This window comes from Phacochoerus africanus, chromosome 15 (assembly GCF_016906955.1).
Source record: "Phacochoerus africanus isolate WHEZ1 chromosome 15, ROS_Pafr_v1, whole genome shotgun sequence".
NCBI classification, from domain to species: domain Eukaryota; kingdom Metazoa; phylum Chordata; class Mammalia; order Artiodactyla; family Suidae; genus Phacochoerus; species Phacochoerus africanus.
The window spans coordinates 48723-120262 of NC_062558.1; the positions used below are offsets into that span (position 1 = coordinate 48723).

General features: G+C 47.6%; 2 protein-coding genes and 1 long non-coding RNA gene across 4 annotated transcripts; 1 reads left to right on the forward strand and 2 right to left on the reverse strand.

Moving 5' to 3' along the window:
* Positions 1–22146: 22146 nt before the first annotated feature.
* Positions 22147–25178, reverse strand: LOC125115794 (uncharacterized). 2 transcript variants are annotated; one of them, XR_007132175.1, is made up of 3 exons: positions 25138–25178; positions 24244–24376; positions 22147–22768 (listed from the first exon to the last, which is right to left on the reverse strand). It is a non-coding gene; the product is annotated as an uncharacterized LOC125115794 (long non-coding RNA). The 2 variants fall into 2 exon arrangements; XR_007132174.1 differs by lacking the exon at positions 25138–25178 and having other exon boundaries at positions 24244–24449.
* A 15805-nt stretch (positions 25179–40983) lies between these two features.
* On the reverse strand, positions 40984–49772 carry CDK20 (cyclin dependent kinase 20). The gene is made up of 8 exons (XM_047761131.1): positions 49386–49772; positions 48918–49031; positions 45545–45733; positions 45203–45324; positions 44944–45006; positions 44114–44237; positions 43584–43739; positions 40984–42220 (listed from the first exon to the last, which is right to left on the reverse strand). Exons 1-8 carry the CDS (start codon positions 49458–49460, stop codon positions 42023–42025), a joined length of 1041 nt encoding a protein of 346 aa, XP_047617087.1. The 5' UTR covers positions 49461–49772; the 3' UTR covers positions 40984–42022.
* A 14065-nt stretch (positions 49773–63837) lies between these two features.
* On the forward strand, positions 63838–70870 carry LOC125116204 (homeobox protein Mix.2-like). Its single transcript, XM_047761214.1, has 4 exons — positions 63838–64010; positions 64091–64137; positions 65638–65882; positions 69752–70870. The coding sequence occupies exons 1-4, from the start codon at positions 63838–63840 to the stop codon at positions 70868–70870; spliced, it is 1584 nt and encodes a 527-aa protein (XP_047617170.1).
* The last annotated feature ends 670 nt before the right edge of the window (positions 70871–71540 follow it).

Genomic DNA, 71540 nt, shown 5'->3' on the forward strand with positions numbered 1-71540 from the left:
GATTTGAAGGAGAAATCAAAAGCTTTACACACAAACAACAGTTAAGAGCCTTCAGCACCACTAACCCAGATTTACAACAAACACTGAAAGAACTTCCTGAGGCAAAGAAAAGGCCACAACTAGAAACCAAAACACTACAAGTGACAAGGATCACCAGTAAAGGCATATACCCAGTAAAGGCATAGACACAGCAAATGTAGGAAATCATCCACGCTTCAATATGCTACCAAAACCAGAAATTGGGAGAAGAGGACGGTACAAATGCAGGACACTGGAGATGCACTTCCAATTAAGAGACCAACAACTTAAAACAATCATAGAGAGAGAGAGACGCCTATCTCAAAACTTCAGGGTAACTACAGGCCAAAAACCTACAATAGATACACACACAAATAAGAGCAATCAACTCAAATACAATGCTAAAGGTAGTCACCAATCCACAAAAGGACAGAACAAGAGAAGAAGGGAAGAAAAAAGAGCAACAGCAACAAATCCAAAACAGTTAATGAAATGGCAATAAGAACATACAAATCAGTAAATAGCTTACATGTAAACGGACTAAATGCCCCAACCAAAAGATCTAGACTGGCTGAATGGATACAAAAACAACACCCATACATATGCTGTCTTCAAGAGACCCACTCCACTTTCTAGGGACACATACAAATTGAAAATGAGAGGATGGAAGGAAATATCCCATACAAATGGCAATCAAAAACGCTGGAGTAATGATACTCATATCAGACAAAATAGGCCTGAAAATAAAGAATATTATAAGAGACAAAGATGGGCATTACATAATGATCAAAGGACCAATCCAGGAAGAAGATATAACAATTGTGCATGCATGTGCACCCAACCAGGATCACTTCAATATATAAGGCAACTGCTAACAACCTTAAAAGGAGAAATTAACAACAACACCATGGAGCAGGGGACTTTAACACCCCACTTACTGCAATGGACAGATCATCCGGACAGAAAATCAACAAGAAAACTCAGGCCCTAAATGAAGCATTAGACCAGATGGATTTAATACAGAGTTATAGGACATTCCATCCAAAAGCAGCAGAATACACTTCTTCTCAAGTGCACACGGAATTTGCTCCAGGAATGATCACATTCTGGGCCACAAGTCAAGCCTTGGTAACTTTAAGAAAATGGAAATCATATCAAGCATCTTTTTGCAAACACAACGCTATTCGACTTGAAATCAACAAGAAAAAAATTGCCAAAAACCACACACACACACACACAAAGACATGGAGGCTAAACAACATGCTACCAAACAACCAATGGATCATCGAAGAAATCAAAGAGGAAATTCAAAAATACCTAGAAGGAAATGACAATGAAAATAAAACACTCCAAAAACCATGGGCTATAGCAAAAGCAGTTCTAAGAGGGAAGTTTATAGCAATACAAGCATACCTCAGGGAACAAGAGAAAGCTCACATAAACAACCTAACTTCACATCTAAAGCAGCCTGAGAGAGTATAACAGACAAGGCCTAAAGATATAAGAAGGAAAGAAATAATAAAGATCAGAGCAGAAATGAATGAAATAGAAATGGAGAAAAACATAGAAAAGAGCAATAAAAATAAAAACTGGTTCTTTGAAAAGATCAACAAAATTGAAAAACCCTTAGTCAGACTTATCAAAAAAAAAAAAAAGAGGACTCAAATCCATAAAATTAGAGATGAAAAAGGAGAAGTTACAAAGGACATCACAGAAATACAGAGGATCCTAAGAGACTACTACATACCAATAAATCTATACCAATAAAAGGGAAATCCTAGAAGAAATGGACAAATTCTTAGAAAACTACAATCTTCTAAGACTAAACCAAGATGAAGTAGAAAAGATGAATGGACCAATCACAAGCACAGAAATTGAAACTGTGATTTTAAAAGTTCCAAAAAATAAAAGTCTAGGACCAGATGGCTTCACAGGGAATTCGATCAAACATTGAGAGAAGAGATAACACCTATTCCTCTGAAACTATTCCAAAAACTTTCAAACTCATTCTAGAAGTCCACCATCACCCTGATCTCAAAACCAGACAAAGATGCCACAAAAAAAGAAAACTACTGGCCAGTATCGCCAATGAATCTAGATGCAAAAATCCTCACCAAAATACTAGCAAGCCAAATCCAACAGTACATTGAAAGGTTTGTACATTATGATCAAGTGGGATCTGTCCCAGCAATGCAAGGATTCTTCAATATCCACAAATCAAACAGTATGATACACCACATTAGCAAACTGAAGAATAAAAACCATATCATCCTCTCCATAGGTGCAGAGAATGACTTTCACAAAATGCAACACCCATAAAATCCCTTCAGACATGGGTGCAGAAGGAACCTACCTCAACAGTCTAAAGGGCATATATGACAAACACACAGCTAACATCATTGTGCATGGTAAAAAGCTGAAAGAATTCCCTCTGTGGTGAAGGATGTCTGCTCTCGCCACTAATATTCGACATAGTCTTGGAAGTCTTGGGCATGGCAATCAGAGAAGAAAATGAAATAAAAGGAATCCAAATTGGAAAGGAAGAGGTACAACTCTATTTGCGGAGGACATGATACTATACCTAGAAAATCCTAAAGATGCTACCTGAAAACTGTTCGCATTCATTGATGAACTTGGAAAAGTCACAGAATACAAAATTAATACACAGAAATTCATGGCATTTCTATATACTAAGAATGAACGATCAGAAAGAGAAATTCAGGAAACAATCCCATCTACCATCACATCAATGAGAATGAAATTCATAGGGATAAACCTACCTAAAGAGACAAGAGACCTGTACTCTGAAGCCTATAAGACACTGATGAAAGACATCAAGGGTCACACAAACAGATGGAAATACCATCTTTTTGGATTGGAAGAATCAATATTATCAAAATTACTGTACTACCCAAGGCAATCTGCAGATTCAATGCAATCCCTACCAAACTACCAAGGACAGTTTTGGCAGAACTAGAAGAAAATATCTAAAAGTTTGTTGGAAAGCATGAAAGACTCAGAATAGCCAGACATCCTGAGAAGGCAAAACAGAGCTGGAAGAATCAAGTTCCCTGACTTCAGATGATTCTACTAAGCATCAAAACCATATGGTACTGGCACAAAGACGGAAATGTAGATCAGTGGAACAGGATAGAAAGCCCAGAATTAAACCCACACACCTACAGTCAACTAATCTATGGCAACAGAAGCGAGAACATACAATAGAGAAAAGACTGTACCTTCAATAAATGATGCCATGAAACCTGGACAGCCACATGGAAAAGAATGAAATCAGAATACTTCCTAACACCACACACAAAAATAAATGCAAAATGGATGAAAGACCTAAACATAAGACCAGATAACATAAAACTCTTGAAGGAAAACATAGGCCAAACACTCTCTGATATAAACCAAAGCAATATCTATCTTCTCAGATCCACCTCCTAGAGTAATAACAATATGAACAAAAAAATCAATGGGACTTAATTAAATTTAAAACATTCTGCACAGCAAAGGAAACCCTAAACAGAACAAAAAGACAACCCAAAGAATGGGAGAACATATTTGCAAATGAAGAGACTGACAAGGGGTTCATCTCCCAAATTTATCGCTACCCCTGCAGCTCAATTACAAACAAGAAAATAACCGCATCAAAAAATGGGCAGAAGACCTAAACCGACAATTCTCCAAAGAAGACATAACAGATGGCCAAAAAACACAGGAAAAGATGTTCAACAGCACTAATAATTAGAGAAATGCAAATCAAAACTACTAGGAGGAACTACCTTACACCACCCAGAATGGCCATCATTAAAAAGTTTACAAACTGGAAATGCTGAAGAGGGGTGGAGAAAATGGAACCCTTATCATACTTTTGGTGGGAATGCAAATTGGTGCAATACTATGGAAAAGAGTGTGGAGATTCCTCAGAAAACTAAAAGTAGAATTACCCTTGATCCAGCAATCCTACTCCTGGCCATCTCTCCAGAGAAAACATGACTTGAAAAGATACCTGTACTCCAATGTTCATTGCAGTACTAGGTACAATACCCAAGCCATGCAAACAACCTAAATGTCCGTCGGCAGTGGAGGAGATAAAGAAGATGTGGTCCATATACACAATGGAATATTACTCAATCATAAAAATGAATGATGGGAGTTCCCACAGTGGCCCAGTGGTCATGAATCTGGCTGGTATCCATGTGGATGCAGGTTTGAACCCAAGCCTTCTTCCATGAGTCGGGGAGCTGGCATTGCTGTCAAGTGTGGTGTAGGTCATCGATGTGGCTGATGCCATGTTGCTTGGACTGTGGTGTAGACCAGCAGCTGCAGCTGTGATTCAATCCCTCAATGGAAACTTCCATATGCCCTAGGTTTGGCCCTAAAATGCAAAAAAATAAAATAAAATAAATCATAAAGAATGAAATAATGCCATTTACGGCAGCATGGATGGACCTAGAAATTATTGTCCTAAGTGAAGTTAGTCAGACAGTGAAAGACAAACATCATATGATATCACTTATAGGTGGAATCTAAAAAAGGGATACAATGAACATCTTTGCAGAGCAGAAATAGACTAACAGACTTTGGAAAACTAATGGTTTCCAAAGGAGACAAGTTGGGGAGTAGGTGGGGTGGGCTGGGTGTTTGGGATGGAAATGCTGTAAAATCCGGTGGTTATGTTTGCTGAACAACTATAAATGCAATAAAATTCAATATAGCCCTGGGAACTCTGTCTAGACACTTATGATGGAGAATAATGTGAGAAAAAAGATATATGTGTAGGTGAGACTGGGCCACCTTGCCATATAGTAAAAAATTGACAGAATCCTGAGAAACAGCTATAATGGAAAAAAAAAAACATTATAATCTAAAATCAATGAATTAAAAATAATAAACAAACAAATGAATACATACATACATACATACATAAACTTAGAAGGTCTTGCACAGGAAAGGAGACCCTAAACAACAAAAAAAAGACAACCCATGGAATGGGAGAAAACATTTGCAAATGAAGCAACTGACAAGGGATTCATCTCCAAAATTTATAATCACCTCCAAAAAAGTGGGCAGAAGACTTAGACAATTCTCCAAAGGAGACAGACAGATGGTCACAAAGCACAAGAAAAGATGTTTAACATCACTACCTATTAAAAAGATGCAAATCAAGATACAATGAGGTACTACCTCATACCCACCAGGATGGCCATCATCAATAAATAAGCGCTGTAGAGGATGTGGCGAAATGGGAACCCTCTTAACAGTGTTGGTGGGAATGAAAATTGATACAGCCACTGTGGAAAACACTATGATCATGTCTCAAAAAAACTAAAAACAGAATTATCATATGATCCAGAAATCCCACTCCTGGGCATCTATCCAGAGAAATCCATGACTTGAAAAGACCTAGGCACCCAAATGTCCACTGAAGCACTTTACAATAGCCAAGATCTGGAAGCAACCTAAATGTCCATCAACAGAAGAATGGATAAAGAAGAGGTGGTACATAAACACCATGGGATGTTAGCCATTAAAACGAAAGAAATAATGGCACTTGCAGCAACATGGACGGATATAGACAGTATCATGCTAAGTGAGGTTAGTAAGACAGTGAGACACCAATATCATACGCTATCACTTATATGTGGGATCTAAAAAAATATGGATACAACTTCTGTGTAGAACAGAAAATGACTCATAGACTTTGAAAAACTTTCCGTTACCAGGTGGGATTCACCCCAGGTTCACAAGGATGGTTCAACACACTCAAATCAAACAATGCCATGCACCACATTAACAAAAAAGTCAGAAACCACATGATCATCTCAAAAGATGCAGAAAAAGCATTTGACAAAGTCCAACATATAGTCATGATCAAAACTCTTAATAAAGTGGGTCTAAGAGGGAACAATCCTTAACATAAATAAAGCCATTTATGACAAACCCGCAGACAATATACTACTCAATGGAGAAAAGCTGAAAGCCTTCCCATGAAAATATGGAGCAAGACATGGATGCCCACTCTCAGCACCAATGTTATTCAACATATTACTAGAAGTTCTATCCACAGCAAACACACAAACAAAAGAAATAAAAGCCATCCGAATAGGAAGAGTCAGTGGCTAAAACATGTCAGTGTAAAATGATCACAGTAAACCTAGTTAATACCCATTACCACCAATAGCTACACATTTTCCTTCTGTGATAAGAACTTTTTTTTTTCCTTTTGGCTGTGCCTGTGACATGCAGAAGTTTCTGAGCCAGGGATTGAACCTGCGCCACAGCAGTGACCTGAGCCACAGCAATGATACCACTGGATCCTTAACCCACTCTCCACTAGGGCATCCAAGGACTCTTAAGATCCATTCTCTCAGCTACTCTCCAACACACGACGCGGTGTTAACTGCAGTCACCATGCTGTACATTACCGTCCATGATTTATTTTATTGTATTGTATTTTATTTTACTATTATTATTTATTACTCATCTGTAATTGAATAATGACCATAAGAATCCAATTTCACAGGATTTCCATCCACAGCCCAAGCACATCCCCCCACCCGCCAAACTGTCTCCTCTGGAGACCATTATTTTCTGTCTTTTATTTGTCAATCTGCTAAAAGGGAAGCTGAAGCAGGCTGAGTGACCTTTTAAATGTATGGAACCCCAAATGCTATAAAATGAGATTCCACAGGCTCCAAAGGCGGCCACAGATTCACCCTTCTTTGTGACTACGATGGAATAGTCCACCTATCAGTGTGAGCAGGGAAGATGTTAGGAATGGCCTATGAAAAGTTACTATTTTGCAAGCCCCTTCAGGTGGAGGCTCTTGAATATCATCCTAGAGGTCACTAACAGTTCACTGTATGGAATCCAGGGGCTGAGTCAAAATAGAGGGGTCTATTTGGGGAAGGGAAGCAGGAGGCTGTAGGGTCAGCTGGTGGACATGGTGAGCATATGGCTCCCTGTTGGGTTGCTGGCTGGATGTGGAATAAAGAAAAATAGGGTCAGGTCATCTGAGAACCAAGGACCTGAGATGAACTCCCCATTGTTGGAAGCATCCTGAACCTTCAGAAGAGAACAGGGACCATGTCTAAAGGTTTGGGAATATCAGAGCCATATCTCCTCAGAGAAGGACTCCCCAGGCTCTCCAGGCCTCACTCCCCAAGCCTCCCTTAGAGACAAGGCCTCCCCACCTTTGTCCTTGTCAGCTCACTGGCCCTAGAGGTCCTGCCTATCCCTGAGGACTTAGGTTTCCACAGAGATATGGTGGTGGAGAATTGCTCATACAGCTTACCAGCCTGACCAACAGTAGTTCCCACCACACTTGGGCAACTGGGCACAGGGACACATGGCTCTAGAGACTTGAACCATCTGGACCCCATGTGCACGGTGTCCTTGCATACCAGCTGTGCCACAGAAGAGCCAGGAATACCTGTGCTTGCCCAACTGATTCTCAGGGGGTTTTCCTGGGAGAACACTTGCCCACCTTACCTCTCATCCATGAATCCCCACGACTTCCTGACTGCTGCTTGTCGGCCAACCACACACCTGAGAAGGCTCTGTGCTAGAGAGTGATCTGCAATCAGCCTCACCCTTCTAGGGCCCCAGATTCTAGGACCATACAAATGCGGAAGGTGTGTCCACCTGCCTAAGGTACAGATACCCTAAATCCATCCACATGATTTCCACTGGAATTCACCAGCATTTGGAGGGAGGAATTCTTGACCCTAAAGATTGAATCAACCTGAGAGGAGCAATGCTCTGATTCAGAATGAAGGGCCAAGGCACACAGAAAATGGCACATCACCCAGGATGCCCCACTCACCATTCAAATATAATGTGATATACACACATACCAATGATGCCTGAATATTCTGGCTTGCCACATAATTAAGTCATAACACACAGATGAGTGATATGCTCTAAATGCATTTTTGAAGCTCTTGAAGAAACTCAGGTGACATTTCAGATGTGATATCTGCATGGTATGAATATTCCAAACATGAGCAAACTCAAATTACAAAGCTGAGGTAACCAAACACAGAGCCGATTATCCCAAGCTAGTCTGAACCAGTTCCAGTGCCCTTTCATATATGCATGTGCACACAATCCACTTACACTCTGAGGAGGACCCTCAACACCCACCACGGGTATGTAAGCAAAGGACATCACACATACGTATGTGTGTGTGTGTGTGTGTGTATCTTCTGAGCGCACATGTACCTTTTAATCCTCAGTGTGAATCACCATACAAACTGACCGCCTAAGTGTACTATCTCAATAGACACAAATTCTAAAGTTTTACAGACAAATTCCTACTCACCTGGAATTTTCCACTGCCTCTCCTACTGAGACAGGTTGGGACCTGGCACCCTTGGCTGCAGTGGCTGCAGTGGCTGCAGGGAAGGCACCTGGACAAACATCTCCTGGGGAACAAAATACAGCAAAAGTATAAACAATGAGAAAGAACTCTGCTTGCACATTGCGGACAAATCATGAGAAAAATACAACTGCCACTTCTGAAGAACAGAGAGCAAAAGCAGAGGACTATGCATGCCCCCTACATGCACCACACTAAAGGGGTGGGGTGGGCAAGCCACCTCAGCCACCCCCCGGCCCAATCCCTGGACATGCCCCTATCCTCACCCCATAGAAGGAACTAGCTCACCGCTACTCAGTGAGAAGGTGAACGAGGGAACCTGGTGATTGCTTCAGTGCCTCTATGCTGAAGCAGGTGTCCTGAATAAAGCCTTCACTGAGTTTCTCCTCCAGCATCTTATCAACTGCTCTTGATTAAGGAAGGCCAAGAACTCCAGCTGGTAACACTCCAACTCTATACACATCCAAAACATGGGCCTGAATAAAACAGGTGCAACCTACCTACCAACCAGTTGTCCATGTTGAATACCTACACGTACAGGCTCACGAAAACCAGCAAGTCCTCAGTTGTCTCATGCATAGCCCGTACGCCATGCCATAGCCCTAAAACACAGCTAATCCAGGACTCCTGAACACACACACAGCCTACACCGTTTCTGGGTTTCCAAACACACAGACAGACTTCTCACACCTCTCAGAATACATACCACATAAGCTCCAGGAACTCAAATACACACACAGCCACAATTAGCCTACACTGACTAAGATACACATACACATGTCAAACACCTATGGACACACACATACAGATATTCCCAACCCTTGGACATACAGATGCCCCAAACACTAGGCATGATGCCACCTCTTCAAAATACAACCACCCTCCTCCTCCCCCAACGTAGAAACCAAAGGGCACTCTAAGTGTATGTGTGTCAAATGTATGTATGTTTTTACCCTCCCCTGGATAGACACAGACAGACCATCTCTTAGTACCTATTAACAAACACATTAGCAACAAACACATAACACCTTAGCATTCTCCAAAGGAACATACTTTGCGCACTCCTAACAACTCCAAGCCATGCGAACAAGACTTGGGCAGTCCTGCACCTGGGGATAGACATGCAAACATGGATATGCAAGTAAGACCCATGGACATATCTCCAGAAAACCACATATGAAGTGACTTCCATCTATCAAATGGTAAGAGGAGCCAGCTCACACACCTGCATCTACTAACACATAACCATAGCCCATATTTCTCCTACACATCAATGCAAGTCTCCAACTCCCCTGAATAAACACAGAACCTCATCTCTCCATTAGAAACACACATACGAACTCCTGGAAGAGCACATAGGCAAAGCATCCTCTGACATCAACCTCATGAATATGTTCACAGGTCCTTCTCCCAAGGCAACATAAAGAAGAGCAAAAATAAACCAATGGGACCTAGTCAAACTCACAAGCTTTTGCACAGCAAAGGAAACCAGCAAGAAAACACAAAGACAACTTTCACAATGGGAGACAATAGTTTCAAACAATGCCATGGACAAGGGCTTCATCTCTAGGGTATGCAAGCAACAGATGCAACTCAACAGCAGAAAAGCCAACCACCCAATGGAAAAATGGGCAAAAGACCTGAAGAGACATTTCTCCAAGGAAGATACACAGATGGCCAACAAGCACCTGAAGCAATGCTCAACATCCCTGATTATTAGAGAAGTGCAAACCAAAACGACCATGAGATACCACCTCACACCAGTCACAATGGCCATCATTCATCAGTCCACAAATCACAAGTGCTGGAGGGGGTGTGGAGAAAAGGGAACCCTCCTGCCCTGTTGGTGGGAATGTAAGCTGGTACAGCCACTATGGAGAACCATATGGAGGTACCTTAGACATCTATACCTAGAACTACCCTATGACCCCGCAATCCCACTCTTGGGCATACATCCGGACAAAACGTTCCTTGAAAAACACACATGCACCTGCATGGTCATTACAGCTCTATTCACAATAGCCAAGACATGGGAACCAACCCAAATGTCCATCAACAGATGACTGGATTGGGAAGATGTGGTATACATACACAATGGAATCCTACTCAACCATAAAAAACGACATGAGGCCATTTGTGTCACCATGAATGGAACTAGAGACTCTCATCCTCGGGGAAATAAGTCAGGGAGAGAAAAACAAAGACCATAGGACATCACTTATAACTAGAATCTAACATACAGCACAAATGAACATTTCCACAGAAGAGAAAATAATAGACTTGGAGAATGGACTTGTGGCTGCCCGGGGAGAGAGGGAGGGAGTCGGAGGGATTGGGAGCTTGGGGTTAACAGGTGCAAACTATTGATCTTGGAATGGATGTACAATGAGATCCTGCTGTGTGGCATTAAGAATTCTGTCTAGATACTTACATTGCCACACAACGATGCAATGAAAACCTGTGCGTACATGTACGTGTAACTTGGTCACCATGCTGTACAGCAGAAAAAAAAATAAATGAATAAATAAATAATAAATAACAAAGAAACACACATGTGCACTTCTCCAAATATTTAGGCCTAAAATGTCCCTACTGAAAAATACAAGTGCATAGCCCCAGCAAATATTCCACCAAATGACCGTGCCCCTTGAATACACACACAAACTCATACACACAACTCCTCTCCACAAGCCCCAAATATACCCACAATTACCCAGGACACTACAAATATGGCAACGTATAACCCCTATGCATTTGGTTCCAAATACACATATAATACATGCTCTGCATATACATAAAATCACACTCCCCCCCACCCAGCCTTCATGCAAATACAGAAGCACAGAAACACAGGACAGCCACCTATGGAATATTCACCAGTCTCATAAAAGTTTCAGACTTGCCCTAACCACATCAAAAGACACACACACAGCTCCTGAAAAACTGCTACACAGAAAAGCCAAGAAGCATACAACATGCTACAAATACACAAATAATCATCCTAAAGATAAGGATAGATTTGGATACTTAAAATACATGAAAAGCCCCACTGGGGGTGAAAGACAAGGTTTAACAGAGTTTGGGGAACTGGTGTAAGCTGAGGAGCACTCAAGGAATGTAACCCAGCTATGATCTACACTAACTTGAAGGAAGGCCAGGGGCCTGTATGTGTCAGACATGCTGAAGCCACAAACCCCCATACTTAAAACATAGGACAACAGATAGGAAGAGTAAATCCTGTTGCATGAAGTCATGGAGTTAGTAGTCCTTGAAAAGCAGCATTTTTTCACATACCCAAGACAGAAATCTAGATGACAGGGGGCAAAACTAGGTAAATGGGGACATGAGCTGGAAACCTGAGATGAACTGCCATATTGTACATGTTACCACACTCCTGGTAATACACACAGGACTTCAATAGCATTGTTGACGGACCTGGTTAAGCCATGTAGGGGCAAAGTGAGGGACAAAAGATGTAAGCCTTGCCATCTGCCCCCAAATGAGGAAGAAGGCAGACTTCTCCCTTCTCCTCTTTTCCTTGGATTATAGAAATGGAGCTCTCTTGGTTCTTGGGGCTGCTCTGCTCCCTTGCCAGCCTACTTCTCTCTCTCTCACAAGTGTCTTATGCTAAAAAACTCGCTCATTGCCTGCTGCTTTGTCTCAAGCTGAATTCATTCTGCAGTGAGTCAGAAAAGCCTGAGCTTCATGAGTCCTGACACTGGGAGAGAGGTTTTTCCTCAAAAGACAGTGGTTTTGAGGACTTTGAGTCATTCTTTTGTGGCACAGAAGGTTAAGGATCCAACTTTGTCACTGCAGCCATCCAGATCGCTGCTGTGGCATTCAATCCTGGGCCTGGGAACCTCCACATGTGGCAGATAAAACCAAAAAAAGAAAAAAAAATAGTCATTGTGTTCCAGTCCACTCCTAACCTGGGATCCTGGGTTCAAGTGCCAAGCTACCGTGCAGGTTGATTCAAGTCCCACCCTCAAGTTTGTGTTGGTTGAACTCCCAGCCACGGAGTTTCACTACATTCCCCACATATACAACATAAACGGATTCTACACCCAAACCAACGGTCCCCCGTAATGACCAAACATGGCCCTTATGCATAGGCAGATGATCCAAGTCCACCATTAGACACACAATCCCAAAACTCATGGGTGAAAACACCACGTGCCAAATATTCCCCTGAACACCAACTTACAAACACCTAAACACCAACTCCTTGAGTGTGCCTCTGTTACATCTCAAAACCCTTCAAATAGAACACTCACCCTTAAAAACGCTCACCAAAACACAGGCATGAACTCCCCTTATACACACATATCCATAGACCTAACCAACCCAGATATCTGACCACCCACCAGACTCCCAACAACCTATTAAATAGGTACGAACCCCATCTAGGCTTGTGCATCATTCATGATTTACATCAGACTACAAAGAGGTGGTGAGCACTACATTCAGGAAAGTTGTCCCCACCATGGACCCAAGCATGCCCTTTGAATATGAGCATTGACAGTAATTTTTATGTTCTGAAGGAGACACCAATGAAACTATGATCATGTACCTTGGCTCTTCACTGATTTTCCAGTGACCTGCGCTACTTCCTGCGAAGTGAATGAGGGTTTTCACATTGGAAATGTTTCTGTCTAGCTTTCCTACTCTTGAGAACTGCATGCTGGAATGGCACACATCTTAATGGCCCACAAACTTTATTCACCTGCCTCCGGAGGCCCTGCAATCACTCAAGTCTTCATGCAGCCCGACCCACAGTGCTGCCAATAAACTGTGGTGGAAACACTGCTCCAGACCTTCACTCCATGCTGGCATGAACCCACACAGAGGAGGGCCCAGATAGCCTACAGAGTGAAAAAGAGTGCCGAGGGCTCACACCCAACACGTGAAAAGTCCCCATATGCCTTACCAGGGCCTTCACAGAATTAAGCAGAAAGGCCGCCATGACTGGCCCCACCCCCAGGCGGGCCACCCGTTGGGAAACCACCCTCTGCCCTCATGCATGCACTACTGGCTTCCCAAGCAGACCCGCCTCAACAGATGCTAGGGGCGGTTGGTGGAGGGTAGTCCCTGCACCTGACAGCCCTAGCCACTAGTGGACGTGTGCATGCTTGCTGGCGTGGGATGTGTGAATACCTAGCCCAGGAATTCTTGCAAGAGAGGAATATAATGGAGAATTGGCAACCTCCAGGGAGTTTTTTGATATGTCTTCTCATTGCGATCTTTCTGGCCTTCTCCTCTTCAACCTGTCTCTTGTGAGCTGATCCCCCACATTCAAATTGCAAACTTGAAAACCGTCCATTTAGATATGGTCCCCATGAAAGAGTTTGGAGAGCTCCAGCCTAAGCACGGTATCCTCAATTTGGGCCAAGGGCATTCATGCCCTTTGGGCTGCAGTTCCTTCGTTTTGCTTACTGTTTTTTTCTAGAAATATTAGGTCCTTTTACCTAGCAAGCCTTAGGGTTCCATTAAAAAGAATTTCTAGCAATGAATTGTAGACATGGAAAACACTCTGAGAGAAATTTCTCCTGTTTCCATGCCTAGAGTTTTTCCAAATGCATTTGTTCTACTCGAATGTTTTGCTCTCCGTGTAGTTAGTTAATGCATGGAAGTTTTCCAATAAAGGTGGATTCAAAGGTGTTTCCTTTGTAAGGTTTTGGTTATCCTTGTGAAGTAAACTTGACAATCTTGGCCAATTACAGCACAGCAGGTACTTTGGGAACAATTGTACTCTCCCTCCCTACTTCTTTGACTACATCCCAGAATTTCCGTTGGCAATCAACCAACAAATAAATAGGAGCAGAGTCAACTTACTGACCTGACATGGTCATACTTTGCACAGAAATTTGAACCATCAGGACCATTCTCTGGTTAGCTGCAACGCTGGAGCATCTCTTCATCAACAGGATGCCTCTCATGACCCCTTACATCTAACAACACCAAGAGCTCCCAAGGGCACAGACTTGAAACGTCCACGAGACACAAGCCTGGAATCTCTCAGTGCCTTTAAATTCCCATCAGCAAGTGGGAGATCACCTGTCTCCTGATGCTTGTGATCCATTTCCAGAGATGCTTCTCCTCAGCTTCCAGGGCCTGCCCTGAAGCTCTCTGCAGGAACAATCAGATAAGGGTCCAAAAGACACTGAGACACCCACATCCATGACTGGTTTTCCCTAATTACATTTCAGCTAATTTGATTATCTCTGCCTCTAGGATGTAGGGTTTTGAGGTAGTAAACAAAAATTGATTGCAGAATTGGCAATGTCACTTTTCCACAATGTGATTTTCTATCAGGGTCCCTGAGAATCAGGTGCATTCAAATACTACATCAGAGCTATGAGTGAGCATCTTGTAAATAATCGGTCGAATGGCTGAACAAGGGGAGGAAATAACAGGGAGCCTGCCCTTCTTGAGAGCCTGTGTACCTGCTTGCCTCACCAATCCTCTCATATGAAGTTATTGGTTGAAAAGCACTTAAAATTTTCATTACAAGAGCTCAAATACAGAGAAATATTTCCAAGTTGTTTATTTTTTTCAATCCCCCATCAAGAGGTACTTGATAGAAAGCTCACCATTATTTTCCTTGAAATACTTTCGCCTCAGCTTCTCACCCTCTTCTGAGTCAATTTTTCTTTGCAAGGGGTAAGAAGCTTCTGAAGCATCCACCCAAGTCTTTTTCTCAATGTGGGACGCTCCTTATAAACCTCTCTTTCCTTCCCTGACACCCTACCATCAGTAGGAATTGTAGTGGTGCTACAGCGGAGAATGAATTTCACCTCCCAAGAGATTTGGTTGCAGGCCTATTAGGTTTCCACCCCTTATCTCCCTTGGCAAGTTTCCTAATTGTCCTCTCTTCTCACCACACAAAACATGAATACTCATTCATATCATTAGGGGAGTGATAAGGTGACATTAATTCCCAACATGAAAATAAGAGTCAGAGAACTGTTTCTCATTTGTGTCTCTGTTTTGTTTTCTAAGGGATGCAGATGGGACCATAGGTAATGATGAGCCTAGATTCTAAAGTGGAAGGCTGTGGGATGCAGACAGGAAATTCACAAGCTTATAAGCAGGGCTTGCAGGCCAGGTCTTAGATGGGATTGGCTTTGTCCAAAAGGAGAGTGGACACTGGTGGATAAAATACTGGCACTCTCCAAAGGTGCACATGCCTTTCATGGGTAGTTGATTTTTTAAATCCTAGAAATACAAGGAGTTTCCAATGTGGCTCAGCAGAAACGAACCTGGCAAGTATCCACGAGGATGTGGGTTTGATCCCTGGCCTCCATCAGTGAAACAAGAATCTGGTGTTGCCTTTAGCTATGCTGTAGGTCACAGACACAGCTTGCACCCCACATTGCTGTGGGTGTGCATAGGCCTGCAGCCGTAGGTCCGATTTGACTCCTACTCTGGAACTCACATATGTTGCAGGTCTGGCCCTAAAAAGGAAAATAAATAAAAGACCAAAAAGAAAAAAAAAAAAAACAACCCAGATCTCTGGGATATTTAGTACATTAACTTGTCTTCTTGTCCCTTATTTCTGTCCTTAACCCCACGAAACACAAACACTCAATACTATATCCTGCCTCTTCCATTGACATTTCATCCTGCAGATTTGGGGTCCCTTTGCCATTTTATTTTGGGTTGGGCCAAAATGCACATTTCAGTTTCTAGTCCAAGTTCTCATCCTCTCTAGAACTGCTCACTACTAAGCGCCTAATATGTTACCCTTTTTGGCTAGTGTTGCCAGATAAATGCTGATGCTGAGGGAAAGGTAAATTTCAGATAAATAGGGAAAGAACTTTCAGTAAAGATATGTCCAAAATGTTGCATAGGGCAGAGTTAAGGCTAAAGGCAGGCACTGTGTATAGGAAATGAAAAATTCAAATGGAGCTGCATATTTACTTTTGATATTGCCTGGCTTTGAACACTCTGTTCTTTCCGTTACCTTGAATTTCAAGAGAATGTAGAAACTCCCATAATAAAGGTTAGTCCAGTAACAGAGGAGCCACAACGGCAGTGTGAAGGCGACAAAAATAATATACTCAGATATACGGAGACAAGATTTAATTTTCTATTTTTCCTTTTTACTTTTTCTCAAGATGAACTCTTACCCTATAATTGCTAAGTTTTCCATTGCAGTTGATTTACAATGCTTTGTCTATTTCAACTGTACAGCAAAAGGACCCTGTCATACAGAAACACACACACACACACACAAACACACACATATTATACATATATAATCGCTTTCTCACATTGTCCTCCAACATTTTCCATCCCTGTGCACATTTTAATTTTCAGTAACAAAGAAATAATTTTTGAAAAGGCAAATGGATTGCATTCAATGCTCCTTGCCCAAAAGATCTCGGAAAAGATGGGAATGAAACAGGTATCTCTGATCCCTGGTGGGAACGAGGACTGAGGGGACAGGGGAAAGAGGGGGGAGGAGGACTCAGCACTCCATATGCTATTCGGCACACGTGGACTGGGATCCCTGAGAAGGGAGGATTTGTCGAAAAGGTTACATTCAGACATTTAAAAGGCAAAAGCTCCAATACTTACCAGCAATCTCATGATACGGGAAACACGTCAGACTGATCTCTGGTCTTGGACACGTGGGCTGTGCAGCGGCTTTTTGGATAGGCTGGGCCTTTCCAGCACAAAGGAACATGAGGAAGGTGGGTCCTGCTGGATGCTGGTTGGCACACAAGCACGGCTTCCCTAGGAAAGACGGACACACACCACTCACAAATGCTGGGTCTGCTGAGAGAAGCCAAACCACAAACATTGGGTTCCAGGTGGCCATGAAAACCCAAGTGGTTATCCGATGAGAAAAGGTGGATTTGGTTCCGAAAGTCTGGCCTCTGGGGAAGGAGGCCTAGAGCCAGGACGGAAGCAGAGGGGGTTGAAGGACAACAAACAAGTTGATGAGTAACAAAGGGAAAGGGAACATCAAGACAAACCTTGGTGCTGTGACTCTGAAAACCAACACATACATTGCCTGACGAGGCACTCGACAATTGCCTGGCCCCTGCATAAGGTGGAAGGAACGTCTGGGTCTTGCCTACCTGCAGAGGCCAGCATGGAATGGCACCCCACCCCCACCCAGGCTCACCTGCCCTCGGCCCCTCCCCCACTGCAGAATGACTGGAGGCCCGCATTCTACTGTTGAGATTCAAACTTGGGCTCCTTTACTCGCATCCTGAGCATCTGTTGGGGCAAGTCCCTCGCTGGGTCCTGCTCGGGACTGTCCACGTTGAGGCCACCAGCCCGTGGTGGTCCAGGCCCATGCCTGTGGGAATGGCTTCAGAAGGCGGTAAGCCTCTAGACAGGGGCTGTTTTCCAAGAGAAAGTGCCTCCCTCAAATCCCTGGGTTTCCGTTGGGACCCTTCACTGTGGACATGGAGTTGGACTGAAGGAGAGGAAGGCCAGAGCACTGCACCCCAGGGGCATCTCAGCTGGGGAGCCTAAGGTTGTATAGAAATCTGAGCCTGCCCTGGGGAGGACAGCTGCTTGGAGGTGGTTCAAGAGGCCTTGCTCTGGTTGGGGAGGCAGGATGGCAGCAGGCAGGTTGGCAGTTTCTAGAAGGGAGACAAGCCACTTGGAACGTGTGTGTAGCCAGTGTCCTCTTGCTGTTCCATTTTATAACAAAACTTACTAATTTCTACCAATAGAGGTGAGTCGTTTGAAACGGGGAAAGATTAAATTTTAGGAAATTTGAAAGAAATGACATCTTGTGGAGTTCCCACGGGGTTGCAGCAAGTTAAGGATGTGGCATTTCCACAGTTCCAGCTTAGGTGGGATTCAGTCCCTAGCCTGTTTCTCTATGCTGCAGGTACAGCCGAAAAAAAACCCAGAAAACCTGACATTTCATTGTACTCATGCCTACAGAATCTAGGCAGAGAGGCTGTTTTCACAACTAGACAATTAATTGTTATTCCTAAGCCATTCATTCCTTAACAGTTCTAATCTTTTATATGTATTAATCTCTCTTTAAGAAACATAAGAATCTTGCCAATAACTACGGTTTTATCAATGAACCCATTTTATCAACTGTCAGTGCCATGGCTATACATGTAAGAAATCTAAAATATATATGTGTGTGTTGCATATCCCGAGTTTGCTATTTTCCCGGCTTTTGCTTCTTAGGGCCGCACCTGCAGCATACGGGAGTTCCCAGGCTATGGGTCTAATCAGAGCTACAGCTGCTGATCACAGCCACAGCCACAGCCATGAGGTATCCAAGCCATGTCCATGACCTACACCAGAGCTCAAGGCAATGCCGGATCTCTGACCCATTTAGTGAGGCCAGGGATCAACCCTGCACCCTCGTGGATACCAGTCAGATTTGTTTCCACTGTGCCACAACAGGAACTCCTTGGGTTTGCTATTTTTCATATCACACTCTCCCTCCCTCAATCAACCCAATGGTGCTGTGGGGTGATCAGTCTTGACACAGACACCTTTCCTGGGTTCCCCTCACAGAGCCCTGTTCTGGACCCCATACCCACTTCAGCCACCCCTCTCTCCACACTCCTTTCTGCAGTGAGCTGCTCTAGGCCCCACCGGACAGCTGCTGACATACTCTACATGGATGAAACGTCGCAGTAGGTTATGTGACAGCAGGTTATCTGGTAGAGCTGCATGAACCAGAGGGACTCAACTCTTGGCCAAGCTCAGGCTGCACACACCCCAAACACTTTGCTTCCTGATAGCAGTGACTTTCAAACAAGATTCTTACTCAAGTCCCAGAGAATAATGCAGACATGGGTGCTAGCTGCATGTACATTTCATAAGAAAGGACTTATGATCTTAGAATAAATCTAATCACACATTATAAAATTCATCCACCAATAAATGAATCATCTGGGGGACATCTACAGTACAAGTACTTTCATCTCAGTCTTTCAGTGGTTTCTTAAAATAGTTTTGGAATTTATTTGACCAGGGGGAGGGGTTGGTCAGGGGATTTAGAAAGAGCCCATCACACATTCCCCATCGGACAACAAGGTCCTGGAAGGCAGCAACAATGGCTTCCTGCCACCAGCACAAGAGCAACAAGACTAGGGTCAACTCTGCACCCCCTGAAAACATGCCCAGTAACTGGTAGAGAGTATTTACGCTCCAAAAATATGAGACGTCCTCCCCCAGTACGAGGATACTCCAAGAAACACTCACAGAGGCCCATCCTCTCAGTTTACAATGAAGAAACAATGGCTGGAAGAAGTGGAGTCATTTGGCCAAGGTCACCCAGTAGCTTGGAGTCCAAGTAAATAACTTTATTTAGCAAACAAGGGTCTGGAAACCAGTGCAGTAAAGTCCTCATCATCAGAGTGATTTTATCATTCTTCAGCCAGCCAGCCATATATTGGTTCTATTAAACTTCCACCACACAGCCTTGGCTTTAATATTGTCACATGCACTCCTCTTCTCCCTTCAGAAGAGTGATGCTCTTCAGGGTAAACGCTTCCCACCAAATTCCATGTTAACTCTCCAGGAGAGCCTGGCTCTGCTGGGTGAGGAAGGACCACCACCTGACTGAGTGCTGCTGGAGGCAGCAAGCCAGCTGAGCGATGCCTCAGGTCCTGAGTGGACTCACTGGGAAGGCTGGTCTTGGCACTCACCAGGGGCTGTCGCAGCAGCTGCATGTCTGTCATATCCACATTAGGTGCCCAGGGCTGATTGAGGGGCCAGAGTGTAGGAGGAGGCTGAGTGTTGGCTGTACTCTTAAGACCTAGGAGAGGTACAGGACAACATCCACACCCTCACTTCAACCCTGGGAGAAAGCCTGAGACCAAAGTGAACCATGAAGGTCAAGGGTGGATGCTGCAGGAATAAGGGGATAAAGCTCTGTCTTCCTCATTGAGCACCCTTGCTGGGTAGATCTCTCCTCTGGGACTGTGACCCTCTCTCTGTAAACCAAACTGTCACCAGTCTGAGGTCTTATGTGAAGATGGATCTTCCACATATCAAATTAGGTTTTAGGCTTAACGAGAGTCCTCTTGGCACATACTTAGTGGGACGACATTAGTGATGGGGGCCAAAACCCTGCTGTAAGCCATGGTGCTCCATGGCCTGCAGGGTCCTTCGGTGGGGGAGAACTGTGGTCCAGGGACTGCAGGGGCCTACTTGCCATGGGCAGGGACCCAGGATGTCAGTCATCACATATGTGTTTCATCAGAGGGGTCACGTGCTTCATGGTAGGCGAACCAGGAAGGAGCATGTGCTAGGAGCTAGGATGCAAGGGCAAGGCTGTCTGAGAACCTCAGTTACTGACCGCAGCTGCATTTTCCACGGGCCACATGCTGTTGGAACTAGACTTTGGTGCAAGCAAGTTTAGAGGGGTTCTCCATGGTGGGAGCTGTGTTCTCTCCTCATGGCACTCTGCCCATGCCAGCCTTGTGGTGTGAAGACAGAATGAGAGTTGGGTGGGCTCAGTTTCTCAGCTGTGAAAGCCTGCATAAAAGGAGCTGAAACTCAGATGTGCAGGCTTATGGACTGTCAGTGAGACCATGCTCCTTGCCTCTGATCCTTTCCTTCTTCCTCATCCTATTTCTTCACCAGTGAGCCTGAAAAGTAGGCATGGATATAGGAATGGAGGATGCAGGCTCCAGCCCAGCAGCACAGTGGTGCTTACCAGTGAGGCATGGAAGTCCTCATGTGTTGCCGAGGCTCATCATCCAGCATAGATGCAGGCAAAGCCCAGTGAAGGTTTCAAAGTCAAGAGGATAGTGTACTCAGAAGGCTGTGCCTGGACATCTCTGACTCTAGAATGAAGCTTGCTCAGAGGCAGAGGGGAAACCAGTCAGTTGGTTAGAGAAAAGCCTTTAGCTCTGCCACTTAAACTAACAAACTTACAAATTACCTGACAGGCTTTGGGACAACACGAGGAAGCCTCAGAAGACTAGGGTCAACTTCCTAGCAAGTTTTGTTCTAACAAGAGGGGGAGGAAGCCCTGTATTTTAGCAAATAGCTGGGAGAGGACGAACGAGCCAAGTGAAAAGGCAGATGAGGCTGGCAGCCCTGGGCAATCTTCAAAAAATTACTGGGAGAAACCCAGGGGGAGAGAGGAAGCTGTTGATGGGAGGTTCTGTTCCTGGTGGGGGTGGGGGGTTGCTGTTCTGCTGCAGAACTTGGAAAGCTGAGTCAAGCCATGGTGCTTGATTTAGCTTGGCTTGGTCTTTCTCAGGTGGAGCATTTGACAGGCACCTGCAGAGCTCTCTCTGGACCCCAGAGAGCTCAGACTACAAATCGTCATTAGCAAAAGGTTCACAGCTTAGGTTAAGAAATGAGAAGGGACCAGGTCCATCTTCAGCAGATGAAGAAACCAGGAGGCACTCGTTTCTGCACAGAAGCCAAAGACAGCAGCCTTAAACTGTCTTGGGCCATTTTGAAGAATTATAGGGAAAAGAGCAATGGTTGTAAGGAAAGCAGGGCCCTTAATTTTGTTTGGAAGTTGCTTATTATAATTGCGGATTCCATCATCACCTGGGGTGTGGGAACCCTTGAGAATAGAAAAGGGGAATTCGGAAGTTTTAACGCAGAGCCTATACATGGTGAAGAGACAGGAAATGCCATGAAACCTGAAGGTGCCACCAATGCAAGTTACACACTTGGTAGCTGACAGTGGGGCTTTGGATGCCATTCTTCAGGGCAAAAGGCAGTCTGTCTAAAGGGTAGAAGGTGTCCCTAGAACATAGAAACTCTGTGTCACAACCCACTGACCGGAGACAGCTTTTAATTGACCATGGATTTTTGAGGCTAGAGTCTGGTGAAATTATGCACTTTCAATGGCAACTTGGAGCAGCTGAACCAGGACATGCGCTGCTCTTTTCTCTCTTTGATTCCTTGCCCATCGTCCTCCTCTACACACTGCAAGCCATCTGCCATAGTCTGTAACTGGTGACAACCGTGCAGATTTAAACTGCAGGAGAGGCATCAGGCTCTGCAAACTCCACATTTCCAAAATCGCTGTTTGGACTGTAAGCTGACCAAATAGACACATTTAGGATTTGGGCTCCTGTTTCCCAGCCAGAAATGCAGGCCTGGAAAAAGATGCATCTCTATGTTGACACAAAGCTTTGTCTTGACAATTCACTGGCACGTTGAGAAAATGGAACACGGACGTCTCAGAGTTGGTGCAGCCCAATTTGGAAGCACCGGGAGGCTCCACATCCATTCCGGGGAAAATGAATTATGCTGCAGGTTCCAAAGAAGATCCTGACATCATCAGGAGCCGCTCTCACTAGGGCCCTCTGGTCAGGACCAGCCAGAGGAAGAAAAAGGAGGAGAGAAGAGACGCTTTTCAGGTATCTTAGGTCTTGAGTTGATGATGGGAGGGAGCTGGGTGAGAAATTTTACAAAGTTATAACACATTTTTACGACCCCTCCCCTCGTCAGCTCCTGTCTGCTTGACAAGGACAATATCCCTTCAGGAAAATAAGAAATAAAATGGAAAGTGGCCTCAAGATGAAATTACCTGAAGCAATGGCCTGATATGTTACAGAGTGTTGGGAGCAACATTAAAAAGGCATTTGTAAGTGGCCACCTCCATGGCTCCAAGTGGAAGCTGATGCAGGCCTTCTCAGTCCCAGGGCTTTTGTGAGAGTTGGCCCCTCATGACCACTCTTGGCAAGCCAGGCCTGGGACCCTGGGGACCCCACCGGGGAAAAAGTCCTTTTAAAGAGTCACAGCCCCTCTAACATGGACATTCTAGCAAGAGTCACGTCTGGGCAGAGGGTCAGACGCATTCGCACCTGTGAGAGGAGGAAGGAGGAGCCCAGCACCAAAGGGGGCTGGAAGTTGGCGACTGTCACCACAATAACCTAATTATCACTCTGCTCCTGTCCCCTCCTGAATAACTTTTTTATTGAAGCAGAGTTGATTTCCAATGTTGTGTGTCAGGTGTGCAGAAAAGTGATTCCATTATACCCCTGCATGTGTACATCTAGTCTTTTCCAGATTCGTTTCCATTACGGGTTCGTAAAAGATGCTGATAGGTTGTCTATTTGATATTTAGGAGTGCTGATAACGTCCTCAATCTACCGTAACTGGGCCCATCTGAATGACACCCAACGCCCCTCCTTCCTGAAGGCTTTCCTCTCAAGCTGGATGCCTGTCAAGATTCCTGTGCGGTGTGACAGCCCTCTCACTGCTGGCCCTGCAGTCAGCCCCTTCTCCACTTCCTCCAGCTGTCCTCTCACCTCATCCCCATCCACCCCGCCTTACTCCCACCTCATTACCGACCTCCCACTTCGTCACAGCTGTCACCATCCCATCGCCACCCTCCTCCTTCACCCCCATCCTCCCACCTCACCGCAGATCTCCTAACCACCCTCTCAGCTCAACTCCACCATCCTCCCACCTCACCTCCGTACTCCCACCTCATCGCTGTCCTCCCCACTTCATCACTGGCATCCTCCCACCTCACCACCACCCTCCCATCTCATCACCAACCTCCCACCTCATCACCGCCATTCTCCCACTCATTGCTGTCCTCCCACCTCATCACCACCATCCTCCCACTTCATCACCATCCTCCCCACCTCCTCCCATCTCATCGCCATCCTCCCACCTCATCACCATCCTCCCCATCTCACCACCACCCTCTCATCTCATCTCCGTCTTCCCCACCGCCCCCTCACTCCCTCAGCACCACCACCTGCTCCCCACTGGCTCTTCTGACGCCCTGGACTCCTCTGCGCCCCCCCCCGCCCCCTCAGGCCTCCTTCTCGTCAGCAGTTCAACTGTCACCTACAAAGCCCATTAACAAGTCCCTGCTCATAAAAGTACAGTCTGGGAAATAAAGCAAAGTCTACCTTTTCTTTTCCTTTGTGCTTGGCCGGGTTTCAGTTGCTTGCAGGGCGCAGTGCAGAGACACCACGCCTGCACTGCAAGACCCCAGTTAGGGAAGCAGCTGCGCCAGCCGTTAAAAAACGGTTCCTGAGGAAACTAAGGGCAACACCGCGATTCGAGATGCCTGGGATTGGGTGGGAGCCGTGTGCCCCCGCCTCCCACGGCCTGCCGAGGCCCCGCCTCCACGCGCGCGGCCTGCCGAGGCCCCGCCCCCCGGGCACATTGCCAGCCGAGGCCCCACCTGCCCGCGCGCGTCGTGCAGAAGCCGCGCCCCCCAGTCACATAGCCTGCCAAGGCCAAGCCCCTGGCAGAGGGCCTGCCAAGGCCCCGCAAACCTGGCACATGGCCTGCCGAGGCCCCGCCCCCCGGGCACATTGCCAGCCGAGGCCCCGCCCCCCCGCCCTCGGCCTACAGAAGCCGCGCCAACCTGGCACACAGCCTGCCGAGGCCCCGCCCCCCCAGGAAACGGCCTGCCGAGGCCCCGCCTCCCTGGCACGCGGCCTGCCGATGCCCCCCTGTCCGCGTGCTGCCTGTCGAAGCACCGCCTCCCCCGCTCGGCCTGCGGAGGCCCCTCTCCCCAGGAAAGGCATGCCGAGGCCCCGCCCCCCGGCTCGGCCTGCAGAAGCCGCGCCCCCCAGTCATATAGCCTACCGAGGCCCCGCTCCCCCCGCGCGCGGCCTGTAGAAGCACCGCCTCCCCGCGCGCGGCCTGCCGAGGGCCCCCCCCCCCCCCCCCCAGCACAGGGCCTGCCGAGGCTTCTCCTCCCTGGCACGCGGCCTGCCAAGGCCCTGCCTCCCTGGCACATGGCTTGCCGAGGCCCCGCCACCCCGTGCGGGGCCTGCAGGAGCCGCACCCACCTGGCACTTGGCCTGCCGAGGCCCCGCCACCCCGCCGAGCGAGGTCTGCCGAGGCTTCTCCTCCATGGCACGCGGCCCTGCCAAGGCCCTGCCTCCCTGGCACGTGGCTTGCCGAGGCCCCGCCCCCCCCCGGGCACACGGCCCGCCGAGGACCCCGCCTCCCCGCGCGGCCCCCAGAAGCCGCGCCCCCCAGTCACACAGCCTGCCGAGGCCCCGCCCCCCCAGGACACGTCCTGCAGAGGCCCCGCCCCCCTGGCACCTGGACTGCCGAGGCCTGCCCTGTCAGCACGCGGCTTGCCGAAGCCCCGCCTCCCCGCGCGCTGCCTGCCGAGGCCCCGCCCCACCAGGTCACGGCCTGCGAAGGCCCTGCCCCCCCGCAAGGCCTACTGACGGGGGTTCCCCCCCCCCACCGTACAGGGCCTGCTAAGGCCCCGTCTTCCTGCGTGCGGCCTGCGGAGGCTGACCCCCCCCACCCCCCGCCGAGCCCCAGCGCCCCTGCCTTGGCACCTCGCCCCCCCCCCATGAACTGAGGAGACACTGTGAAGCTCCCAGGCCCGCCTGACTACAGAGTGCGTGCTTGGAGCTCACAGCCCCCTGTCTTCGGATGGTGGAGAATGCTTTCCTTTCCTTCGCTGGGCGGGAGCCACGTGGGCAGGTGGACCCTTGATGCGGCCCAACTGGAAAGTGTCCGGAACACAACCTCCACCTGGTCTCTGTGCCTACTGCTGGAAGCCACTGTGTCCAGCTCCCTTGGCCCATCCCCAGCTCTACCCACAGTGGTTACCCTCTGCTCCCCGCTGCTGGCCGGGTCCCACCTAGGCCACCATCCCGGGGCCTCTGGCCGCTCACAGTCCCTCCACGTACCTGCCACCTGCAGTCCCTCCCTGCACCTGCCGCCTCCAGGCCTCTTCCACCTTGTCCTCTGTCCCCCACAACCACACTGTTCCCACCCCTCCCTCACTGGTCCCCAGCTTCAGTCTCATCCACTCAGGTGTCCTTTCCTCCTCCTGGTCCCTCTCTGGAGCACACTGCCAGGTCCACCAGCAACACTCGGTCTCCATCTCTTGTTTGTTTTCTCTTTTCTCCACTAGAATGTAAGCCCCAAGCAGGGATTTCACTCTCGTTTCCTCTTTGCTGTGTTCCCACTACCTCGAATAGTGTCTGGCGTGAGCTGAATGCTCCATAAACACTTGGTGAGTGAAAGGTGATGCGATGTGATGTGACAGGACAGTCCTGATTGGGAGAGGAGAGAAAGGTGACCAGTGGTGAGCAGTACTCAAGGAAGTGCCGACCCTTTCGTGAGTGGGATGTTGGTGACAAGGTAACCAACTTGGGCAGAAGACTCAGAAAGGTAGAGAGGGTGCCCAGGAGCTGAACAGAAGGAATGGTGTGTTTACATTCAGACTCTCCCTGAGGAGTAGATGGGAATGTTTTGATTGCTCACCAGAGAGTCAAAGGGCATCTAAAGAAATTGCTGACAATTTTGCTAAGTACAGTGCTTTTCGCTTGGTAGATGCACAAGGCAACTAACATATATAGCATCTACCAGCTTAAAAGCAATTCTACCAGAATAAAAACTATATTTGAAAGTTTCTTTTAATAACATCTTGGGGTTTTTTTAAAGTCTAATTTTGTTCTGCAAAAGGGATGAGGTGTTGGTTCCTAGTAAAATAAGTCTACTTCCTCAATGTCGTTATTCCCATATACTAGATCTTATAACTACACTGGAGCTAAAAATTGCAAAACATAATTTCCACATTTGGCCAAGAAAATCTAATGTACATTGAGAGTGTTATACTTTGCAAAGCCAAAGGAAAAGAATGTAGGTTATGGGACCTGGACACTTGGATTTGAAGAGTGTGTCAGACGTCCTAGCCATTCTGAACCTTGGTTTCATCAACTGAAAAATGGGAATCCTGTTGTGTCTAGAACCAGTATAATGTTAGTGACTAACAGAGTGTGCTACGGGTAGTACATGCTCCAGAGTGCTGCTAACAACCTATACTTTCTCAGTTACTGAAATCCCAAACAAAATGGCCTACCTAATCTTGATGCTATTAAACAATTTTTAGGGGTTGTGATGCTACCACAACTCAAAAATTCTTTTAACTCTGAAAACCCAAAACATTCATAAAAACCATCCAAAAAGTTTTTATGCAAATGAGTCAGCTTTTAAGTGGAGAAGATATAAAGCACATATTGCATTATCTCCTGAATACTTTCATAAAGAACAGGGCTCCTGAAGTTCCCAACGTGGCTCAGTGGAAATGAATCTGACTAGCATCGCTGAGGACACAAGTTGGGTTCCTGACCTCCCTCAGCGGGTTAAGGTTCCAGCATTGCTGTGAGCTGTGGTGTAGGCTACAGATGTGGCTTGCATCCCTCATTGCTGTGGCTGTGGTGTAGGCTGGTGGCTACAGCTCTGATGCAACCCCTAGCCTGGGAACCTCCATATGCCATGGATGCAGCCCTAAGGGGAAAAAAAAAAAAAAAAAAAAAAACAGACAACAACAGGGTTTCTGAAATGGCATGCAAGTACCTTGTTACACAATTCCATCCGAGTTTCTCAGAATTACATTATTAATTCTTTTTCTCAAAAAGGACTTTAGAACCATAGGATTTCCCTAAACAAATGACCTTCTTCTACAGATGAGGACATGAAGAGCAACTCCTACCTGGTTGTACAGGCAAGACCTGGCACAGTCTCTAGACTGCTACTTCATTCCTCTGTCATCTGCATGATGGCTGGGGCAGCCAGTAAACCAGACAAAAAGAAAGCCATGGAAGGGAGACGGGCCAATAATATCTTTCAGAGGAGCCTTGCCCACCTCCAGTCTCCTGACACAAGCATTTCCGTATTGCAGATCTTCTCACACGTGGCTCACCCACCAGCTGTGGATAACTGCCCTGAACATGGGGCCCTGGCTCACCCTCCACATCTGCACAGCCTAAAAGGATAACAGGTCATACACCTGGAGAAAGCATCACCCCAACACACACTGTAGGTGCCTTGCGAGGAGGACAAAAGCCAGGGCTTGAGGAGCCAGGGAGTGGGGAGCTCATTCCCAGAGTGCTCAGAAGAAGGAAGTGCTCAAGGGACAGGAAGTGTAGAGTGTGTTCTGGCTGGCAGAGGTCTGCCCTGGCTTCCACATGGTTCACCACTGGATCTTCCATCTGGTGGGAAGATGTTATTGATTTTATATATATATACACATACAGTTGGTTCTCATTAGTCACAGATTCCATATCAGAGAATTCACCTATTCACTAAAATGTATTTGTCACCCCAAGTCAGGGCTTGGGGTGCTTTTGCTCACATGTGGACACACGCAGAGAAGAGAAAAATTCACCTACCTACAAATGCATTTCCAGCTCAGGCTGAACAAAGCGAAACTCTGCCTTCCTGTTTCCACTCATACTGTAAGCAAATGTCACTTCTCTGGTCTATTTAGTGCCAAATTTCCCCACATTTTTGTGGGGGTGTGTGTGTGTGTGTGTGTGATTTAACTCTTTCAAATGGCCCCCATGTTCGGTGCTGAAGTGTTGTCTAGGACTTTATGGGGGAAAATACATTGGTTAGATACGTTTTGTTTACACATAGGATTACAGTGCAATTGGCTGTGAGTTCAGTGCCAATGAAACAACAGTGTATATTAAACAAGGTGTCTTTAAACAGAAACACACATAAAATAAGCTTTTGTATTTATCAAGAGACAAAAAAGTGTGACCAGAGGCTGGCAGGAACCTAACCCTGAATTTCCCATGGGCGCAGTGGTTCAGTGTTCACTGATTCCATGTTTGTGGTGACTACAGACCCCAACCACATGACAATGAGGTCTGAATAGGTATGTATATACCCATGCACTCATACATAGATATGCACTCACCCATGTCCGTGTAATGATACAAACACGCGTGGGGGCATATGGCATGTGGCTCCAGCCATGGTTTCATGAAGAGACTGTCATGGTTCTGTAACCTATATTGTGAAAGCCGGAAATTTCAGGAGACGAGAGTGAAAAAAGAAATGCACCAAGACTCTGTGCATAAACCATTCATCAGTGGCCTGAATCCAGAATAAGACATGAATGAGATGGGCCATTCCACATGGCTTTGCAGGGAGATTTTATATCTTCCTGATAACAACTCTGACTCCATCAGGTCTGTGAGAGTTCCAGCACACAGCGATTTTAATGCACCTAGATGGTAGTACTTTCCCCCAAATTTCAATATTCTAAATATTTTAAGAGTCACAAATTATTTGCTCCCAAATAGTTTATATGGACAAACTTATAACAGTAATGATCTAAGCAAAATGTGCATCCCATGGGCATGACATAAAAAAAGAGGCTTTTCCAATTGTCAACCTTTTGAAGCAGCATTATCATCTTTGCAGTTCCCATAGCAACACGTTCCATTGCTTAGGTGACAGTGATCTTGTGCTAAACTAAGTTGGAAAACAAACGGACATTTCCTCCTGAGTGTCCTCACATCTCACAGTTACCTCCAAGCCGTAGAGGGTTGATGTGCCCAGTGCAGCTTCGTGAAGAGTTACGAGGACATTTCATAAACAGGTTTCCAGGATTTGGACTGTTAAAGCAGTTTTCAACTTCAAGAGCTTTCCAACACGAACCACATCACTCTTGGTGTTATGCCATGGAGATTGTCCCAGCTGCAGAACAGATGCCAAAGGAAGACATGCCATCTCGGGTGGATTTGCAGCAGTTCCACAAAGGACCTGAGGGAGAGGGTGGGATGGAAGATGCCCAGTCCTACCGTCACCAACTCAGGCAGCAGGAGCCACTCTGGGAAAAGTGGATGAGATGCAGCAACCATGAAAGGCCAGTTTCTCCTTCCACAAACCACGTGGTAGAGCCAAAATGCAGGACGGTACTCCCGTGTTGGTTTCATCCTATCAATATTTTCATGAGTATGGAATCTCATAAGGGAAGGTCTCACACATGCACAGGGGTGGAAGAGATAGTTATAGGAGTGGAGGGGCTATTTGAAAGTACATTTTAGCCCAGAAACCTAGAAAGGGCTCCATGCTTTCTCCCAATGCCTCTCACAACTGGTTTGTTTGAATGACACATGTAGTCAGGACATTTCTTGAGAAAAAGTGAAATGTAGAGAATGGAATGTCAGTCAGTGGATTTGCAGGCACAGACACACTGTCCTAGTGCATATTTTTCTTCTGAAATAATCAAATATAATTTAGGCACTTTGTAATTAACCCAAAGGGGGCTTTTAACAAAGAGCACAGAGCTCTAAGTTGAAAACGTACACTTGCAGAGTGTGTCCAAAGCCAACTTTGTTTTTCAAAAGGAAAATGTGTCCTCTCACTGCTTGAATTCAACCAAAAGGATGTGAACCAGGCTTAGAGAAGGAGGCCTGGCCTCTCAGGTCCCTGAGATAGTGTACGGCTGAGTCCTATGGGAGAAGACAGGGTCTCATCTCTCAAATTGTAATGGTTAGAGAAGCCAACTGGTGGACTTTTAAATAATTATAAAGGAAAGAGAAATAATTTGAGAATAAGGCAAGAAAATATAATGAAATCCTAAAACCTGATAGAGACCATGCACTCCATGTGAAGGCTCGAATGAGCAGTTACAAATCACAGAGGGCTAAAGAAGGCGGGGAGCCTTCTCACCCCTGCTGGAACTTGTCACACTTCAGGCTACATTTTCTCTGCAGAGGAGAAGTAGCAATACTACAGGACCGAGGAAGGTGGAAGGCACCTCCCCTTCCTAGTACCTAGTACTGTGACTTCCTCCTTGATTTCTGTTTCCAGTGACTCAGCCAGTCCTAAAATGCTCCTGCATACTGAGTGCCCAAGACATTGCAAATAAAATCAGAGGCCATGGTGGTGCATCACTGGGCCTCAGGGTCCAGTGTGCTAGCTTCTGCTTCCCTAAAAGACAAGATCATTGCTACGAGCCTAGGTCATTGCCATGAGCATACTTCAAAGCTTCTTCAGCATTCTTGCCTCTTCAATACCTCGCTCGGTCTGTCTACTCAGACACTATTCAGCAACGCAAGATCTGAGCCATATCTTTGACATACGCCACAGCTCACGGCAACACTGGATCCCCCACCCAGTGAGCAAGGCCGGGGATAGAACCCGAATCCTCATGGATACTGGCTGGATTTGGTTCTGCTGTGCCACAATGGGAACTCCCTGAAACCCAGGTTTATATCCTGTTAGATTCTCATTCTTACTCTTTTTCCCTTGATATGCATTCATGTTCATATTCTCCCTCTCTCTCTCTCTAAAAAAAAAAAAAAAAAGGAAAAAAGAAAGAAAAAAAGGAGTTCCCATCATGGCTCAGGGTCCTCTGACCAACACCCATGAGGACACAGGTTTGAGCCTTGAGCTTGTTCAGTGGGTTAAGGATCCAGCGTTGCCATGAGCTGTGTTGTAGGTCTCAGATGTGGCTTTGATCCTGCATTGCTGTGCCTGTGGTGTGAGCTGGCAGGTATAGTTCCAATTTGACGCCTAGCCTGAGAACCTCCATATGCTGCGAGTATGGCCCTGGAAAAAAGAAAAAACAACAAACAAATGTATATACATACTTTCTGTTTTAAATATATATATTTTAGGGCCTCTAGGAAGTTCCCAGGCTAGGGGTTGAATTGGAGCTGCAGCTGCCAGCCTATGCCACAGCCACAGCCACAGCAATGCTGGATCCCAGCCACAATGGCAACCCATGCTGCAGCTTGCAGTGATGCTACATTCTGTCCTTAATCCACTGAGCAAGGCCAGGGATAGATCCCACATCTTCATGGACCCTGTCGGGTTCTTAACCCACTGAGCCAATTTAAAGTATGGAATTCCTGAAGTCCATACTTTAAAATCCATACTTTTTATTCAAACTTCCTTAGTTTTCACCTCATGTGTTTTTTCTGTTCTAGTATTCCATCTATGATACCAAGTTACATTTAGTTGTCGTGTCTCCTTAGGCCCCTCTTGGGCTGTGACAATTTCTCAGACACCTTGTTTTTGATGACCTTGACAGTTTTGAGGATGCTGGTCACTTATTTTGTACAATGTCCCCCGCTTGGAATATGCCTGATGTTTCTTCATGATTAGATGGAGTTTATGGACTCTGGGGAGAAGATCACAGAGGTAAAGTGCCATTCTCTTCACATATCAATGATACACATACTCTAGGAAGGACTTAGCACTTGTGTGGTTGACCTTGACTCCTGTTAAGATTTTTCCACTGTCTTTTTATTCCCTTTCTATATTGTCCTTTTTAACAATATGACATGATAATCAGTCTACAGTTAAAAGCAGGAAATTGTGCTGCACGTCCTGAGAACAGAGTACCTACATAAGTTATCTGGAATTCTTCTGTACAAAATATTGTTATTATCCCTTATTGATGGACTGAATGATTGAGTTAGTCATTTATTTATTAATAGGGATTCATAGCCATTTATTTTATACTTTGGGTTATAAACCCATACTATATTACTTATTTTCTTGGTCAAATTGCTTCACTTTGGCCATTGGAAGCTCTTTCAGTTGGCCCATGTACACCTCATTTTTTTTTTAGGAGTTTCTGACTTTCTGTTTTAAATATTGTTTGCAAATACATTGAGAACCACTTCAAATACCACAGTAGTTTTTTGTTTTGAAACATCAAACATCATTTTTAAAACCTCAGTGGAGGAGTTCCCGTTGTGGCGCAGTGGTTAACGAATATGACTAGGAACCATGAGGTTGTGGGTTCAATCCCTGGCCTTGCTCATGTGGCTTAAGGATCTGGCATTGCTGTGAGCTGTGGTGTAGGTTGCAGATATGGCTCAGCTCTGGCATTGCTGTGGCTCTGGCATAGGCCAGTGGCTATAGCTCTCATTTGACCTGTAGCCTGGGAATCTCCATACACCATGGGAAGCAGCCCTAGAAAAGGCAAAAAGACAAAAAGAAAAAAAGAAAAAAGAAAAACCTCAGTGGAGAATAATGTTATCCTCATCAAATATCAACCCTGGATATTCCTCTTTTTCACTCCTGATATTCCATGTTTCTTTCTATAATCATTCCCCTTCTGTCTCAAGAAGATCCTTTAGGAATTTTCAGATTAGATCCACTGGCAGCAAATTCACTCGGTTTTCCTTCATCTGAGAAAATCTCTTTTCACTTTCATTCCTGAAGGATATTCTCACTGGATACAGAATTCTGTTAACAGTTCCTTTCCCTTAGCACTTAAAAAATGGTGTGCTATTTCCTTCTGGCCTCCATGGCTTCTAACGAGAAATCACAGGAATTAGAGATATTCTGCCCCAGTAAGCAATGTGGCATCTCTGTATGATACTTTTTTTTAATTTCATTTTTTAACTTAATTTTTTTTTGTCTTTTCTAGGGCTGCATGCGCAGCATATGGAGGTTCCCAGGCTGGGGGGTCAAATCAGACCTACAGCTGCTGGCCTACACAGCAGCCACAGCAATGCCAGATCCGAACCATGTCTGTGACCTACACCACAGCTCAGGGCAATGCCAGATCCTTAACCCACTGAGGTAGGCCAGGGATTGAACCCAAAACCTCATGGTTCTTAGTCAGATTTGTTTCTGCTGTGCCATGATGGGAACTCCTCACACAGCTTCTTGAATCTGCAGATTTTGCCTTTCCTCAAATTTGTGAAGATTTCGGCTTTTTGTCAGCCCTGATCTCGTCCTCTTCTCCAAATATTAGATATACTGTTATTGTCCTACCAGCCCTTCAGATTCTGTTTCTTTCTTTAAAGTTTAATTGTGGGAAAGAACACATATTAAATTTACCATCTGAACCATTTCCAAGTATTCAGTTCAGTAGTGTGAAGTGTATTTATAGTATTGTGCAACCAATATCCAGAACTTTTCATTTTGTAAAACTGAAACCCTATACCCATTAAATGGCACCCCATTTCCTCCTCTCCTTAGCCCCAGCAACCATCAGTTAACTTCTCTCAATATGAATTTGACCTCTCGACACACATTATATAATGTAGTCACACACTTTTTTTGTGACTGGCTTTTTTCAGATAGCATAATATCCTAAAGGTTCACTCATATTGTAGCATGTGTCAGATTTTTCTTCCTTTTTAAGAATGAATAGGGAGCTTCCCTTTGTGGCTCAGTGGTAAGAAACAAGTATCCATGAGGACTCAGGTTTGATCCCTGGCTTTGATCAGTGGGTTAAGGATTCAGCGTTGCTGTGAGCTGTGGCATAGGCCAGCACTGCAGCTCTGATTTGACTCCTAACCTGTGAACTTCCATATGCCACAGGTCTTTTGCCTAAAAAGAAAAAACAAACAAACAAACAAAAAAAAAAACCAAAAAACCTCCAAACATAATGAATAACATTCCATTGCATGGATATACTGCATTTTGTTTAGTCATTTATCTGTCTATGGACACTTGCATTGTTTCCTTATTCTGCCTATTGTGAACAGTGCAATTATGAATATGGATGTGCAAATATCTCTTCAAGACCCTGCTGTTAATTCTTTTGTAAATTTCTCATTGTGGAGAGCAGAAACAAATCTGATTAGTATCCATGAGGATGCAGGTTCAATCCCTGGCCTTGCTCAGTGGGTCCAGGATCCAGCATTGCCATGAGCTTCAGTATAGGTCACAGATGTGGCTTGAGTCCCTTGTTGTTGTGGCTGTGGCCAGCATCTGCATCTCTAATTTGACCCCTAGCCTGGGAACTTCCATGTGCTGCAGCTGAGGCCCCAAAAACCAAAAATAAAATAAAATAAAAGAAGAATTAATAAATTTTACAGTTCACATTTCAAAGACTACAAAGAGGTCCAGTGAAAAGTTGTCCTCCTATTCTGTCCCCAATCCTTCTAGCCCCTCCACCAGGTAACCACAATCATGAAATCTCGAGTATTTTTTCCAGACATATTGTGGTACATAAACAAGTATTATTTATATTATTTTCCTTTTACACAGCTAGTGGCACTCTATGCTCTACTTTTCATCTTGCCTTTTTTTTTTTGGCTGTGCGTACAGCATATGGAGCTTCCCTGGCCAGGGATCAAATCCACGCCACAGCAACAACCTAATCCACTGCAGTGACAACGCCTGATCCTAACACGCTGTGTCACAAAAGAACTCCTCATCTTACCTTTTTAAACTTAATAATATATCCTAGCCATCTTTCTATTCCTATACATTAAAAAGCATCCTTGGGGAGTTCCTGTTCTTGCTCAGCAGTAACAAACCCGACTAGTATCCATGAGGACTCAGGTTTGATCCCTGGCCTGGTTCAGTGGGTCAAGGGTCCAGCGTTGCTGTGACTGTGGCATAGGGAACTTCCATATGACGTGGCTGCAGCCCTTTAAAAAAAAATGCCCGTTCACTTTTGAGGTAGTATGGTTTTCTATTTGATGGTGTGTCAAAATTTAGACAGTCTCTTATGGATGGACATCTATGGTGCTTCCAATCTGCTGCTATTTAAACTATGATTCAATGAATAACTTTGTCACGTCATTTTTTTTTTTCTTTTTCTGGAGCTGCTCCCATGGCTTATGGAGGTTCCCAGGCTAGGGGTCTAATCTGATCTGTAGCCACTAGCCTATGCCAGAGCTGCAGCAACACCAGATCAAAGCTGCATCTATGACCTATACGACAGCTTATGGCAATGCCGGATCCTTAACCCACTAAACGAGGTCAGGGATCAAATCCACAACTTCATGGTTCCTAGTGGTATTCATTTCCACTGTGCCTTGACAGGAACTCCCTGATCTCCATCAGAGCATCAGAGCCCATTAGCAGGCGGCTGCAATGGAGTAAATTTAGGCACTGGCTGAAAGCATGTGGCAGAGATGCCAAGGTGGTGGAATGGAACTGCTAGCTCAGCGAGGGCACACAGGCCCCGTTCCCACACACTGCTCTCTGTGGAAGTATTAAGAAGAGGCTCAGGGTGGCCCTGGCAAGGGGTCAGAGAGCCATGTCTCCCTCTCCCTCAGGCCCACACCTGCATCCTCCAACTTTGTGGCCTTTCTGGCTGTTCCACCCTGGATTCTAGAGCCTGCACAGCTTCAGTGGAAACCCTCCGGAGCTTTCTTATGGTCCAGACCCTCTGAGGATGCCATCCACATATGCGGCTTTCCAAGCTCTGGCAGAAATAACCACCATCCTCTCTGAGCCCAGGACCCACTTCAACAGCCCTCACTCATCCAAGACCAAAGTTTCTCTCAGCCTTTAATAAATTTTTTTCTGGCTGGTAAGAATGTGAAGTTGAGGAGTTCCCGTCCTGGTGGCAGCAGAAACAAATCCGACTAGGAACCAAGAGGTTGTGGGTTCAATCCCTGGCCTTGTTCAGTGGGCTAAGGATCCAGTGTTGCTGTGACCTGTGGTGTAGGCCACAGATGCACCTCAGATCCCTTGTTGCTGTGGCTGTGATGTAGGCCAGTGGCTACAGCTCCGATTCAACCCCTAGCCTGGGTACCTTCATATGCCATGGGTGTGGCCCTAAAAAGACAAAAGACAAATAAAATAAAATCATAATTACAGAATTCACGCAAGGGTCTGATTATGTAAAGTTACATAATCATGCATTGATTGATTGATTGATTGATTGATTGATTTTGCTTTTCATGGCCACACCTGGGGCATATGGAAGCTCCCAGGCTAGGCATCAAATCGGAGCTGCAGCTCCTTCCCTACACCACAGCCACAGCCACACCAGATCTGAGCCATGTCTGTGACCCACAGCACAGCTCACGGCAATGCTGGATTCTTAACCTTCTGAATGGGGCCAGAGAGCAAACCTACATCCTCATGGATACTAGTCTGGTTTGTTACCACTGAGCTACAACAGGAACTCCAATATAATACTGTATTTTAAAAATTTATTTTACTTTATCTTATTTCATTTTGGTCCTTTTAGGGCCATACTCACGGGAATATAGAAGTTCCCAGGGTAGGGTTCGCATCCGAGCTGTAGCTGCCAGCCTATACCACAACCACAGCAACACCACATCCAAGCTGCATCTGCAACCTATGCCACAGCTCACTGCAACTTGGGATGAACCCACTGAGCAAGGCCAGGGATTGAACCAGGGTCCTCGTGGAGACTAGTCAGGTTCATTACCACTGAGCTGGAAGGAAGGGAACTCCAGTAATGTATTTTAAAAGTAAATAAATTCATTCACTGCAAGTACATTAAATGTCAGGCCATACACTGGGTGTGTACAGTGATTATATGCACAGTTATACAAGAGACAAACACTCCACTCTTAGGGAAGAGTCTAGAGGGGAGAAAAACTGACATGACACAAATATCCTATAAATCATTTAGTTGCAGGGTGTGCTGAGCTCAGCACACCTGTAGCTTGGGGGGAAGTGCTACTCAAATTAAAGCACTCAACAGGCACTTGGCGCAACCAGTATGGGAGTTCAAGCCGGTGAGCCCGAAGAAGGTGCCACTCGTGTGGAAATTGTGGCTTTCCAGGAAAACTCCAGAAGGGAAATTGCCAAATATTCCAAAAGACGTGGGATCATTAAGCCAAACAAAGGGGTTTATCTTGTTTACAGGTACCCAGAACAGGCCAACCCCCAGGAGCTCCAGATGCAGGGGCAGCCAGAGGGGCAGGAGACTTTCAGAGCGAACCCCTCCAAAGGCCACCGAGGTTATGACTTTAGGGACCACACATATCCTCAGCCAAGTACATATTCAGGGCCACCCAACTCCCCCTCCCAGGTTTGGGAAACTGAAGTCCAGAGGGTTGGACTGGCATGGTCACGCCAGGACCATGAACCATGCCCTGCCTGTCGCTTGGGACAGGAAGCGCTACCTTGTCCAGCTGGGCGGCTCAGAGCAGGTCTCAGGCCTCCAGAAACGAGAAAACGTGAAGCAACTCATGCAAACCCAAATGGCCCCTGCCGACCTGGGTGCTCTGGCCAGGCCACGCCTTCCCGGTGTTTCCACCCCACAGGCCATACCCTGCTCCACCCTGCTTCCACCCCATAGGCTGAGCCCTTCCAGGTTGATCCTTGCCAGCATCCCCTCTCAGGTCCCAAAGCTTGCCAAACCCACTTCTGTTTGGCCTTCCACTGGTCTCTGCCCTGCCCCTTGGCTCTCACATCGTCCTGACACTCGGCAGACCCTTGCCTCCTCCCTCACACTGACATTCATCCTCGCTCTGACCTTTGCCCTTGCACAGACCAGCTGGACCTTGGGGTGTCCCTGACCCAGCACCTTTTGAGCCCTTGCCCTGGTGCTAGCCCTTACGCAGAACTCAGTCCTTTTCCTCAGCCTTGCCCTAATCAAAACCCTTGATTTTATGAGCATCAGACATCTTACCCCACCCTTGTCCCTACCTGACCCAGGCACACTCTAACACACACTTCACCCTAAACTTTCCCTAGCCCTGACTCCCACCTTCACAATCGCCTTCACGATGACCCCCAGCCTCCCTCCTGCCATGGCACTGGCCCTTGCCCCAAACCTGGTGCCTCCCTTGTCATGGCACCCACCCTGGCTCTTACCCCAGCCTTGGCCCTGATACCAGGACCCTCACTCTGGACTTGGTTGTGGCCCTGGCCAAGATCAGATCAGAGTTAGCATAAATGATAACAATGTAAATGTCATGATCAAGTTCAGTGTCAGAGCAGTCAGGGTGGCAGACAGTGATGAAGATCAGAATGAGGGTGAGTGTCCAGGGTAAAATTCTAAATCAGGTAGGGGTCACGATAAGAGGATGGTCAGGGTCACGGTGTCAGAAGCAGGTTCGAGGACCAGTGTGAGGCAAGGTGGAGACTCCATCGGAGAGGATCAGTAAGAGGATGAGCGTCAGGGTGAGGATCATGGTTGTCAGGATGGAAGAACGACTGAAAGGTGGATTCAGGTTGACAGTGAATGTCCAGTTCTGAACAGGATTCAGTCAAGGTGAGGGTGAGGCTGATGTTCAGGATTAAGCATCAGTGCAGACTTAGAGTCAAGATCAACCATGAGGAGAACTGCCAGGACCAGAGTGAAGGCCAAGGTCAATCAGAAGTCAAGGTGGGGTTCCTTTCCTCTTGCTGCTGGAAGGAATCAAGTCCTCCTCCACCTCTCCCTCCCCACTACCAATTACACTGGCCCAATCTGCGTAATCCAGGATACTCTTTCGATCTCAAATATGTACCCTTAATCACATCTGCAAAGTCCCTTTTTTTGTATAGGGCAACATATTCATAGGTCAGGACATGGGCGTCTTTGGGGGGACATTATTGTGATTATCAGAGATGATCAGGTTTAGTCAAAAATCAGGTTCAAGGTTCAGGTCCAGTGTGATATGATGGGTCAAATGAAGGTGATCAGACTGAGGATGAACATTCACCATAAATATGAAGGTCAATGTCAGTGTGAAGTTCAATTTCAGGATCGGGGTCTAGGTCAGCTTCAAGGTCAGGATGGGATTAGGGTGTCAGTGATGAGGCTCTGTGTTTGGATGAAGACCCAGGTCAGGGTGAAATTGAGGTCCAGGTCAAGATCAGGATTAGGATCAGGGTCATGGTCAGGCTTGGGGTACAGATATTTCTTTCACCTTTGGCGTAGTGTAGTTCAGCACCAAGGCTCAAGTTCAAGGGCAGGGGAGGTTGGTATGATAGTCTTTGGCAAGGATACATTCTAGGAGCAGAGTTAAAGGTCATAATCAGATTGAGAACAGCAGTGGTTCATTCATGGTAATGTTCTGGGTCATGACCAGTGGGAGAGAACTTGTGGTCAAGGTAAGTCAAGATCAGGGTTATAATGAACATCAAAGGTGTCAATTAGAGGGTCAGTGTTAAGGTGAAGATGAGAGCCAAGTTCATACACAAGGTTAATTCTAGGTCAAGTGGGGTCAGAGTTTGAGTGAGGCTGAGAGTCAATGCCAAGATCCAAGCCAAGTATAGGTGGGGAAGGAGTTGGCAAAGAATTGAGTGAGGGTGAGTGACTGTATGTCAGCGTCAGGGTGATAGGGTCAGGGTCAGCATAAGGCTCAAGGCCAAGTGAGGGTCAATGTCAGGGCGGACTAAGGTTTAGGGTCTTTGTGAGTGGAACTGGCCAGGGATCAGCAGTCAGGGTGTGGGTACAGCCTCACATTTATGTGGAGATGAGAGATAACTAGAAATTGAGCTAGACTTAAGGTTAGAGTCTGCAGATGTAGCTAGGTCCAACAGGCAGAGGCCAGATCCTTAAAATATCTTTGAAGACCTATGAGACACTCAGACTTTACCCTGAAAGCAACAAATGTGCTTTGCCCTCTAAAAACCTGGAGGGCAGTGACTGTGGCAGCAGTTAGTTCTCTCGGTGAACTCTGTGCTCAGAGGAGTTTATCCACATGGGAACAAAATGAATGTTTTAAAATAAAAGATTGCTAAGTTTCTCCTTTTATGTATCTGTGAGCTGATTCCACACTTCTTATTTATTACAGCCCTGAGTCTTGGGATATGATACGCTAAGTCCTTTCATCTTTCTCCTTTTCTTCTGCTTCTGCCTCCCCTCTTAACCCTTTCATTTCCACATATATTTCAGAATTGGCTTACCAAATTATTAAATAAGAAAAACAAGGAGTTCCCGTCGTGGCGCAGTGGTTAACGAATCCGACTAGGAACGATGAGGTTGCGGGTTCGGTCCCTGCCCTTGCTCAGTGGGTTAACGATCCGGCGTTGCCGTGAGCTGTGGTGTAGGTTGCAGACGCGGCTCGGATCCTGCGTTGCTGTGGCTCTGGCGTAGGCTGGTGGCTACAGCTCCGATTCGACCCCTAGCCTGGGAACCTCCATATGCCGCGGGAGCGGCCCAAGAAATAGCAACAACAACAACAACAATAACAACAACAACAACAACAAAAAGACAAAAAAAAAAGAAAAAGAAAAACAAGAGCCAGTTCGGATTGTATTGGATTTACTGAATTAACAAATGATTTTCAGGAACGTCTGTCCTATTTGCCTGGTGTCTGAGTAAGGAGGTGGCCCGTGTGGTCCTGGCTCATGCTTATCCTGAGGGTGATGTAACCAGATTAAGATGTGGAGGGTCACGGAGTTCACCTCGTGGCTCAGTGGTTATTAACAAACCCAACTAGGATCCATGAGGATGTGGGTTCAATCCCTGACCTTGCTTGGAGGATTGGGGATTCGATGTTGCCATGAGCTGTGGTGTAGGTTGCAGATGAGGCTCAGATCTGGTGTTGCTATGGCTGTGGTGTAGCTGTAGCTCTGATTTGACCCCTCGCCTGGGAACTTTCATATGCCAAAGGTTTGGCCCTGAAAAAGAAAAAAAAAATGTGGAGGGTCACTTACTGGGTCCCCAATTTGAGCCATCCCTGGCCTTGACTTCTGTCATCTCACCTCCAAGTGGGAGCTCCAAGACATGAAGCACCTAGAAAGTCCCCAAGACTAAGGTGGCCATGAATGGGGCTACTTTCCAAGTGACCAGAGACAAGCAAGGGCCAGGAGACCATGCTACCTCAGGCACGTCCCTCAACAGGAGCAGAAGAGGGGTACACATCAGGTAGGACTATTTGGGTTTTATCCTAAATCTCAAAACTGAACTAGCGCTTAACGTCTCTGAGAACAAAATCAAACCACCCTTCCCTTCCCACTTGGGTTTCTGACATCTCACACTCAGTGCTCCCCCAGATGGCTCTACCGAGGCCGTCCCTGACCAAGAAGGTGGCAGCTAGAGAAGCAGCACGGTGGCAGACACAGCAGCAGCACTCACTGCCTCCTTGGATGGACCTGTCAGCAGCACACAGATGGGAGCTGACAGCGCAGGCCGCAGGTGCCCTCTGCTGGGGCTGGATGTCCTCATCACCCAGCTGAGAGCAGGACCAGGTACAGCCTGTGGCTGAATCAGGCCAGAGTTGGGGAACAAGAGGCCTGGGTGGTTCTGGTGGGGAGCACGCTGGCGGGGCCTGGCCCAGCATCTCAGCCCTCCAGGATGAAGGGCCGAATCAGCTCCGGGTTCAACAGCGACTCCTCCAGAGGCTGGTCCACGTGGAAGTCATGGACGTGGGGAGGCCCTGGGTGGGCCTTGGGGGTAGGTCCCCCTGGGCGGTGGGGAATCGGCAGCTCCGAGGGGTGGGCCGGCAGGGGAGCTGTGAAGAAGTACTGGTGCAGGAGGGCCTGAAGGCAGCAAGCAAGGGACAGCAAAAGGAAACCAGTCACCTCCCCATCCCAGCTTCAGCTCACTTCCCTTTGAGGGGGAGATGTGAACATGGCCCTGAAGAGGCTTTCCTCCCTCTGCTCATCAGTGCAGCTGACTCCAAGCCTCTGAGTGCTTGCTGCCCGAGCACTGCTCCAGGGACCCAGGATGCAGCAGCAAACAGAGCAAAGAGGAGTAGGGTAATAAATCATGTAAAGTAGTAGGAGAAAGAGCACACTGGATGATGAGTGCTGTGGGGGGAGGACAGTGAGGAGGAAAGAGGAACAGCGGAGAGGCTGCAGACCTGAAGAGGGGCAGGGGAAGCCCCCGGGAGGTGGCGCTTGAGAAGAGACCTGAAGGGTGAATGAGTGAGGCCCAGGGACATGGAGGGGCCCCAGAGCAAGTGGAATGGAAGCTGGCAGGGTCACCAAGGGGATGGCCCCTAGTGTGTGATGCCTGAGGGCCACTAGGACCTGAGTTTCTCCTCTGAGAGGGAGCCACAGGAGGGCCCTGCAGGGGAGGGTGTGACAGCCTCCCTGGACAAGATCCCCCTCTCGGCCAGGGGAATGGGCAGGAGGGGAAGCTTACAATGGGGTGGGGGCGGGGGGGTGACTTAGACTGGGGACAGCAGCAGGGAGCTGAGAAGGGCTCGGTTGGCCTCAGTACACTCTGAAGGCACTGCTGACATGGGAACTTACCAGGGTATGAGTGCCAAGGGCAAGAAGGGGAGGACAGGTACACCTGACAGAGGCTCTGATGCCATCCCTGCCATCAGCGGGTGGCCCTGCCCTCCTCCCCTGCCTTCCAGCCACAATCCACCTCTCCTGGGTTCTCCTCTCCAGGCCTCTGCTCATTATTTCTCTTGGGGAAACAGCTCCCTGTGCTTAAACCGATCCTTCTCCAGGAAGCCTTACGTGACCCCAAAGTCAGTCCCAACATCACTCCTCAGGGCTGTCACAGACTGGCTGCCCTGCCTCACCACAGGCTGGACACCCCACAGGCATGAGCTGCGTCTGTCTGTTCACTCTGCACCAGGGCCCAGGACAATGCCTGGCGTGTGCCAGATGCTGAGTAAATACTTATTGAAGGAATAAAGGCACGAAGAGGTGAGTCACCAATAACCTGGAGATGCGCTCTTCTGCAATGTGGGCACGCCCTTCTAATGGGCTACCCCTGGCCACCACAGCCCCTCTGGGGTCTGCTCAGGAGAGGCTCAGCTGCTCCACACCCTCCTGCCCTGGCTCCAGGGGTTCTGTCCGAGCCCATCACAGGTTCTGGGGGACCTCAACCTGCTGGGTCACATGAGCACGAACGAGGAGGCTCAGGGCACTAGGTGTCGCCTACCTGGGAGGCTGCAATGCGCTGGAGTGGAGGGTAGAGGAGGAACCGCCCCAGCAGGTCCAAGGCCTGGGGAGAGGCATCGGGCAGCACCTCCTCCAAGGGCACGGGTGCCTGCTCCTTGAAGGAGATCTTGTTGTAGTCAGGCAGCTCTGTGATCTCCTGGAGGAGAAGCAGGCCCATTAGGGCTGGCACTCGCCCTGCCAAGCCCCTGCTTGTACCAGGTCACTCTGTCATCACGCACTCAATCAGTCCTTCAGTCCTTCCTCCACTTCTCGGGAGCCCACTCTGCGCCCAGCTGGGTAAGAGCTGCGTGAGTGCCAGGGACAGGTCGGAACAGACAGGGGATGGGACACGGACCAGCTCTCCTGCCTCCAGCAGGGCAGGAGGAGCCCCTGAGCTGAGCCAGGACAGAGAATGGTAGGTCAGGGACTTGTGGGGCCACCGGAGAGAAGGTGTGGGCCAGGGGACTCACTAGCTCTTGGGGGGACAGAGGACACCTGTCCCACCCCTCCCCTCCACAGGGCCCTACAAACCGGCCAGACTTGAGGGCTGGGGGTGCCCAAGATGCGAAGCACACAGCAAAGCTGTTCGATGTCATTCTCCCCTGGGAAAAGGGGGGACCCGTTCAACAGCTCCCCCAGGATGCATCCCACGGCCCTGCACATACAGAACACAAACATCTCAGAGATCTCAGCACAGCCACCGATCTCCCCGCACCAGCACTCACACCTGACACCAGGGTCAAAACACCCACAGAGTAGCCTAGAGGCTTCAGAGTGAAGAGTACAGACCCCCAAACCGGGAAAGACCTCAAGTCTAGAACGCAGAACTTATGCCCCTTCCTCTGCAGCTCTCAGGCCTCAACCCCTCAGCAGTTCTAAGACCTCTCAGAGCCTCCCATTCTGGACACACACCCCATCCTCCCATCCTGGGGAAGACCTCCAAAACGGCCCCCAAGTCTCACAGTTTCAGGCAGAAACAGACCATCCTACCCTAGAGAACTGTTCGGGCCTTCCCATCCAGGGCCCCAGGCTCTGGGACACTGTGTCTCAGGGTGTCACTCCCTGCAAACAGACGTTCCATGGCCGGACCACCTCCCCAACCTCCACCCAGAGACCTCCTCCTGGGACAGCCACTCCCATCCCACCTGACCCCCACCCAGCTCAAAACTCTCATGGAAAAGAACAGTGACCACAACTCCTCAGAGACACTCTCACCAAGGGAGACACCCCAGGGCACCCCTGCATGTTTAAGCTCACAGCAGGAAATCAGCCCCTAATAGCCTGGAGACCTCAATGCCCAGCGGGAACAGAACACTCGAGCACCCACACCCCACCCCCTGCCCAGTCCACAGGAGGCTCACCACAGGTCGACACCCTGATTGTACTGGCGGGCACCATACAGGAGCTCAGGGGCTCGGTACCACCTGTGAGAGGATAGCAGGTGGTCAGAGCCAGGTCACCGGTCTGTCAGGAAGCTGCCTGCCCCAGAAGGTCACCCTGACCCCCACACCAGCTCCAGGAGCACTGTTTGAACAGAAGGTCCAGAAGCATCTCTACCCCAGTGGGAGGGTTGGGGCCTGGCCATTGCCCAGGTCCTGCCTGGGAACTGGTCCTCCCTACCTGGTGGCCACCTGGTGCGTGTAGAGGCGGCTGCCATCTGGGGAAAAGACCCGGGCCAGGCCAAAGTCCGCTATCTTGAGCTGGCCCGAGGCGCTGATTAGCAAGTTGGCTGGTTTCAGGTCCTGAGGGCACAAAAAGAGGCATTGGTTCCTTGTGAGCCCCCATGGGACCTCGGGATAAGAGAGCTGGGCAGGCGGAGCACCCGGGTCAGCCCAGGACCGCACCTCCTGCAGGGCTATACCCCTGGCCACCCACACATGGGCCTGCCCCCTCTGTCCCCTCTCCAAGCATGCCCTACATCATGGTCCCCCAGGTCCCACCCCAGCCCAGGCTGGAACTGACCCGGTGCACAATGTTGTTGGCATGGCAGAAGGCGACGCCTTTGAGCAGCATCTGCAAATAGCTCTTGACCTGTGCCTGGGCCAGTGGCCTCTGGGCGTGGCGCAGCACCTCCGCCAGATCTGACAGCATGTACTCAAAGGCCAGCACAAAGCCTGCACCGTGCGGGAACACAGCCTTCAATTGCACAACCTGTGGGGGAGGGGGGAGAGGCATCCCATCAGCCCCCAGACTCACGTGGCTCACACCCTCTGTGGGACCCTCAGCTCTTGCCCCAACAGAAGACCAGGCAGAAAAGGGGACAGGAGATCTGAGCTTAGCATCAGGGAGCTGGGTGCTCTCATGTGCTCCCCTCTCCCAACAGAAGGCAAGACCCTACTCTAATGCTCCAGTAAAGGCGCAGGAGAAAGGAGGTCTAAGAAAATCCACTTAGGGCAGTGTCTGGTCCCCCACCCAGCCTACGAACTGGAAAATCACCTGGAAACACACACACACACACAGGTCTCCTCCTGTTTCTTCTACAGCCATTAACTCCCAGAACCAAGAGAAGGCACTGGTGATCACATCTCCCAGCGCTGGGACAGCAGGAGATATGTCACATATACTTCCTGAGGGCCCACAGGTCACAAGGGCCAGGCTGCACAGCAGTGAGCAGGAGCAAGAGCTAGGGGGTCCTGATGGGCTTTAAGGAGCTCAGGGGGACAAATGACTGACAGGCGTAAGAACAAATCTATGGGGTATCCTGCTGAAGGTTCTGATGAAGACAGAAGAGATGGGCTGGGCTCACTTATGCAGGGATCTGGGAAGGAGTTCTGGGCAGGGCGACAGAGAGCACAAGGCTCCAAGGCGAGAACAGGAAGGAGGCTGCTCTGTACTCCTGGAGCCTAGATGTACTTGTCAGGCAAGAGAAACTTAAGTGTTGAATGAATAGAAAAAGAGACTGGAGGAGTTTCCGCTCTGGCATAAGGGAAAGGAATCCGACTAGGAACCATGAGGTTGCGGGTTCGATCCCTGGCCTTGCTTAGTGGGTTAAGGATCCGGTGTTGCCATGAGCTCTGGTGTAGGTCACAGAAGTGGCTTGGATCTGGCATTGGTGTGGCTGTGGTGTAGACTGGCAGCTGTAGCTCTGATTAGACCCTTAGCCTGGGAACCTCCATATGCTGTGGGTGTGGCCCTAAAAAGCAGAAGAAAAAAAAAAAAAAAAAGTGAAGGGCCATATTACTGCTTTTCTGATTTTGAGAGTAGGAGACAATCATTTTAACAGATTGAAACAACACACAACATTCAGATAATGCACAAACTGATAAAAAAAAAATCACAAAAGAAAAATCCTATCACCTACTGTCAACCTCACAAGTATATTCCACCAGACTTTGCAACAGACATGGCACATACAGATATGTATGCACAGATGTATACAAAATACTTCTGCACAAAACCAGGATGACACATGCAGTTGTATAATATGGTTTTGGCACTGATGTAGCACGAACATCTCCAGAGGATAAGCAACAAGCCAGAGTATCACCCACTGTTGGGTGGGTGGACCTGCCCTTGGGATTTCCCCAGGAAATTACACACATTCTCTACTCAGGACACAGTCAAGAGAGAAGTGCACAGAGAAAATGAAGCTGGCGGGTGCAGTGTCTCTCCTCCTGTACCCACAGCCCCTCCAGGGCCCATCACAGCACAAATGAGGCCAGGAGGGTCCTGCACCTCTGTCCACCTCCTTACTACTTTCACTTCAGTTCTCAAGAGCCAGGTCAGGGTCAGTGTTTGTCACCAGTGCCCAGCAGAGGGTAGAGCCTATGGGGACCCCAAGGTTAAAATGTACTGATTCCCCAATCAGAGGAGAAAACTCAGAAGGACAATGTGGGGTTCCCATCATGGGTCAGCAGAAAGGAATCTGACTAGGAACCATGAGGTTGCAGGTTTGATCCCTGGCCTCACTCAGTGGGATAAGGATCCAGTGTTGCTGTGAGCTGTGGTGTAGCTCACAGAAGAGGCTTGGATCTGGCATTGCTGTGGCTGTGGTGTAGGCTGGCAGCTGTAGCTCTGATTAGACCCTTAGCCTGGGAACCTCCATATGCTGCGGGTGCAGCCCCTAAAAAGCAGAAGAAAAAAAAAAAAGAGAGAGAGAGAGAGGGGCCATATTACTGCTTTTCTGATTTTGAGAGTAGGAGACAATCACTTTACAGATTGAGACAAACACATAACATTCAGATAATACACAAACTCATAAGCAAAAAAAAAAATCGCAAAAGAAAAATACTATCACCTACTGTCAACCTCACAAGTATATTCCACCAGACTTTGCAACAGACATGGCACATACAGACATATATGCACAGGTGTATACAAAATACTTTCGCACAAACTAGGATGACACATGCAGTTGTATAATATGGTTTTGGCACTGATGTAGCACGAACATCTCCAGAGGATAAGAAGCAAGCCAGAGTATCACCCACTGTTGGGTGGGTGGACCTGCCCCTGGCATTCCCCAGGAAATTACACACATTCTCTACTCAGGACATGGTCAAGAGAGAAGTGCACAGAGAGAATGAGGCTGGGCGGGTGCGGTCTCTCCTCCTGTACCCACAGCCCCTCCAGGGCCCATCACAGCACAAAGGAGGCCAGGAGGGTCTCGCAGCCTCTGTCCTGTCTCGAGAGCCAGGTCAGGGTCAGGGTCAGTGTTCGTCACCAGTGCCCAGCAGAGGGCAGAGCCTATGGGGGCCCCAAGGTTAACATGTACTGATTCCCAATCAGAGGAGAAAACTCAGAAGGACAATGTGGAGTTCCCACCATGGCTCAGTGGAAACGAATCTGACTAGGATCCATGAGGTTGCAGGTTAGATCCCTGGCCTCACTCAGTGGGTTAAGGATCCGGTGTTGCTGTGAGCTGTGGTGTAGGTCACAGACAGGGCTCAGGTCCCACGTTGCTGTGGCTGTGGTAGGCCGGCAGCTACAGACAGCTCTGATTAGACCCCTAGCCTGGGAACCGCCATATGCTGTGGGCGTGGCCCTAAAAAGACAAAAAAAAAAAAGAATGACAATGTACACAAAGCAGTTAATCCAGCCTGCAGAACACAATGGGAGCTCAATGGGTGGCAATTATCCTTATCATTAGAATTCATTAGAAGTTTTGAGCAAAAAGGGATGTTAGTGAATAAATGAATAAGTACACAAAGAAATAAGTGGGTGAACAGAGAGGGAGTGAGTGAGGAATGAAATAACTGGGGGGGGGGAATAAGGGTGAACACGTGGACAGGAAAGGGAGTAGTGAGGGGGGAGGAAGCAAACGACAGCAAGTCCCCAGGGTGGAAGTGAGTGGATAAGGGCAGGAAGCCCAGCACAGGGCACCAGCCCTACTCACATACTGACTGTCCTCAATCTCCTGCAGGGCCTTGATCTCCCGCAGGGCCTGGTTGGGGATGCCATCCTCCAGCCGCCGTAGGGCCACCTTCTTGAGGGCCACGATCTCTCCAGTCTGTTTGGGACAGGACGCAGACACTGCTACCCCATCCCGGGCTGGGAAAAGGAATGGGATGCCAGGCTTGAGGCCCTCGTGAGAGTGGAACGCGCCCCCTACCCCATTCTGGAGGGATATCAGGGCCAGGAGTCGCAGCGCTGGGAAAACAGCTCAGAGATAACCACACCAGCTCACAGGGACCACTCGCCATCTAAAAGCACCGCTGACAGCTGGCCGCACCCCACCCCGCCAAGGGGGCAAGAGATAGGCGGACGCCACAAAAAGCTGAGGGGAGGCAGGAGCAATGGCCCATGCGTGCGTGGGAACATAGGGTAGATCTCAAAGGAACCGAAGGAAGGACTGGGTGCTCACCTCCACATGCTTGGCCTTGAAGACGATGCCATGAGCGCCCTCGCCTATGCGGCCCAAGATGCAGTACTGCTCCATGGCCCTCCGCCTGGCACTACTACGCTCCAAAGTCACACCCTCTCCCGAGCACAAGCAACCGGACCCTTCCGCGTAAGCCTACCCCGCCCTCTGCGCCCAGAGGCGGCTGCCTAGCAACGGCGCGGGCGCGCGCTCTGGGACCGGGAGGCCAGCGCAGTCAGGGAAGGCGGCCCTGGGCTCGTCTGCGCCTTCCCCTAGGCGCTCGCCATCACGGCTCAGGGCGCTTCACTCAAGGGGAGTCACGCGAGTGCAGACAGGGCCAACCGCAGCAACGGTCGCCGTCACCCCTCCTGAACCGTGCGCTGGCATCACGTGACGAGGGACGCCAGAGCACGCACGGGGCGGGGCCATGCAGCCCCGGGGCAAGGCGGGGCAGCAGGTGGGGCGGGGCTGCGCAGGCGGGAGGGTGGAGCTGCTCAGCGGGCGGGGCGGGGAGCTGGCGGGGGGCTGAAGGTAACCGGGAGGGGCTGAAGGTGACGGGGGCGGGGCTGAAGGCGACGGGGTAGGGGGATGGGGGGGTGCCCGGCGGGGGGAGTGGGGTGCCCGGGGGGGGGGGGAGTGGGGGCCTGGCGGGGCCTGCCCCTCCCCCTCCACGGGTGGGCTTAGAGGTGCCAGCCGCCACCTCTGAGAACATAGAGGTCTCATTTCCCACCTATGAGGCACAGAGCCGATGGTGACTGAAGGGAGATGTCTCGGGTCTGTGTCCTGGCAGGAGGATCAACTGGCAACTTGTGGAGACAGATCTTTAAAAATGCAAATTCTGACCCAGGAAGTCCATGTCTGAGGGCTTCTCCTGAGGGAACTTTTGGAGGAATTTGCAGCTGAGTGATTTTTAAGAAGTATGTACCAAGGATGTTGGCAAAATATACAAGTAGCTTTTAAACTTCTGAGAAAGTGCTCAGTCTCATACACAGTAAGGTAGATGCAAAATAATCTACAATTTTCCACCTATCATTGGTTCAATATCTAACAATGCATTGGCCATGCTGTGGAAATATATATATAGGAGCGTTCGTATATTGCTGGTGGGAGTGTGATTTGGCAATGCTGATTAAATTATAAATGCATACCCCCTTAGACCAAGCAAGGTCACTTTGAGAAATTCCCCCACCTAACACATTGCACATGTATTAAATGACATAGCAGGAGTTCCCGTCGTGGCACAGTGGTTAAACAATCGGACTAGGAACCATGAGGTTGTGGGTTCGATCCCTGGTCTTGCTCAGTGGGTCGAGGATCCAGCGTTGTCAGTGAGCTGTGGTGTAAGATGCAGACTCGGCTTGGATCCCAAGTTGCTGAGCCTCTGGCGTAGGCTGGTGGCTACAGTTCCGACTTGACCCCTAGCCTGGGAACCTCCATATGCTGTGGGAGCGACCCCAGAAAAAGAAAAAAAAAAAAAAAGACATGACAAAGTTATTCATTGAATCATAGTTTAAATAGCAGCAGATTGGAAGCACCATAGATGTCCATCCATAAGAGACTGTCTAAATTTTGACACACCATCAAATAGAAAACCATACTACCTCAAAAGTGAACGGGCATTTTTTTTTAAAGGGCTGCAGCCACGTCATATGGAAGTTCCCTATGCCACAGTCACAGCAACGCTGGACCCTTGACCCACTGAACCAGGCCAGGGATCAAACCTGAGTCCTCATGGATACTAGTCGGGTTTGTTACTGCTGAGCAAGAACAGGAACTCCCCAAGGATGCTTTTTAATGTATAGGAATAGAAAGATGGCTAGGATATATTATTAAGTTTAAAAAGGTAAGATGAGGAGTTCTTTTGTGACACAGCGTGTTAGGATCAGGCGTTGTCACTGCAGTGGATTAGGTTGTTGCTGTGGCGTGGATTTGATCCCTGGCCAGGGAAGCTCCATATGCTGTACGCACAGCCAAAAAAAAAAGGCAAGATGAAAAGTAGAGCATAGAGTGCCACTAGCTGTGTAAAAGGAAAATAATATAAATAATACTTGTTTATGTACCACAATATGTCTGGAAAAAATACTCGAGATTTCATGATTGTGGTTACCTGGTGGAGGGGCTAGAAGGATTGGGGACAGAATAGGAGGACAACTTTTCACTGGACCTCTTTGTAGTCTTTGAAATGTGAACTGTAAAATTTATTAATTCTTCTTTTATTTATTTTTTTTTGGTTTTTGGGGCCTCAGCTGCAGCACATGGAAGTTCCCAGGCTAGGGGTCAAATTAGAGATGCAGATGCTGGCCACAGCCACAACAACAAGGGACTCAAGCCACATCTGTGACCTATACTGAAGCTCATGGCAATGCTGGATCCTGGACCCACTGAGCAAGGCCAGGGATTGAACCTGCATCCTCATGGATACTAATCAGATTTGTTTCTGCTGCTCCACAATGAGAAATTTACAAAAGAATTAACAGCAGGGTCTTGAAGAGATATTTGCAGATCCATATTCATAATTGCACTGTTCACAATAGGCAGAATAAGGAAACAATGCAAGTGTCCATAGACAGATAAATGACTAAAAAAATGCAGTATATCCATGCAGTGGAATATTACTCATTATGCTTGGTGGGTTGTTTTGGTCTTTGTTTGTTTGTTTGTTTGTTTGTTTCTATTTAGGCAAAAGACCTGTGGCATATGGAAGTTCCCAGACCAGGCGTTGAATCAGAGCTGCACTGCTGACCTATGCCACAGCTCCCAGCAATGCTGGATACTAACCCACTGATTAAGGCCAGGGATCAAACCTGAGTTCTCGTGGATACTTGTCAGGTTTGTTACCACTGAGCCACAAAGGGAGCTCCCTATTCATTCTTAAAAAGGAAGAAAAATCTGACACATGCTACAGAATAAATGAGCCTTTAGGATATTATGCTAACTGAAACAAGCCAGTCACAAAAAAAAACAAAAACCAAAAAAATACCACAAAATAGTGTGTGATTTCACTTATATGAGGTGTGTAGAGAAGTCAAATTCATATTGAGAGAAGTTAACTGATGGTTGCTGGGGCTAAGGAGAGGAGGAAATGGGGTGCCATTTAATGGGTATAGGGTTTCAGTTTTACAAAATGAAAAGTTCTGGATATTGGTTGCACAATACTATAAATACACTTCACACTACTGAACTGAATACTTGGAAATGGTTCAGATGGTAAATTTAATATGTGTTCTTTCCCACAATTAAACTTTAAAGAAAGAAACAGAATCTGAAGGGCTGGTAGGACAATAACAGTATATCTAATATTTGGAGAAGAGGACGAGATCAGGGCTGACAAAAAGCCGAAATCTTCACAAATTTGAGGAAAGGCAAAATCTGCAGATTCAAGAAGCTGTGTGAGGAGTTCCCATCATGGCACAGCAGAAACAAATCTGACTAAGAACCATGAGGTTTTGGGTTCAATCCCTGGCCTACCTCAGTGGGTTAAGGATCTGGCATTGCCCTGAGCTGCGGTGTAGGTCACAGACATGGTTCGGATCTGGCGTTGTTGTGGCTGTGGCGTAGGCCAGCAGCTGTAGGTCTGATTTGACCCCCCAGCCTGGGAACCTCCATATGCCACAGGTACAGCCCTAGGAAATACAAAAAAAAATTTAAAAATTAAATTTAAAAAAGGATCCATACAGAGATGCCACATTGCTTACTGGGGCAAAATGTCTCTAATTCCTGTGATTTCTCATTAGAAGCCATGGAGGCCAGAAGGAAATAGCACACCATTTTTTAAGTGCTAAGGGAAAGGAACTGTTAACAGAATTCTGTATCCAGTGAGAATATCCTTCAGGAATGAAAGTGAAAAGAGATTTTCTCAGATGAAGGAAAACCGAGTGAATTTGCTGCCAGTGGATCTAATCTGAAAATTCCTAAAGGATCTTCTTGAGACAGAATGGGAATGATTATAGAAAGAAACATGGAATATCAGGAGTGAAAAAGAGGAATAGCAAGGGTTAACATTTGATGAGGATAACATTATTCTTCACTGAGGTTTTATTTCTTTCTTTCGTTCGTTCGTTCGTGTGTGTGTGTGTGTGTGTGTGTGTGTGTTTTTGCCAATTCTTTCTGTGCTGAGACATGAACTCCTGGGAGCCTCCCCACCCCCCGACCCCTGGCGCCACCTAGTGGTTTCACATTCGCTTGGAGCGGGCTGAGGGAAACAGGTGAAAAGCAGAACATAAACGCTCTTGATTAGTTACTCAAAATGTGTTCTGCAGACCAGCAGCACTGGCCTCTCCTGGAAGCCTGTTCCAATGCAGATGCTCAGCAGCACCCCAGACCTACTGAATCAGATGCTCTACTTTAGTTTTTTTTGGACACGCCCATGGCATGTGGAAGTTCCCAGACCACTGATCAAATCTGTGCCAAAGCAGCAAGCCAAGCCGCTGCAGTGACAACACCAGATCCTTAACCCACTGTGCCCCAAGAGAATTCCAGACTCTGTATTTTTTTTTCTTTTTCCTTTTAGGGCCGCACCTGGGGCATATGGGGGTTCCCAGACTAGGCATCAAATTGGAGCTGTAGCTGCTGGCCTACACCACAACCACAGCAATGTCAGATCCGAGCCTCTTCTGTGACCTACACCACAGCTCACAGCAACACCAGATCCTTAACCCACTGAGCGATTCCAAGGATCAAACCCACAACCCCATGGTTCCTAGTCAGATTCATTTCCACTGTGCCACAATGGGAATTCCCAGACTCTGTACTTTTAATAAGGCCTCAAGATGACTCAAATGAACATTAGAGGTCAAGAAGGACCACTTTGGGAAGTCCCCATTGTGGCTCAGTGGTAATGAGCCCAACTGGTATCCATGACGATGTGGGTTCAACCCCTGGCCTTGCTTGATGGGTTAAAGACCCGGCGTTTGCCAAGAGCTGTGACGTAGGTCACAAACACAGCTTGGATTCCAAGTTGCTGGCTGTGACATAGGCCCGCAGCTACAGCTCTGATTGGACCCCTAGCCTGGGAACTTTCAAATGCCCAGCGTGCGGCCCTAAAAAGCAAAAAGGACCATTCTACAAATTCCCCTTTGTGAAGAGGAGAAAAGCCTACTCCAGAGCCTGCATTTCCCTCAGCTGATGTAAGAGGTGACAGCTCCCATAAAGGATGAGGCTTGAATACATCTGCAGCTAATGCTTTAATTAATGGTAGTTAATCTTTCAGTTCCCCTCCACAGCCGCTCATCTCCCCAAATTCAGTATTTTCTCAAGCACTAAAACTAAATCAGTGGCTTCTCACCACTCTTAGCATCCATCAAGTAAATCAAGCAATAAACCTCTCTAAGTGTCATCTTCTGGGGACAAGGCCATGGACCAGGGCTCCAACTTCAGGAATCTGTGGCTGCTCTTGTAACAGTAGCATGTAGAGGCTTAGTGCAGGAAATAAGCAAAACTATCTGTTGTGGGTTTCTCAAACTGCTCCTCATCAGCTGAAGGCCAGGACAATTGCTGAGCGTTTCTGTTGGAATGGGGTACTTCTGATCTGGGAGAGACAGCAGTGACTGATGGCTTGAAGCAAGATCTTAGTCTGCTCAGGAATTGAACCTGGGCAGCCTTGTTGAAAAACTAGGAATCCTATAGCTACTAGACTAGCTAGTGGCTAAAAGTAGAATTGCCCTGATTCTTGCCCCCTGTTGAAGGCAAGAATGTTTCAAGGAGGCAAAGTCTGTGAAAACAGGTATAAATTTTATTGTTAGAGTCACCGTACATGTGGGGGAGCACACAAAGGAGCAGTTTATTTACGTCAAAAGCAAAGAAGCAGTGCACACCCTAAAGAGGGGTGTAGGTGTGGGTGTCCCCCTGCGTGAGAAGCACAGCAGAAGGTGATTTAAACCACATATACAGAAGACTTCTTCCAGGTCTTTGTTTTCCTTCAGCCAATTACCTTGTTTTATTTCCCACACCTGACCGGACACAGGCCCCTCCCCAATATGCGAACGCATCTTTTGGCAAAGATGGATTCCAGAGCAAAGGGTGCCGGGATGGTATCAGGACTTATTATAGCCTGGTGCCCCCTCCCTTTTAGACCCCTAGGAGTCTTACTGCACGTGTGTAATTGGGGAAGTCTCCTTGACCCCAGGAGATTGAAATGGTCGTCTTATCTTTTTACTCCAGCAGAGCTCAGCTCCTGCTATTAACTTTCTCCTTGAAGTGTCAAAGAGAAATAAGGCCCAATTTACTCCGCCTAACAAGTCCTAGCCATTCTCAGCCCAGGGACCCATCTACCTCCTACCTCATCGCTAGTACCCACCTTAGAGGGAGCGCCCACGATTTAATGAGATCATTATCCTGCTACCTATCCCTAAGTCATTAAGTCCTCAATAAATGTTCATCATTATTAAGTCATTACACGGGTACAATGAGTCTTACTAGCAGCACTGTGAGAATTACATATGAAGACACCTAGATTCAGAGAAGTTAAGTAATTATGTATTTAAGAATCCAAAGTGCTACATAATAGTGCTGGAGCCTAGATCTGACTCCAAATCTTCTATATCTTTTAATCCCAGATCCCCCTGTAGTTTTTTGGTGCTACAAAACTGTTCCATTCAGTGCTGTGTTTTCCCTTAAGCAGCTCTAGCACATGCTATGTGCCCTGAAGTCATTTTTAATGAGTTAAGGGAGAAAGACTTGGATCCTTTTCTTATTCCAGAATTGATATGGCTAGAAGCCCCTGGAGGGCTACAGATAGCATCCTTAATCCCTTGCCTGGTCAGGCTGCTATTTCTTTCTTGTGAGCTCTGGATGAGGGGGAGTTTTAAGCATAAATTGAGGGCATTAATGCATTAGTCCTCAGACTTTTGAAGAAAATACAATGGTCAAAGTTTAATAAGTACTTAACATGTGCCAGAACCTACTGAAGGCACTTTACGTAACTCTTTGAGGCAGCGAATATAATGATTTCTGTTGTTCACATAAGAAAAAATGAAGTTTAGGGAGTTCCCGTCATGGCTGAGTGGTTAAGGAATACGACTAGGAGCCTCAAGGTTGCGCGTTTCATCCCTGGCTTGGCTCAGTGGGTTAAGGATCAAGCGTGGCTGTGAGCTGTGGTGTAGGTTGCAGACACGGTTTGGATCCTGCATTGCTGTGGCTGTGGCGTAGGCCAGTGGCTATGGCTCTGATTAGACTCCTAGCCTGGGAACCTCCATATGCCACAGGCACAGCGAAAGAAAGAAAGAAAGAAAGAAAGAAAGAAAGAAAGAAAGAAAGAAAGAAAGAAAGAAAGAAAGAAAGAAAGAAAGAAAGAAAGAAAGAAAGAAAGAACGGAGGGAGGGAGGGAGGGAGGGAGGGAGGGAGGGAGGGAGGAGGGAGGAAGGAAGGATGAAGTTTAGAGGATTTTTTCTAAATGTTCCAATGTCAGGGAGCAAAGAAGGGGGGGAGCCAGAATCACAACAAAATATACCTGACCCCAATTCCACATGCCACCTCTTGGAAGGAAAGGGAGAGGAGTGGGTTGTGGAGAGAAAGGGAGAGAAAGGGAAAAGTGGTGTTAATTTTAGCCAAGTGTGAGAAGCATGGGGTCCTGAGGGTCTTACACGGGCCTTAATGAAGATGTGCATGAAAATAAGCTTTTTGGCACTGGGAACTATATCTAGTCACTTATGATGGAGAAAAAAGTATGTATATATGTATGTGTGACTGGGTCACCTTACTGTACGGTAGAAAATTGACAAAACACTGTAAACCAGCTACAATGGAAAAAATAAAAATCATTAAAAAGAAAGGAAAAAAAAAAAAGCGGAGTTCCCATAGTGGTACAATGGGAAAGGAATCTGACTAGGAACCACGAGGGGTTTCGGGTTTGACCCCTGGCCTCGATCAGGATCAGATTAAGGATCTGGTGTTGCTGTGAACTGTGGTGTGTGTCGCAGATGCATCTCGGATCTGATGTTGCTGTGGCTGTGGCACAGGCTGGCAGCTGCTGCTTCAATTGGACCCCTAGCCTGGGAACCTTCATGTGCCGTGGGTGTGGCCCTAAAAAGAAAAAAAAGAAAATAAGCTTTTTGATTCCCTCTCAATCACCCTCAATTTTCATCTCTCTCTCAAACAACCTTTTGTCCCTTCTATTTTCATGTATGGCTGTCATGATTTTTGAAAATTTGCCATGATTCTTAGAATACTAACCTCAGATAATCAACAGATATTTATGGATTTATAACCATGTTACAAATTCCGTCATTTCTTGTGGGAAAAGCATTAAATAATGTGTGTCTAACATACTTCAAGTGAATAAAATACATAATCTGGGATAGACCAATTCATTGTCAAAAGTCTTTGGAGGTAAAGATAAAACTTCCTTAATTTTGTTGCCTCGTTTCTGTTATTCTCTAAAGGAATCTGGAGCCTTGACTTTCTCCCATGAGGCTCACCGAAACTTCTTTTTTTGTTGTCGTCTTTTCAGGGCTGCACCCACAGCATATGGAAGTTCCCAGGCTAGGGGTAGAATTGGAGCTGTAGCTGCTGGCCTAAACCACAGCCACAGCAACAAAGGATCCTTAAGACACTGAGAGAGGCCAGGGATGGAACCCACATCCTCATGGATACTAGTCAGGTTTGTTACCACTGAGCCACAACAGGAACTCCTCATGGAAGCTTCTTGAAGTCATAAAGGAATAGTATTTGTCTTGTTCATGGAATTATCTTCAGGACCTTGCCTAATATCTGGCACCTCATAGGTACAGTGGTACTACTTAGCAATTAAGGGCACAGACCTCCAGGAGTTCCCCCTCGTGGCTCAGGGGAAACGAACTTGACTAGTATCCATGAGAACACAGGTTCGATTCCTTGCCTCACTCAGTGGGTTAATGACCCAGCCTTGCTGTGAGCTGTGGTATAGATTGCAGACACAGCTCAGATCTGGCAATTCGACCCCTAGCCTGGGAACTTCCATATCCTGCGGGTATGGCCCTAATAAACAAAAAACAAACAACAATAACAAAAAAGAGCACAGACCTTGAAAGCCACTTAAGAAATAAAATATGAGCCAGAGAAAGACAAGCATCAGATGATATCACTTATATGTGGAATCTCAGATATGATACAAATGAACTTATTTACAAAACAGAAACAGACTCAGTCATAGAAAACAAACATAGTTACCAAAGGGGAATTGGGGGGATAAATTAGGAGTTTGGGACTAGCAGATCCAAACTACTATATGTAAAATAGATAATCAACAAGTCCCTACTGTATAGCACAGGGAAATATATTCAATATTTTTTAATAAACTATAATGAAAAAGAACATGAAAAAGAATATATATTCAATATACATATTGAATCTCTTTGCTATATACTTGAAACTAACACATTTTGAATTAACCATACTTCAATTTTAGAAGTCAGTCAGCTTTTAACCTTGAAAAAAAATGATTGAGTCACATATGTAATTTTATTTGTTTGTTTTTTGTCTTTTTAGGGCCATACTCTTGGCACATGGAAGCTCCCAGGGTAGGTGTTGAATCGGAGCTACAGCTACTGGCCTGCAGCACAGCCAGAGCAATGCTGGATCCCTGACCCACTGAGAGAGGCCAGAGGATGGAACCCGCATATCATGGATACTGGTCAGATTCATTTCTGCTGTGCCACAACAGGAACTCCGGCATACGTAATTTTAAATTTATTTAAATTTAATTTTTTAATTTTATAATAACCATGTTAAAAAGGTAAGAAGAATCACGTGACATTGATTTTAACAATACTTTTTTTTTTTTTTTTTTGTCTATCATCTTTTTAGGGCCACACCTTTGGCATATGGAGGTTCCCAGACCAGGGGTCCAAGCAGAGCTACGGCCGCCAGCCTGTGCCACAGCAACAGCAATGCAGGATCCAAGCCTCGTCTTCGACCTTCACCACAGCTCACAGCAACGCCGGACCCTTAACCCATTGAATAAGGCCAGGGATTGAACCCACAACCTTGTGGTGCCTAGTCGGATTCATTTCTGCTGCACCACAACAGGAATTCCCCAATAATACGTTTTATTTTGCCCCAAATGTTATTGTTTCAATTATGCAACAGGTTTAAAAATCATTGATCTGATTAAACAAAATCATTTTAAGGCAGGACAAAATTTTAACATAAACTTTTCTCTGCTGTTTGAACCATGATTCCCTCTGCTTTAGTGTGCATTGTGCATCTGCGCTCTTCATAAGCTAGATCCCCTTAGAAGCCACAGGAATGCCTGCTCACCAAAAACAAAACAAACAAACAAACCAAAAAAAACTCACCAATTTTCTCCCAGCTCCAGCAAGTTAACTCCTTAGGAGATAGCATTCCGGTCTCAATTCTCTAAGAGGCACGATGACTCACTGCTTGCCGTGTTCAATTATGTAAACTGTCAGTGTGTTTGATCTATAACCCCTTGTCCCACAAACTTACCTCACTGCGCCTTGACCTCTAGTGGGTGGAGCAGTCCTCAGAGCTCTCTGAGACTGTCTCCTGGGTTATAATCCACAGGTTGGCTTGAGTGAAAAATTCCATTTCATTCTTAGATCAGCTGTTGATTTTTTTTAATGATTTTTATTTTTTCCATTATACTTTGTCAATTTTCTATTGTACAGCAAAGCGACCCAATCGCATGTACATAAATATATTATTTTTCTCATATTATCCTCCATCATGCTCCATCACAAGTGACTAGATATATTTCCCAGTGCTATATAGCAGGGTCTTATTGCTTAGACATTCAGTAGTTTGCATCTATTAACCCCAGATTCCCAGTCCATCCCACTCTCTCCCTCTCTCCCTTGGCAACCACAAGTCTGTTCTCCAAGTCCATGGTTTTCTTTTCTGTGGAAATGTCTATTTGTGCCATATGTTAGATTCCAGATAAAGCGCTGTCATATGGTATTTGTCTTTCTCTTTCTGACTTACTTCCCTTGGTATGAGAGTCTCTAGTTCCATCCATGTTGCTGCAAATGGCGTTATTTTGTTCTTTTTTGTGGCTTAGTAGTATTCCATTGTGTATGTGTATGTGCATATATATATATCACATCTTAATCCAAACATCTGTTGGACATTTAGGTTGTTTCCATGTCTTGGCTATTGTAAATAGTGCTGCAATGACCATACAGATGCATGTATCTTTTTCAAGGATATATGCCCAAGAGTAGGATTGCTGGGTCACATGGTACTATGTTTAGTTTTCTGAGGTATCTCCATACTGTTTTCCATAATGGTTGCACCAATTTATGTTCCCACCAACTGTGCAGGAGGGTTCCCTTTTCTCCACACCCTCTCCAGCATTTGTTATTTGTGGACTTACTGATGATGGCCACGCTGACTGTTGTGAGAGGGTACCTCACTGTAGTTTTGATTTGCACTTTTCTAATAATCACTGACATTGATTACTTTTTTCAAGGACAGAGCTATTTCACATCCTGTGTTTAGTGCTGAGAGTCCAATATACGGTGTGTGTGTTACACTCACAGCATACCTCAGTTTGGATTTTCTGCATTCGGTGCCCAACAGCACATGGGGCTTGCAGCCACTGCATTAGACATAAACACCCTCACAGCCTGTTTCAGAGGAGGAAAGAGGGCAGCAGTTTACTGCCGAAACTGGCTTAAATCCCAGGGCTGTGCCTTCCAAAGGGTCTGGACTTGGCCTCCACTCTTGAGGAAACGGGCATGAGGGTGGTTTCAGGGACCGATTAAAACATGGGCAGGTCTCCGCCCAGAGAGCCCTGGATCCCTTGAGCTCTGGATGCATCCTTTTGTGGTATTGCCCACCACTCATCTCATTTCTGCTTCCATCTATCCTTTCCTATTACAAGGCTTGAGTTTCTCCCATTTCTTTTTTCTTTTTTTGCTTTTCAGGGCTGCACCGGCGGCATATGGAATTTCCCAGGATAAGGGTCTAATTCGAGCACGCTTACACCACAGCCACAGCAACGCTGGATCTGAGCCCCATCTGCAACCTACACTACAGCTTGCGGCAATGCCAGATCCTTAACCTACCGAGAGAGGCCAGGGATCAAACCCACAACCTCATGGTTCCTAGTAGGATTCGTTTCCACTGTGCCACAATGGGAACTCCTGATGCTGAGCCTTTTCAAGCAGAGCACGTCCTTCATGAACACACAGCTTTGGAGAAAATTTCTGACCAGAACTGATGCAAATGGAGAGCCTTGTAGGACTGGGAAGCATTCTGGGTGTTTGGTCTGCTTCTCCTCTCTGCAGGAAGGAGACAGGCCAGCAAAACCCGCCCTCAGAGCAGACCAGGAGGATGGTGCCCATGTGTCTCTGAGCTTCCTGGACTGCAGAGCAAGAACCAGGTTGCTGAGATGGAATTCTCCAAGAGACCACCAGGAAAGTGCCATGTGGTATTTCAGGGCTGTCCTCTTGGCAGCTTTTTTTTTTTTGTCTTTTTAGGACTGCACCCACGGCATATGGAAGTTCCCAGGCTAGGGGTCCAATCAGAGTTGTAGCTACCAGTCTACACCACAGCTACAGCAATGTGGGATCTGAGCCTTGTCTGTGACCTGCATCACAGCTCGCGGCAACACTGGATCCTTAACCCAAGCAAGGCCAGGGATCAAATCCAATCCTCATGGACACTAGTCCAGTTCGCTACGCTGTGCCACAACAGAACTCCCCTGGCAACTTTTTTTCCCCCTTTTGCCATGCCTGAGGCACCTGGAAGTTCCTGAGTCAGGGAACAAACCCACACCACAGCAGCGACCCAAGCCACAGCAGTGACCACACTGGATCTTCAATCCCTAGGCCACCAGGGACCTCCTTGGAAATTTTCTTTTTCTTTTTTTTTTGTTTTTTTCCTTTTTTGTTTTTTTTGTTTTTGTTTGTTTTTTAGGGCCACACTCATAGCATATGGAAATTCCCAGGTTAGGGGTCTAATCAGAGCTGCAGCCGCTAGCTTACACCACAGCCACAGCAACACCAGATCCAACCATGTCTGCAACCTACACCACACCTAACAGCAATGCTGGGTCCTTAACCTAGTGAGTTAGTCCAAGGATTGAATCCACAACCTCATGGTTCCTAGTCAGATTCATTTCTGCTGTGCTACGATGGGAACTCCAGAAATTTTCGAAAACACTTCCCACTCTGCTTCTTTGTCTTTTTTTTTTCTTTTTTTTTTTTTTTTTGCTATTTCTTGGGCCGCTCCCGCGGCATATGGAGGTTCCCAGGCTAGAGGTCGAATCGGAGCTGTAACCACCGGCCTACGCCAGAGCCACAGCAACGAGGGATCCGAGCCGAGTCTGCAACCTACACCACAGCTCACGGCAACGCCGGATCGTTAACCCACTGAGCAAGGGCAGGGACCGAACCCGCAACCTCATGGTTCCTAGTCGGATTCGTTAACCACTGCGCCACGACGGGAACTCCCCCACTCTGCTTCTTAATATCAGGATCTTTTCAAGGCTCCTCTTGCTATTTAAATCTTTCTGCTCAGGATATATTTTGGTGGAAATAATTTTTCCTTTTCTGAGGCGATCCCAAATTAATCCAGCCAGAAGAAAAACAAGACAATACTTTGGAGCTTGAAAGGAAACAAGGGGAGGTGGTTAAAATGTGATCATAACTAACGACCCACCCTGCTAATCACCCAAGTGATATCAGCCAACTCTGCTGTGCAGTTTCCCCTTCTCCTCTCCTGGTACCTGCAGGTTGGGGGCAGTTCTCAACCTATCATGCTTTCTATTTCCCTGGCTTTACATGCTGCTCAGACCCTCACCACTTCCTCAGTCCCCTGGGATTTAGGAGGATTTAGGAAAAGGGGGCCCTGATATTCAGCATAAAACTGTCTAAACCTTGACTCATGACCTTCTGTGTGCTTAGTAGGCATAGCAGCAGCTTTCCTTTTTTTTTTTTTTTTTTTTTTTGTCTTTTTAGGGCCACACCAGTGGCATATGGAGTTTCCCAGGCTAGGGGTCAAATCTGGGGCTGTAGCTGCTGGCCTACACCACAGCCATGGCAAGGCCAGATCCGAGCCACATCTGCGACCTCCACCACAGCTCATGGCAATGCCAGATCCTTAACCCACTGAGCGAGGCCAGGAATCGAACCTGCATCCTCATGGTTCCTAGTCGGATTCAATTCCACTGCGCCAGGATGGTAACTCCCATAGCAGCAGCTTTCGTAGCAGCTCTTTTGGCGATTAAAATGCTGCAAGCTATAACTCGGAAGACTGCAAAACGGAAGACCAGTACCAGGTTTCTTAGTAACTGAGGGACTCAGCCTGAAGTTTACTACTGGGGACTGTTTGCTCTACAGCATGCAGGCCCGAGGGGCGAAATTGGAGGGCAAAGGGGTTGTTTCCTTTTCACTCTGTAACTAATTGATTTGCCCTCGTGCGCCTCAAGCTAACACTCATTGATGGTCTGTGCAGTATGGCCTACGCTATTTTGCAGCTGTGCTGGGCAATATCACATCAAGTTCCTTACTCCCTGATGCAGCGCGCACCATCTTGCAAAGGCCTAGAAGCTCCGCGCTCGGAAAACGTGCGCTGGGAAGCAAAGCCGGAAGAGTGCGGCCGCAGCGGCGCTGCTCCCAGAAGCCCAATCAGAGAAGATCCCATCAAGGGAGGGGAGCCTTACAAAGTGTTAAAAAGGGGTTTAACTGGGTGGGTCGCTCCAGTGCGTCTACAGGACTCTGGGAAGGAGGGAGGCAGTTCTTGGTCATCAGGCGTCCCTTGCTCATTAGGAAACCCTTGCTCGTCAGGAGACACATCCTAGTCATGTCTTCAAAGGGTGAGTCCTTGGCGGAGTTCCATGGTGGCGCAGCGGGTTAAGGGTGTGGTATTGTCACTTCTGTGGCCCTGGTTACAACTGTGGCATGGGGTCCATCTCTGGCCCGGGGAACACTGACATAGCCAAAAATGAAAAGAAAGAAAGAAAAAAAAAAAGTGAATCCTTAGCAGGAGGGCCTGCGTGGGCAACGGGCCAATGGTAGGTGAGGCTGGGCAGCGGGTCTGGGATGGGCTTACCTGGACTGAATTGAAGTTTTCTTCTGTTTGCTGTGACATTTGGTGCTGAGACTTGGAAAGGGGGAAAGCTAACCAAACCAGACCCTAAAACGGCCTTGGAGAAGGAGCTCAGGGTGGCCTTTGTCACCAGTGGCGGTACAGTGCATTTTCTTTTTTTTTTGCCATTTCTTGGACCGCCCCCCCCCCCGCCCCTCCCGGCCCCCCGGCCCCCACCCCCCCCCGCGGCATATGGAAGTTCCCAGGCTAGGGGTCCAATCGGAGCAGTAGCCACCGGCCTACAACCAGAGTCACAGCAACGCAGGATCCGAGCCGCTCTGCAACCTACACCACAGCTCACAGCAACACCAGATCCTTAACCCAGGGATCGAACCCGCAACCTCATGGTTCCTAGTCGTTAACCACTGTGCCACGACGGGAACTCCATGCATTTTCAACTCACAAGTGTGGAAAATTCCCCTCCACAGGGAGGGGCAGTGCTCCAGAACTCCAAGGTGGGGAGAGAGGGGAAGGGAGCCTTGCTTGGCCTGGTATTTTGCCCATTTTTTCATCATGAAGTCAATTCCATTGAGGGCTGAGCCAGTGGTGAGTCCATCTTGGGGGCCCAAATCTAAGACTGAGGGCGGGGGAGCTTCCTCAGATCACAACGGGAAATGCAAATGTTAATGTATAGAAATTCCCAGATGTTAGATTTTTCTTAGATGACATTTCCTCATATTAGTTTATTTATTTATTTTTATTTCCTGGTTTTACTTTTTGACATCTCCCAATATCTGTGTGTTTGGGGTCCTTGTTTAGGTGGCAGATACATGTTTGTAGGGGTCTTGACCCATCTGGGCATACCCAGATACCCAGGCCAGTATCTGGACCTGTGCATTGAGTTGTGATTATAGTTTATATGGCAGATGCCCCCAAAAGGTGTTCAGGGTGCATGGACTTCTGCGGTGTCTGAAAGACATGTGGGTGGGAGCCCTGAGTTGGGAGCCTCCATATTTCATGAGATTCCTTGGGTCGGGGCGCGGGGCGCGGGGGGGGGGGGGGGGGGTGACCAGCAGCCAAATATTAGGAGCAGTCCTGGAAGAGCTCTGCAGAGGGGCCTAAGCTTTATGCCTGGAAACAAAATCCTTGTCGGAAGGCTGCAGGTTCTACACTGACCTGAACTTCCAGGAGCAAGTCAGAAGGGTGCGTGGAGGCGGATAGGTCAAGTGTGAACCTAAATGTGAGGCCTGAGACCAAAGTCTCTTTTCTTATTCTCTATCTGTTGCAGAGCCCCAAGATGATGGCCCAGAGCCCCAACAAGGCCCAGAGCCCCAACAAGGCCCTGAGCCCCAACAAGGCCCTGAGCTCCAAGAAGACCCAGAGCCCCAACAAGGCCGGAGGCGCAAGAGAACCAGGTTCGACAAGAACCAATACAAGATTCTTATTGATGCCTTTGAAGCTGACGCTTACCCTGATATTAACGTCCGAGTAGAACTCGCAAATCAAATACAAATTCCTGAGCCAAGAATCCAGGTAAAAGCATAAATCTGTGCTCTTCCAGAGGAGGGTGGATCTGGGTGAGGAATCAATGCATGTATTTTAATACTGGCTTAAGAAACTCTTAATCCTCTTAATATCCATGTGAGGTGGGCATTATCGTCCCCATTTACCGGATTAGGAAAACAAAGGTGTCATAATTTAGGTTACTACTTTGGCAAGGGGTAGAGTCTAAACTGGCTTCTATGGGTTATACTGTCTAATATTTACTATATTAGACTTTGAAACTGAGAAACTTCAAAATATTTGCTAATTTATTAAAAATAACAATAATAAACTCACTGCTTGTTAATTTAAGTAACTATCTTTCAAGAAAAGCAACCACAGGAATTCCTGTTGTAGCTCAGCAGGTTACAAGCCTGACTATTATTCATGAGGACATAAGTTCCATCCTTGGCCTCACTCGGGTGAGTTAAGGATCCGGCGTTGCCGTGAGCTATGGTGTAGGTTACAGACTCAGCTCAGATCCTGTGTTACTGTGGCTGTGGTGTAGGCTGGCAGCTGCAGCTCCAATTTAACCCCTATCCTGGGAACTTCATATGCCATACCTGCAGCCCTAAAAAGACAAAAAAGAAAAGAAGAAAAGCAACTATATTATCAAAGCCAGAAAACTGACGTAGTGAGAGGAATGGTAGTACAAGCAGGCTTCTCAGTCTGCTTTGCATTCCCTTTGCTGCAGCAGGTCTGGAGCCCTCCAGGAATCACTGAGAGAATAGGAAGCAGGCAAAAGAGCAAAGGCATATCACATCTGGGTGTTGTATTGCTTAAAAAAAAAAAAAAAGGGTTTTGACCTCACAGGATTTCCCCAAAGATGGCTGGAGGTCCCAGGGGTCCAGAACCCTTTGGACCTCTGGGTCTCAGCCTTGCCAGCACGCTGTAATCCCTCTTAGGTGGGGGAGGGGGGTGAAGAGTGGGGTCCTTGTTTCAGCCTCCAGGAGGTCTGCAGGATGAGTCTGGGCGCAGCCTAGGAATTGGGAATTTCACCTCTCCCCCCACCCCCAGGTGATTGAAGTGGGAGGTCCTTTGAGAACCATGCTCTAAATGAAATTCAGGTCTCTGGGAGTAGAGCTGAAACATCCACAGGTTGTTTGGAAAGCCTCCCAGGTGGTTCTGATGTGCAGCTGGGATCGAAGGCTCTGTTCTGGACCAGTGCTTTTCAATCCTAGAAGAACAAGGTCCCATCGCAAAGTTTGATCCAGACTCTCTGGGAGTGTGTCCCCTGGCATTCTAGAACTGTTAGGTGACTCCAGCATGCTGCTCACCCCTAGCCCTTCACCCTACATTGACGGCTGGGGTTCAGCTTGGGCTTGGGGAGTTCTGCTATCTCCTCAGGTGGTTCTCATGTGCAGCACCATCTGAGTTACCCCCTAGCACTCTGCAGCTCCTAGAGTCCCCTAGTCCCACCGTTTCTTATCCAGTCTCTTTCAAGTTGTGTGATAAAGATGGTGGAATGAATCTGAGGCCACTGGAGTAGGAACAAAGATCCCTTGGGTTTTTCTAGGTGTCAGGTGCTCAAGAGTTTGATTTTTCAAAAAAAAAAAAAAAAAATCTATGTAACCCCAGAGATAAACCACAGCCCAGAGGGAGGAGGGTTACAGAAAACACCCGGGTACTGATAAGGAGCGATAAACTTGGATGGTGAGGGCTGTGGGGAGTCCTATTTTTTGAAGTGGTAACTGGGAGTTCCTGCTGTGGTGCAGCGGGTTAAGGATTGAGTGGGTCCCTACTGTGGCGCAGGTTCCATCCCTGGCCCAGGAACGTCCGCATGCTGTGGGTGCAGCCAAGAAAACAAAGGTGGTAACCGAATTTTTCCAAATTTTCATATCTTTCCTCTGAAGCACCTCCCCACCCCCCGCCCAGGTGTTCCTAACTTTACAACACAGTGAACAAGGATACAGAAAAAACTTTGTGATGACCCTAAGCAGGTGACTTTTAGAATTGAAAGCCTCCAGCAGCCTCTTATCAACTGACCTGGGGAACCTCACTCTGAGGGAGGGGCAGGCAGCCCACAAGGACTTGATCACAGCCAGAACTGACTTGCCTGTCATTTCCTATCAAACATCCTATGAGCCAGTACAACTTCATAACCACTTGCAGGCAAAAGCCTTGGCCCCAGAAGTTCAGTAAATGGTCCTGGGGTTCCTGTTACAGTTTAAGTAGCTCCTGGAGCCAGATGGGAAACCCTGAAGTTCCAACAGCTCAGCTGCGCCGTCACTCAAGGGGCGCCTGGGAGGCACCCTAGTAAATCCGGAGGGGCTGGCAAAGTTTGCTGGTTGAAGATCAGATTAACATTTGCAAAGGCCCTGGGGAAGAAAGCTGGATTAGTTCAGGTGCGGTCAGCACCCTGGCTGGAGCTGGGCTTGACCTGAGGGCAGGGTTGTGTACGGCAGGGTACAAAGCTGGAGTTTGTAGGATTGGGCCTTTGTCTTATAATTTTCACGGAGGAGGTTTTTTTTTCTTCTGAATTGGGAAGAAAGCAGGTATGGAAGTTTTGTGGTTCCCCTACTGCTCAGTTCTATCTTCTGGGCTTGCCTGGTAGCTGGGCCTATCAAGAGGCTGCTGTTGTGTTCCTGGAGAGCAAAGGCGTAGGCCCCGGCTGAGCTGGAGCAGGGTGAGGGGTGAAGGAGAGCCCACCAGGAAAGGGGAGTCGTAGTCCTAAAGTGGAACCACATCTCGAAGCAAGGGGGAGGCCTGCCTGGAAATGGGGAAAGAGGAGGACGGCCTGTGTTTGGGCAAAAGATAGGAGCAGGACTGATAGGTGTCCTGTTCGCAAGACTCACCTGGCCTGAGGTAAGGTGGGGAAAGGACCCACAGAGGAACTGACCCTGAACAGGAGCTTCAGGGGAAAGGGCTTTCACTGAGAGAGGTTCTGTCTTATAAGCTGCAAAATGATTACCATCATAGTTTACCTAACACCCCCATCCTGTCCCATAGTTAACTTTTTGTGTGTGTGGCAAAAATATGTTAAGATCTGCTCTCTCAGCAACTTTCATGTCACCGTGTTATTAGCTATAATCACCATGTTGTATATTAATTAGACCCCCAGAACTTGTTAATCTTATGACTAAGAGTTTACACTCTGACCAGCGCCTCCCCATTTCCACTGGCACGGGAGGAGGATTCTTTGAAAGGCAATCTGGATTATAGCAGGTGAATTGTAGTTGGCAGAAGAGAAGGGGCGGGAGGGAACATACAAGCAAGAACTGGAAAACTGGGCGTTCCCGTCGTGGCTCAGTGGTTTATCGAACCCTGGTAACATCCATGAGGATGACAGTTCCATCCCTGGCCTTGCTCAGTGGGTTAAGGGTCCGGCGTCGCCGTGAGCGGTGGTGTAGGTCCCAGACATGGCTCGGATCCTGCGTTGCTGCGTCTGCGGGCATATGCCAGCAGCTACAGCTCCGGTTTGACTCCCCCTGGCCTGGGAACCTCCATATGCCGCGGGTGCAGCCCTTAAAAAAAAAAAAAAAAGAACTGGGAAACTGACGAAGAGGGGGTGGGGGAGGACCAGCGTTCCTTCGCAGCGGCTTCCACACTGTGTCCTGGCGAGAAGCCGCGTGAGGGCGTGCGCATGTGCACTTGCATGACTTTGCTTTGCAGGCGATTTGCCCGGAAGGCAAGTCTGGGCCACACAGTGAACGGGTGGAATCAGCCTAGCCAAGGACTTGACTTTTATTCTAAGCTTTAGTGGTTTTGACACTTGTTTGACCTTAGGTCACATATTACTTGGTGGTGATGACTTCAGAACTGGGCTTAACTGGAAAATGTCTTTTCCTCTCTCCCCTCTCCTCCCCCTGCCCCCTCACCCCACCCTCACCCCACCCCACCCCACCCCACCCACATCTCAGGTCTGGTTTCAGAACAGGAGAGCGCGAATTTTAATGAAGAATGCCCAGAAGATGAAAAAGCCCCACGTCGTTCCAGGACCCACTCAGGGGGAGGTCGGTGCTCCAGTTCAGGATGGAAACGGCGACCCAGTTCCAGGATCCAGCGAGGGCGGACTTTATGCGCCAGTTCCAGAATCCTGTCAGGGTGGACTTTATGTGCCAGTTCTAGGATCCAGTCAAGGTGGACTCTATGCCCCAGTTCCAGGATCCAGCCAGGGCGGACTTTATGTGCCAGTTCCAGAATCCTGTCAGGGCGGACTTTATGTGCCAGTTCCAGGACCCAGCCAGGGTGGACTTTATGCTCCAGTTCCAGAATCCAATCAAGATGGCCTTTATGCACCAATTCCAGGACCCAATCAAGGTAAATTCTGTGCCCCCAGCTTCTCTTGCCAGCAGGGTCCTCTGGCAGCCCAGAGAGATGCCAGCCACTTCTGGAATCCAGAGGATATTCCCGGTCAAGCTATTTTCTTGGGGTATTTTGGTAACAGGGGTGTGAATATTGCCTTGCCCAACACAGAAATTCCAGCTGAAGAGCCTTCTGGAAACCCAAACTGCTCCTTCTTCTCAGGCTTCAGCCCCACTTTTCTTACCACTTCCCAACAGCCCTTTTCATGGGCAGAAGCTGGCAGTGAAGATCTGGGGGACCTTGGGGTGCCACTGGCTGGGAACCAGGAGCTGCAGGACTGGAGGCAGCATCTTCCTTCTGGTGAACAGCAGTCGTGGTGGAACCAGCAGCCTCCACCTTCACCTCTGCCGACAGCTGTGCTGGAGCCACAGGTGCCACCCCAGCAGCTGCTGTCCCAGAACCCTGAGGCCTGGGAGCCACCACAGTCCCATTCACCCCTTCTGCCATCTCCAGCCTCTCCATCCCCTCAGCCACGTCTGCCCCAGGCGCATCTTGCTTCTCCTCCACGTCTGATCTTGCCTCAGGCCTATCCGGAAGAGGTACCTGTGGGCCATAGGAGCCGATTCCATCCCTACCTCCAACAAAGGACCTTGGTGGGACACCGTAGGGCATCCCAGGCCTCAGCCCCTGCGGCTATGGGAGCAACACTCGAAGCCCCTACGACAGCAAAGTGATGGAAATAACCTAAGTAAGTGTGAGTTGATAGGAGACATTAAATCAGCTAAGGCTCATCTGTACCTTTAATACTATGCAAAGTTAAAAAGGCATTTGGAGAATTGTGTTCTTTCCCTTGGAGAGGTCTCCTAGCCATACTTCGCAGGAAATGAAGACGTCAGGATGGAAGGGCATACAATGCAACGGATATGGGCAGGCAGAGGATCCAGTGGATCTCCTTAGATGACAGGGAAACAGATCTTTAAAAGCCCATCTGTCCTGTCTTTTATGGTTGAACAACATGGAGCACTTCAGTTATTTTATCAACTGTAGAAGGGATGGAGGGATAGGGTGAGGGCTGATTTGTAGGCATATATCCAGTCATCAATAAAAAAATGAAGAGTTCACTGTGGCTATTTCTGTGCATCTGGAATGGATCCTCCCCCCACCCTCCTTTTTTTGGTCGCACCCACAGAACGTGGAAGTTTCCAGGCCAGGGATCAAACCCACACCACATTAGCAACCTGAGCCACAGCAGTGACAACACCAACAACTTAACCCACTGAGCCACAAGGGAACTCCAAATCCTCCCTCTCTTTTGTCTGCACAAGGGCCACTTCGCTCAGCCAGGCTATGGTGCTCCCTGACCAAGTCCCTGCTCCTCCCTATGTCCAGCCCAGAGTGGCTTCT

What these genes read in the sequence shown, in the direction of transcription:
- LOC125116204 (XM_047761214.1), top strand. Translation starts at nt 63,838, where the DNA reads ATGCAGCGCGCACCATCTTGCAAAGGCCTAGAAGCTCCGCGCTCGGAA. An exon ending in TTAAAAAGGGGTTTAACTGG is followed by an intron (nt 64,011 to 64,090) that starts GTGGGTCGCTCC and finishes CTTGCTCATTAG; the next exon opens with GAAACCCTTGCTCGTCAGGA. An exon ending in TTCCTGAGCCAAGAATCCAG is followed by an intron (nt 65,883 to 69,751) that starts GTAAAAGCATAA and finishes CCCACATCTCAG; the next exon opens with GTCTGGTTTCAGAACAGGAG.
- CDK20 (XM_047761131.1), bottom strand. Translation starts at nt 49,460, where the DNA reads ATGGAGCAGTACTGCATCTTGGGCCGCATAGGCGAGGGCGCTCATGGC. An exon ending in CCAACAACATTGTGCACCGG is followed by an intron (nt 45,325 to 45,544) that starts GTCAGTTCCAGC and finishes TTGTGCCCTCAG; the next exon opens with GACCTGAAACCAGCCAACTT. An exon ending in AGCGCATTGCAGCCTCCCAG is followed by an intron (nt 42,221 to 43,583) that starts GTAGGCGACACC and finishes TGCTGCCTTCAG; the next exon opens with GCCCTCCTGCACCAGTACTT.